The sequence below is a fragment of the Cibotium barometz genome, chromosome 24 (genome assembly GCF_041138505.1).
Source record: "Cibotium barometz isolate CiBa-2024 chromosome 24, ASM4113850v1, whole genome shotgun sequence".
Classification (NCBI taxonomy): domain Eukaryota; kingdom Viridiplantae; phylum Streptophyta; class Polypodiopsida; order Cyatheales; family Cibotiaceae; genus Cibotium; species Cibotium barometz.
The window spans coordinates 48,728,705-48,800,793 of record NC_141069.1 but is presented as its reverse complement, the minus strand read 5'-3'; positions in this window follow the sequence as shown (position 1 = coordinate 48,800,793).

Genomic DNA, 72,089 nt, shown 5'->3' with positions numbered 1-72,089 from the left:
AGTCTATAAATTCGGCATGAAAGTCTGAAATTTCGAGGTGTTGAATGATATATAATGACACCACGTGTCATTTTCAGCTTTATTAGAATCATGGCCAATGAGAGGTTCTGCTCAACATTACACGCCGGTCGCAAGAGGCATGGACAAATTGCCCTGCAAACCACTTATGTTGTCATCTCTCCCCGCTGGGTCAGGAAAATATAAATCCTCGAAATGGCGTGTGAGCCTTGCTCGGCTTGTTCGACTTGAAGCGAAAGAAATGAGATGCTCGAAGGCGAACGCAGTCATATCTTGAGACTGGGTGAGGTCGGGAATACCAGATAAATAGGGAACTTCCATCTATAAAAACAATTTCTTTGATTAAAAATTCTTCATTAAAGAAGCTTACGGAATGAAAATACGTTATGAAAAATGCTTTTTTTGAGTTTTTTATTGATAAAAATTTGTTTATCCTTATTAGCTTTCAACTCGCTCTGATACCAACTGTGAGATCCCTCTGCCCCCTCTGTGCGCCGGATTCTCGGTAGCTGATAGCGGAAGCAGTCCCCTCATGCGTGGGGCAAGGTTTCTCACTCGGGGCCTCGCCCACAAATATCCGGGCACGAGACTAGGCTGGTGGTCACTCCGAAAACCAAAATCGGGAAAATTTCCCATGCCCGGAAAGCGGGGACGATTCCACCTTTTTGAATTTTTCTTAACGAGTTTTCTAACGAGATCAAAATCTAAACTATCCTCCACCTGAATAAACCAGATAGAAGGAAACTATCACTGATATAATTTGATCATCTGAGCAATTCAATGCTTTTTTTCTAATCAAGATTAGGCAAAGCCGTTGATCCACTCAATCGAGAAATTTATCAGGGCATTAACTATCTACTCGAAGCCTAGCGTAATCCTAAGATTTTTCAGTTTGATTATTAAAACTTCATGATTCCAGCCTAACCCCATCCGGCCCATGGGTTAGCCACCACCACCCTACCACCACTGGAATCGGTGGAACCAAACAAGTACTCACCCACCCATAATTGAAATGCCTTTCTTAACTTTAGCTTTAGAAAACAGATACGCACACACTCCTCTTTAAAACTTTAATAAAAACAATCCATTGACAAACAATTTACTGGTTACACATGTCATACTTCAAAATTTCCATTGAGTCTTTGTTTCTCACAAAACAGTATCACTCTGGACTCTCCGTTGAGACCAGCGAGTCAACAATGAGATCCAGCGATAGATTACAATAACATTGGTCTGTCATACAATATCTTCCTCGACATACGAATGGGTGTCCTCGGCACCGTGAGCCCATGCATTGCCTGGTCAGAACCCTCTAGGATCCTCCTTAGGTGTCCTGGCACTTCACTCAGGGACCGCTTCGTCGGCCCTCGTCCATCGTACCGGAAGCGCACCATTTTAACCATACTGAGGCTAGTCAAGACCTCGGCAGGCTTTGCCGCGTGAGCTGTCCCTCGAACACTCTCCGCCCCCGCCAGCTGTTGCAACCGAACTTCCCTTAGATAAATATATATGCCAAATGCTCCCTCCAGCATTCTGGCGTAAGACAGTCTTTTAAGAAAACAGGGTTTCTATGCAAGTTTTCAGTTTTGATTTTTGTTTGAAAACCATGAATAATCTTAAATTCGTATCTCAGTACTTCTAGATCCAGGTCTGAATTCCAAACAAAATTTCTCGAATTCTGTCAACTTGATCCTCAAATCAAAATCAAATGTCTTAACTTAGTTTCAGATTCGGTGGGTGATTTCAGTACATTTCCCCTGCACTGATCACATCGTCATTGACGAAGGAATTTGGTCTTGGTCAATAGTCTAAATCAGAGTTTGGGTCTAGAAAGGTTCTTCCTAAACTATCTTTCTCGAAAGGTACTATTTCAATTTCTCTTTTTCTAAATTTCGTTCGACGAATATTTGCTTACAGATTTCTAAAACATGGATTTCTTAAGAGGAATAAAATAATCATTTATCTCGATCTCCGACTTCGATAGTTTTAATGAATTTTCTCATTACCATCTTAGTGAATATGAAATGGTAGCATTTCTTCTCACAGATTATCTACTTATTCATTTTTCTAATTTTTGTAAAAATTAAATAAAGGATTAAGGAGAACCCTTATTTAAAGATTCTATATGCATCTAATTATGCATAAAATCCGATTCTGATGAAAGTCACACTTTTATCATCAAAAAAATCATTTATGGTGAAAATCACTCTTTTAAAAAAATATCTTTTATGCACCCATTTATGCATGAAAACCATTTATGATGAAAATCACACTTTTAATATAAAAAATATATCTTTTATGCACCCATTTATGCATAAGAACCATTTATGATGAAAATCACACTTTTAATTTAAAAAAATATCTTTTATGCACCCATTTATGCATAAAAATCATTTATGATGACAGTAACACTTTTATAATAAAAAAATAATCTTTTATGCATACTTCTATGCATGAAAATCAAATATGATAAAAGTAACACTTTTATAATAAAAATAATAATCTTTTATGCATACTTCTATGCATGAAAATCAAATATGATAAAAGTAACACTTTTATAATAAAAAAATAATCTTTTATGCATACTTCTATGCATGAAAATCAAATATGATAAAAGTAACACTTTTATAATTAAAAAAATATCTTTATGCATAACTTCTATGCATAAAGATATTTTTTTAATTATAAAAGTGTTACTTTTATCATATTTGATTTTCATGCATAGAAGTATGCATAAAAGATTATTTTTTTATTATAAAAGTGTTGCTTTTATCATATTTGATTTTCATGCATAGAAGTATGCATAAAAGATTATTTTTTTATTATAAAAGTGTTACTTTTATCATATTTGATTTTCATGCATAGAAGTATGCATAAAAGATTATTTTTTTATTATAAAAGTGTTACTATCATCATAAATGATTTTTATGCATAAATGGGTGCATAAAAGATATTTTTTTATTAAAAGTGTGATTTTCATCATAAATGGTTTTTATGCATAAATGGGTGCATAAAAGATATATTTTTTTATTAAAAGTGTGATTTTCATCATAAATGGTTTTTATGCATAAATGGGTGCATAAAAGATATATTTTTTTTATTAAAAGTGTGATTTTCATCATAAATGGTTTTCATGCATAAATGGGTGCATAAAAGATATTTTTTTATTAAAGAGTGATTTTCACCATAAATGATTTTTTTTATGATAAAAGTGTGACTTTCATCAGAATCGGATTTTATGCATAATTAGATGCATATAGAGTCTTTATAATTAAATAAGGGTTCTCCTTAATGCTTTATTTAATTTTCACAAAAATTAAAAAAATGAATAAGTAGATAATCTGTGAGAAGAAATGCTACCGTTTCATATTCACTAAGAGGGTAATGAGAAAATTCAGTAAAACTATCGAAGTCCGAGATCGAGATAAATGATTATTTTATTCCTCTTAAGAAATCCATGTTTTAGAAATCTGTAAGCAAATATCGTCGAACAAAATTTAGAAAAAGAGAAATTGAAATAGTACCTTTCGAGAAAGATAGTTTAGGAAGAACCTTTCCAGACCCAAACTCTGATTCAGACTATTGACCAAGACCAAATTCCTTCGTCAATGACGATGTGATCAGTTCAGGAAAAATGCACTCAAAACACCCACCGAATCTGAAACTAAGTTAAGACTTTTAATTTTGATCTGAGGATCAAGTTAACAGAATTCGAGGAATTCCGTTTGGAATTCAGACCTGGATCTAGAAGTATTAGGATACGGATTTAAGATTATTCATGGTTTTCAAACAAAAATCAAAACAAAACTTGCATAGAAATCCTATTTTCTTAAAAGACTGTCTTACGCCAAAATGCTGGAGGGAGCATTTGGCATATATGTTGAGTGTTCGAGGGATAGCTCACGCGGCAAAGCCTGCGGAGGTCTTGACCAGCCTCGGTATGGTTAAAATGGTGCGCTTCTAGTACGATGGACGAGGGCGGACGAAGCGGTCCCTGAGTGAAGTGCCAGGACACCTAAGGAGGATCCTGGAGGGTTCTGACCAGGCGATGCACGGGCTCGCGGTGCTGAGGACACCCATTCGTATGTCGAGGAAGATATTGTATGACAGACCAATGTTATTATAATCTATCGCTGGATCTCGTTGTTGACTCGCTGGTCTCAACGGATCGCTGGTCTCAACGGAGAGTCTAGAGTGATACTGTTTTGTGAGAAACAAAGACTCAATGGAAATTTTGAAGTATGACATGTGTAACCAGTAAATTGTTTGTCAATGGATTGTTTTTATTAAAGTTTTGAGGAGTGTGTGCGTATCTGTTTTCTAAAGCTAAAGTTAAGAAAGGCATTTCAATTATGGGTGGGTGAGTACTTGTTTGGTTCCACCGATTCCAGTGGTAGGGTGGTGCCTAACCCATGGGCCGGATGGGGTTAGGCTGGAATCATGGAGTTTTAATAATCAAACTGAAAAATCTTAGGATTACGCTAGGCTTCGAGTAGATAGTTAATGCCCTCATAAATTTCTCGATTGAGTGGATCAACGGCTGTGCCTAATCTTGATTAGGAAAAAAGCGTTGAATTGCTCAGATGATCAAATTATATCAGTGATAGTTTCCTTCTATCTGGTTTATTCAGGTGGAGGATAGTTTAGATTTTGATCTCGTTAGAAAACTCGTTAAGAAAAATTCAAAAAGGTGGAATCGTCCCCGCTTTTCGAGCATGGAAAAGTTTCTCGGTTTCGGTTTTCGGAGTGACCACCAGCCTAGTCTCGTGCCCGGATATTCGTGGGCGAGGCCCCGAGTGAGAAACCCTGCCCCGCGCATGAGGGGGCTGCTTCCGCTAGCAGCCTACTGAGAATCCGGCGCGCAGAGGGGGCAGAGGGATCTCACAATTGGTATCAAACTGAAATTCGTAATTTGGTAATTGGATCTTCAGATGGAAGTACCGCAATTGTATGGAATCCCTGACTTACTTGAGGCCTAGACATGATGGTATTTACCTTATAGTTCCAAGAACCATGACTACCCATATATACCGAGGGTATAACTGCAGCTCTTTATTGGCAGTATATACGAGTAAATCTAAGACTTGAAATTATAAGCATTAATGCTATCCAGATGATGAATTCGAATGTGGTTGATATGATTTTTAAATTCTGGTTTGTGAACTGATGAGTTGATTTGGATTCTGGTTGAAAAATGATGATCCTTGAATATTGGTTGAAATGTAATAAGCTGAGCGAAACCGCAATGAGGATGAATGGGACGAGGCCCTGTGACGATGTTCTTAACTGGAATGACGTTAATGACTTCAGCCAATCACTATGAGATTAGTGGATTGTGCTGGTAGATTGCTATTGTTAACTTTTGTCCAGTGGATCAAGTTAAGGGATAATAAATTAAAAATCTGAAAAATTGAAATCCCCTTGGAGGACTGTTGAGATGGAAAAATTCAGTCTAATGGCCCATTATTGTGTTAAAGATATGAATGAGATATTCTGAATGAATTGTTATTTGATAGTGCGTTCTATATGAGTATCTTTACCCCATGATTATGTGGAGAGCCGACCTATTTAAAGAACCCCAAAATTTGTTGAATCAAAAATTGGATTGAATCATAAAAAAAGAAACTTAACAAGAATTTTCGTATTGATAGGAACATGGATCGAGGTCGTCGTGGTAGAAATGTTAACCCCCAACTCGATGAAGAAGAGCTCGACCTGGATGTTCGTAAAACTCTTCATAGTTCGCAGCCTGGACCCTTCAAGGGTGAAGGGGAACAACTAGGTGAAATTGTAGAAAAGTGGATTGAAGCCATGGAGGAATATTTTGATGTAACTGGCTACAATGAGAGAAGTAAGATGGCTCTCGCTAGGTTAAAGATTGTGGAAACGGCCAGGGTTGCGTGGAGGAATCATTGCGAGACAAACCGTCTCGACTGAAATACCCAAAAACCTGGACGGATCTCAAGGCTTACCTCAGAAAGAGGTTTTGTCTCCCAGGCTTTCTTGAAACTAAGATGAATGAGTTCTTGGAACTAAAGCAAGACAACCGGACAATTGAAGAGTACCATCAGGCTTTTGCCCTTCTCCTTAAATATTCCCCTCAATTGGATGAAGAGCAGCTGATGGCCAGGTTCATTCGGGGAATGAACGAGCCATTGGATACTTTAGTCAAGAATGCAAGACCTATCTCAATGGCCGAAGCAGTAAGAATGGCGAAGGATTTCACCAAAGCCTTTGATGTCAAAGTCCCGCCTAAGCCAGCACCATCACTTTTCAAAAGGTTTTTATTCCCAGAAGGTGATTCCAACCTTCCTCCGCCTAAGAGATATCAGGGTCAAACCCAGGATATGGGAAGTTCCAGAATGGAAGAAATATCCTTTTCCCGAAACTCAAGTCCGTGGATTTCAACTTCAGAAGTTCCACCCTTGAACAAGAGAGTGAAATGTTATAACTGTCAAGGATTTGGACATCACAGTATAGATTGTCCAACTCCTTTTGGATCAAGGTTTTCAGGGCAGGGAAATCAGGGGTCAAGATTCCAGACTCCAGCCCCTTCCTTCCAGAGTAATCAGGGTTCTATCCGCCAAAATTAGGGAAATCCCAGAGGTAGACCCTCTATCTAACCTGCAGTTTCAATCCAAAGTAATGCAAGACCTCCACCTCAGAATAGGGGAAGTCAAAGAGAGTTGTTCCCAAATCGGCCGTCCACTTCCAAGGCAGTAATGCTGGAAGTGATTGAAGAAGAAGAAGAAGATGAAAAAGATCATACTCCACCTGCGAGATGAGGACATCTCGCATTTTTTAAGTGGGGTGGAATGTAAGATTCCTCCCCCAGGACCTCATGATGTCCAGTATCTTTTCATGTAATCAATTTCCTCTTCAGAAATATAAAAGATCTTGTTTCTATGTTTTGGCCTAGAGAGAGAAAATCTTCTAGAGAGTGGTTCAGATTTTAAATATTTTTGGATAGAAAAATACCTCATCTTATTAAAATAAGTTCCCTTGAAACAGAAGTTCAAAAAGATTTTCAGAAGGTGCATTAGAAATTAAGTAAAATCTGTTCAAGAGGCATTATCCTGGGGGTGAAGAATTTTTCAAAATTTTAAATTAAGGTTCCTATGGACCAATAAGATTCATCCAAATGTAGGGAGGAGATAAATGAAGAAATAAAAATACTCACATAAGATGAAGAGTTGACTAAGGACAAGGTTAATAGTTAAAAAAGAGAGATATTTAGGTGAAATGATGCATTTTTGACACCTCTGCATGCGGGAATTCCCCTCATGAAGGAGGTGCCTATTTCACATGCTTGAATGAGTTTTAAACTCCCAAATAATGGGATATTTTTATCTCTCCTCTCTCCTGTTTCAACTAGATCCAAAAAGTGAGCAAAACTGACCTAAAAATGGTCAAAAATTGACCAAACTGATCTGAAAAATTCTAGAATCAGTTGGCTTGGTTAGAAGCTCACTTTTTCCTATAAATAGAAGCCCTCCCCTTTGTTGAAACTCAATAGTGTTTTTGCACTGTTACCCTGTCTCTCCCAAGTGCCAAAAACAATGAATTCTACTCATAATTCATTAGTTTTTGACCTTCTCTCTTCCAAAAGATTGGTGGCCACTCTTGTTTCCAACAGACAAGAGTAGAACCCTCAAACCATCAAGCCAAAGGAAAGCTCTTAAATTATCAATGTAAGTTGGAGATTCTTCTCTTTTCCATTCTTTTATGGTTTTTATGGTTTTTTATGATTTTTTTCTTCTCTAAATGATGTTATGCCTCATTGCAAAAGGCATTCCCCTCTCTTCTCTAGTAAATCCAACCATTCTCTATCCTAGGTAAATGATTAATGATTAAAGTCAAGTTTTTTATAATGTTTGTCTTAAATAAGTAGAAATATGTTTACTTTAGAATAATTTCAATACTCTTGGTGCATTTTTAATTAATTTTAGAGACTTAAAAATTGAAAAATGGTCAGCCATACAAAGGAGGTTATGGCAAAATTTTTGAAAATTAGTGAAATAAATTTCATCTTTTATTATTCTAAAAGAGTAATCCTTATGGTTTCTATATTCTAAAGTATCATTTTCATGCATAGAAGTATGCATAAAAGATTATTATTTTTTATTATAAAAGTGTTACTTTTATCATATTTGATATTTATGCATAGAAGTATGCATAAAAGATTATTTTTTTATCATAAAAGTGTTACTTTTATCATATTTGATTTTCATGCATAGAAGTATGCATAAAAGATTATTTTTTTAATTATAAAAGTGTTACTTTTATCATATTTGATTTTCATGCATAGAGGTATGCATAAAAGATTATTATTTTATTGTAAAAGTGTTACTTTTATCATATTCGATTTTCATGCATAGAGGTATGCATAAAAGATTATTATTTTATTGTAAAAGTGTTACTTTTATCATATTCGATTTTCATGCATAGAGGTATGCATAAAAGATTATTATTTTATTGTAAAAGTGTTACTTTTATCATATTCGATTTTCATGCATAGAGGTATGCATAAAAGATTATTATTTTATTATAAAAGTGTTACTTTTATCATAATTGATTTTCATGCATGTGGATGTATGAATGTGGAATGTGGATATGGATGTATGGATGTGAATGTGAAAATGGATGTATGGATGTAGATGTGAATGTAGATGTACGAATGTGGATGTGTATGTGTATGTGAATTAATAAATGCAAATATGAATGTGAATGGATATGAAGTCGATATGAGCGAATGGATGAGATTAGATGTCATGTGAATCAGAATGTGAATGAATAATATAAGATCTAAACGAATGAGATATGGAAGTGATGAGACGTAATGTAAATTAAGAAAGATAGGAATGGATGTTATGCTAAGTGAATGAATCTGATGTGATGGGATGGAAAATGATGTATCTGGTCAAGAATGGATACACATATGATTTGGATTTGGATTAAGTAATATGGATTGATGTGGAACAATCTGGAAAGATGTGAGTTCATTATTGAAACTGTATTTGTGAACTATTTGTAAATGACTGTTTTATGTCAAGAAGTGGTTGGGCGGTTGGCTAACCCATGGGACTGGATGGGGTTAGGCTGGACTGATGGATCCGTAAATCGAAACTCAATTTCTGTCTAGTTTGATAGATGAAGTAAATCCCGGACAAAAATTGTTCTATGGAAAAAGAATCAGAGGCTGTGCCTCTCCATGAGGAAAAAAGCGTTGGTCTCTATGATCCAAGTGCAATCTGACTATAGAACTTACGAGTTTGGTCAGATCAGTTCAGTTAGTTAAGGCTTTTGACTACGTTAGGGAAAAGTTATCCTGGTGGAATTGCCCGTGTCCAGGCAAGAGAAGTTTTTTCAAGTTCGGTTTGGCAGAATCGAGGAATTAGTCACCTGTCCGGATATCCGTGGTGGGCGAGGCCCTGAGTGTGGGACCCTGCCCCGCGCAAGATGGGTGCAACGGAGAGATCCCACTGTCCCCTCCGCGCACCGCACTCCCGGCAGCTGACAGCGGAAGCAGCCCCCTCATGCGCGGGGCAGGGTCTCTCACTCGGGGCCTCGCCCACGAATGTCCGGGCACGAGACTAGGCTGGTGGTCACTCCGAAAACCGAAACCGGGAAAATTTCCCATGCTCGGAAAGCGGGGACGATTCCACCTTTTTGAATTTTTCTTAACGAGTTTTCTAATAACGAGATCAAAATCTAAACTATCCTCCACTTGAATAAACCTAATCGAAGGAAACTATCACTGATATAATTTGATCATCTGAGCAATTCAACGCTTTTTTCCTAATCAAGATTAGACACAACCGTTGATCCACTCAATCGAGAAATTTATCAGGGCATTAACTATCTACTCGAAGCCTAGCGTAATCCTAAGATTTTTCAGTTTGATTATTAAAACTCCATGATTCCAGCCTAACCCCATCCAGCCCATGGGTTAGCCACCACCCTACCACTGGAATCGGTGGAACCAAACAAGTACTCACCCACCCATAATTGAAATGCCTTTCTTAACTTTAGCTTTAGAAAACAGATACGCACACACTCCTCTTTAAAACTTTAATAAAAACAATCCATTGACAAACAATTTACTGGTTACACATGTCATACTTCAAAATTTCCATTGAGTCTTTGTTTCTCACAAAACAGTATCACTCTAGACTCTCCGTTGAGACCAGCGAGTCAACAACGAGATCCAGCGATAGATTACAATAACATTGGTCTGTCATACAATATCTTCCTCGACATACGAATGGGTGTCCTCGGCACTGCGAGCCTGTGCATTGCCTGGTTAGAACCCTCCAGGATCCTCCTTAGGTGTCCTGGCACTTCACTCAGGGACCGCTTCATCGGCCCTCGTCCATCGTACCGGAAGCGCACCATTTTAACCATACCGAGGCTGGACAAGACCTCGGCAGGCTTTGCCGCGTGAGCTGTCCCTCGAACACTCTCCGCCCCCGCCAGCTGTTGCAATAAAACTTCCCTTAGATCAACATACATGCCAAATGCTCCCTCGAGCATTCTAGTGTAAGACAGTCTTTTAAGAAAACAGGGTTTCTATGCAAGTTTTCAGTTTTGATTTTTATTTGAAAACCATGGAAAATCTTAAATCCGTATCTCAATACTTCTAGATCCAGGTCTGAATTCCAAACAAAATTCCTCGAATTCTGTCAACTTGATCCTCAAATCAAATAAAAGTGTTAACTTAGTTTCAGATTCGGTGGGTGATTTGAGTACATTTCCCCTGAACTGATCACATCGTCATTGACGAAGGAATTTGGTCTTGGTCAATAGTCTGAATCAGAGTTTTGGGTCTGGAAAGGTTCTTCCTAAACTATCTTTCTCGAAAGGTACTATTTCAATTTCTCTTTTTCTAAATTTCGTTCGACGAATATTTGCTTACAGATTTCTAAAACATGGATTTCTTAAGAGAAATAAAATAATCATTTATCTCGATCTCTGACTTCGATAGTTTTATCATTACCATCTTAGTGGAATATGAAGCGGTAGCATTTCTTCTCACAGATTATCTACTTATTCCTTCTTCCAATTTTTACGAAAATTAAATAGGGGATTAAGGAGAACCCTTATTCTAATTATACATAAAATCTGATTCTGATGAAAGTCACCCTTTTATCATCATAAAAAATCATTTATGGTGAAAATCACTCTTTTAATAAAAATATCTTTTATGCACCCATTTATGCTTAAAAACCATTTATGATGAAAATCACACTTTTAATATAAAAAAATATCTTTTATGCACCCATTTATGCATTAAAATTATTTATGATGAAAGTAACACTTTTATAATTAAAAAAATAATCTTTTATGCATACTTCTATGCATGAAAATCAAATATGATAAAAGTAACACTTTTAATAAAAATAATAATCTTTTATGCATACTTTTATGCATGAAAATCAAATATGATAAAAGTAACACTTTTATAATAAAAAAATATCTTTTATGCATACTTCTATGCATGAAAATCAAATATGATAAAAGTAACACTTTTATAATAAAAAATATCTTTTATGCATACTTCTATGCATGAAAATCAAATATGATAAAAGTAACACTTTTATAATAAAAATATCTTTTATGCATACTTCTATGCATGAAAATCAATTATGATAAAAGTAACACTTCTACTTATTTAAGACAAACATTATAAAAACTTGACTTTAATCATTAATCATTTACCTAAGATAGAGAATGGTTGGATTTACTAGAGAAGAGAGGGGAATGCCTTTTGCAACGAGGCATAACATCATTTGCAGTTTTTGAGAAGACATAAAGCAAAAAAACCATTAAAAAAACCATAAAATAAGTGAAAAGAGAAGAATCACCAACTTACTAATGACTTTGGGAGCTTTCCTTTGGCTTGATGGTTTGAGGGTTCAACTCTTGTTTGAGACAAGAGTGGCCACCAATCTTCTAGAAGAAGGAAGGTCAAAAACTAATGAATTATGAATACAATTCACTGTTTTTGGCACTTGGGAGAGACAGGGTAACAGTGCAAAAACACTATTAAGTTTCAACAAAGGGGAGGGCTTCTATTATAGGAAAAAGTGAGCTTCTAACCAAGCCAACTGATTCTCGAATTTTCCAGATCAGTTTGGTCAATTTTTGACCATTTTTAGATCAGTTTTGCTCACTTTTTAGTGGATCTAGTTGAAACAGGAGAGAGGAGAGAGGAAAATATCCCGTTATTTGGGAGTTTGAAACTCATTCAAGCATGTGAAATAGGTGCCTCCTTCATGAGGGGAATTCCCCCATGCAAAGGTGTCAAAAATGCATCATTTCACCTAAATATCTCTCTTTTTTTAACCTTGTCCTTAGTCAACTCTTCATCTTATGTGAGTATTTACTCATTTTTGGGGGATTTTTCTTGTATTTCTTCATTTATCTCCTCCCTAAATTTGGATGAATTTTATTGGTCCATGGGAACCTTAATTTAAAATTTCGAAAAAATCTTCACCCCTAGGATAATGCCTCTTGTACAGATTATACTTAATTTCTAATGCACCTTCTGAAAATCTTTTTGAACTTCTGTTTCAAGGGAACTTATTTTAATAAGATGAGATAGTTTTCTATCCAAAAATATTTAAAAACTAAATTACCACTCTCTAGAAGATTTTCTCTCTCTAGGCCAAAACTGGTAAAAACAAGATCTTTTATATTTCTGAAGAGGGATTTGATTACAAGGGAAGATGCTGGACATCTTGAGAGGCTGGGGAGGAATCTTACATTCTCTCCCACTTGAAAAACGCGAGATGTCCTCATCTCGCAAACTAGGGGTAATCCCGCAAGAGATCGACTTTATTCTCCCAGGTAGCATCTTCAAAAGGATCGAACTTCCATTTTACCAATAATTCTCTGAGAAATCTGTTCCTGAGAATCTTTTCTTGAACATCAAGAATTTCTTCAGGTTGGAGTTCCATCTGCCCTTGGGTTGAAGAGGTTAGGATTTCATCATCAAGCACATGATTTGGGCTTGGCACATATTTCTTTAGAAGGCTTACATGAAATACATTATGAACTTTGAGAAGAGGAGGCATAATTCCTCACTGTCTTTGGTTCCAGCCAATCTATGACTGCTTGGACTTTTGCGGAATCTGGAGAAATTCCATCTTTGGATACCAGAAAGCCTAAGTATTCAACGTGGTCAGCAGAGAAAGTGCATTTGCTCTTTTTGGCAAAGAGTTGATGCTTCCTTAGAATCTCAAGAACTCTTCTGACATGAGCCTCATGGTCAGCTGCATTCTTTGAGTAAATCAGAATGTCATCAAAGAAAACTAGAACAAAATCATCCAAGTATTCTCTGAGGATGTCTTGCATTAGGCGATTGAATGTAGCTGGGGCATTAGTCAATCCAAACAGCATGACAGTAAATTCATAATGCCCATAGGGAGTATTGATGGCTGTTTTTGGTATATCCTTATCATTGATCCTGATCTGGTAATACCCAGATTTGAGATCTATCTTTGTGAAGATCTGGGCTCCATAAGCTCATCAATTCTTGGGATAGGATACTTATTCTTAACTGTCAGCTGATTTAGACCTCTTTAGTCCACACAGAGTCTAAGCGTTCCATTTTTCTTTTTCTGAAAGAGAACTGGCGCACCCCAAGGTGAAACACTGGGTCTTACAAACCCTTGTTCTAACAGTTGCCTAAGCTGTTCCTTGAGTTTGATGGCTTCAGGAACTGGCATTTTATACGTGCGCAAGGCTACTAGCTGAGCTCCGGGGGTCAATTCAATCACATGATCTACTTCCCGAATTGGAGGCATTTCAGTTAGCTCTGCTGGGAATAGATCATCAAATTCACTTAACCATTCTGGCTCTTTAGCCTTAAGCTTTGAGTCTACTGGGTTCATTTTGACAACATAAATTTGCTGCTTCTTCCTAAGTCCTTTCAGTAACCTGGAAGCTTTTACTAACTGAAGGTCTGGGGATCCGGAAACTCCAGTTCCTTGAACTTTGTTCCCGTGAAGGTCATGGAAGGAAATGGTTCCATTGTGATAGTGTATGTCTGCTTGATTTTTCTGGAGCCAATCCATTCCAAGGATCCCGTCATAATTCTGTCAACTGATTTAGACCTCTGTAGTCCACACAGAGTCTAAGCGTTCCATCTTTCTTTTTCTGAAAGAGAACTGGCGCACCCCAAGGTGAAACAGTGGGTCTTACAAACCCTTGTTCTAAAAGCTGCCTAAGCTGTTCCTTGAGTTCAATGGCTTCAGGAACTGGCATTTTGTACGTGCGTAGGGCTACTAGCTGAGCTCCGGGGGTCAATTCAATCACATGATCTACTTCCCGGATTGGAGGCATTTCAGTTAGTTCTGCTGGGAATAGATCATCAAATTCACTTAACCATTCTGGTTCTTTAGCCTTAAGCTTTGAGTCTACTGGGTTCATTTTGACAACATAAATTTGCTGCTTCTTCCTAAGTCCTTTCAGTAACCTAGAAGCTTTTACTAACTAAAGGTATGAGGATCTGGAAACTCTAGTTCCTTGAACTTTGTTCCCGTGAAGGTCATGGAAGGAAATGATTCCATTGTGACAGTGTATGTCAGTTTGATTTTTGTGGAGCCAATCCATTCCAAGGATCCTATCAAAAACTCCGAGAGGTAAGACTTTGAACTGACAGTTGGTTACTTTACCATCTAGATTGAACTGGATAAGATCTGTCTCATGGTGAGTGAAAAGAGTCTTCCCACTGGCCAATTCAACTTGCATAGGTTTCCCTGATTTTTGTTCTAAGACTAGCTTACGCAAGTATCCAGGGGAAATGAATGAATGAGAACTGCCTGAATCAATCAAAAGCTTAAAAGGCTTACCCTGATACTCTGCTAGAGTATGGATGACTGAGAACTGCTGGTTAGGCCCTTGATTTTCAATTGCAGCATAGATGTGCCCTTTTTCCTCTTCTACTACATCTGAAATTGTGACTGCTCTGGCTGCTGCAGTCTGAGGTGGAACTCTTTCTCTTTGGTTGCCCCAGTTCTAGGAAGTAGTTCTGAGATTACTCTGGACAGAGGCAGATGGCTGAGCTGGAGTTCTTCTGGGGTTTCCCTGGCTTGGGCGAGACGGACCTTGATTGGACTGGTATGAAGGGGTTGGTCTCTGAACTCGGGGTCCTTGACTTCCTTGTCCCCTTCACATGACAGGAGTCGGCCAGTCTTTCAGTTGGTGACCAAAACCTTGGCATCCAAAACATCGATTTTCACTTCTGAGCTCATCCCTCTGATTTCTTGGAAGAGGTGGGGCTCCTGAGAAAGTATTCTAGGGGAAGGGTCTCCCTTCACTTTGGAATCTTCCTGCATCCTGATTCTGATTCGGGCCTTGCTGCCTCTTTGGGGGTGGAAAGTTTGAAGTACTTCCCTGGGCTTGGAATCTTTTAAAGTTAGAGGGTGCAGGCTTTGGCGGGACCTTTACTACAAAGGCTTTGGCAAAATCCTTTACCATTCTTACTGCTTCAACCATGGACACTGGCTTGGCATTTTTGACCAGTGTGTCCAAGGGTTTGTTCATTCCCTGAATGAACCTCGCCAAAACCATGAGTTGCTCTTCATCTAGAGGTGGTGAATATTTGAGTAGAAGAGCAAAGGCCTGGTGATATTCCTCGATGGTTTTACTCTCCTGTTTTAGCTCTAAAAATTCGTTCATTTTAGTTTCCAAAAATCCAGGGGGACAAAATCTCTTCCTTAGATAGGTTTTTAGATCATTCCAGGACTGAGTATTTCTGTCCAGACGGTTGGTGTCACAGTGGTTCCTCCATGCTACCCTGGCTGTTTCCACAATTTTCAGCCGGGCAAGAGCCATTTTGCTCCGCTCATTGTAGCCTGTGACATCAAAATACTCTTCCATGGCTTCCACCCATTTCTCCACAGCCTCGCCCAGGTTCTCCCCTTCTCCTTTGAAGGGTCCTGGCTGAGTCCTATATGAAGAGCTTTGCGAACATCAGGGTCAAGCTCGTCATCTTCAGACACAGGGTCTGCTGTGGCTGACGGCCACGGTTTCCTCGTCTCATGATTCTGTCAAAAATTTATATTTTATTAAATTTTTATTTTGATAATATCCACGAGATCCTAAGACTTAAGAGGTTTGGAAAACAATTTCTTAAACAAAACAATGATCTTATTGGAGATCTATGACATATGTCCGATAACAGATTTTTCTTTATCAGATCGTCCGTAAACAATCATTTATACAATAGGGAATTTTTCTCCAAAAAATAATTCTTTATTTATATAAAAGTTGCAATACGTACATAGAGTAGCTCGGCTCTAGAATTCAAAATCTCCTCGGGAGACGCATAAGAGGATCCTACTGGGCCATAGTCATGCCCTGTTACATAAGTTCTCTAACTGCGAAGGGAGCTATTATTTTCTCCTTAGGGATAAATCGACTAAGGAGTCTATAAATTCGGCATGAAAGTCTGAAATTCCGAGGTGTTGAATGATATAGAATGACACCACGTGTCATTTTCAGCTTTATCAGAATCATGGCCGAGGTTCTACCTTAGCATTGCACGCCGGCCGCAAGAGGCATGGACAAATTGCCTTGCGTTTAAACCACTTATGTTGTCGTCTCTCCACTAGGTCAGGAAAATATAAATCCTCGAAATAGCGTGCGAGTCTTGCTCGGCTTCTTGTTCGAGTTGAAGCGGAAGAAATGAAATGCTCGAAGGTGAATGCAGTCATATCTTGAGACTGGGTGAGGTCGGGAATACCAGATAAATAGGGAACTTCCATCTATAAAAATAATTTCTTTGATTAAAAATTCTTCATTAAAGAAGCTTACGGAATGAAAATACATTATGAAAAATGCTTTTTCTGAGTTTTTTATTGATAAAAATTTGTTTATCCTTATTAGCTTTCAACTCGCTCTGATACCAACTGTGAGATCCCTCTGCCCCCTCCGCGCACCGGACTCCCGGCAGAGCTGACAGCGGAAGCAGCCCCCCCACATGCGCGCGGCAGGGTCTCTCACTCGGGGCCTTGCCCACAAATGTCCGCCGGGCACGAGACTAGGCTGGTGGTCACTCCGAAAACCGAAACCGGGAAAATTTTCCATGCCCAGAAATCGGGGACGATTCCACCTTTTTTATTTTTCTTAATCAAATTTTTCTAATGAGATCAATTCTAAACTATCCTCCACCTGAATAAACAGATAGAAGGAACTATCACTGATATAATTTGACCATTCTGAGTGATTTCAACGCTTTTTTTCCTAATCAAGATCAGGCACAGCCGTTGATCCACTCAATTGAGAATTTTATCAGGGATCCACTCAATTGAGAATTTTATCAGGGAATTAACTACCTACTCGAAACCTAGCGTAATCCTAAGATTTTTCTGTTTGATTATTAAAACTCCATGATTCCAGCCTAACCCCATCCGGCCCATGGGTTAGCCACCACCCTACCACTGGAATCGGTGGAACCAAACAAGTACTCACCCACCCATAATTGAAATGCCTTTCTTAACTTTAGCTTTAGAAAACAGATACGCACACACTCCTTTTTAAAACTTTAATAAAAACAATCCATTGACGAACAAATTACTGGTTACACATGTCATACTTCAAAATTTCCATTAAGTCTTGGTATCTCACAAAACAGTATCACTCTGGACTCTCCGTTGAGACCAGCGAGTCAACAATGAGATCCAGTGATAGATTACAATAACATTGGTCTATCATACAATATCTTCCTCGACATACGTATGGGTGTCCTCGGCACCGGGAGCCTGTGCATCGCCTGGTCAAAACCCTCCAGGATCCTCCTTAGGTGTCCTGGCACTTCACTCAGGGACCGCTTCATCGGCCCTCGTCCATCGTACCGGAAGCGCACCATTTTAACCATATCGAGGCTGGTCAAGACCTCGGCAGGCTTTGCCGCGTGAGCTGTCCCTCGAACACTCCCCGCTAGCTATTGCAACCGAACTTCCCTTAGATAAACATATATGCCAAATGCTCCCTCCAGCATTCTAGCGTAAGACAGTCCTTTAAGAAAACAGGGTTTCTATGCAAGTTTTCAATTTTGATTTTTGTTTGAAAACCATGGATAATCTTAAATCCGTATCTCAATACTTCTAGATCCAGGTCTGAATTCCAAACGGAATTTCTCGAATTCTATCTACTTAATCCTCAGATCAAAATCAAAAGTTTTAACTTAGTTTCAGATTCGGTGGGTGATTTGAGTACATTTTCCCTGAACTGATCACATCGTCATTGACGAAGGAATTAGGTCTTGGTCAATAGTCTAAATCAGAGTTTGGGTCTGGAAAGGTTCTTCCTAAACTATCTTTCTCGAAAGGTACTATTTTAATTTCTCTTTTTTTTAAATTTTGTTCAACGAATATTTGCTTACAGATTTCTAAAACATGGATTTCTTAAGAGGAATAAAATAATCATTTATCTCCATCTCCGACTTCGATAGTTTTATCATTACCATCTTAGTGGAATATGAAGCGGTAGCATTTCTTCTCACAGATTATCTACTTATTCCTTTTTCTAATTTTTACGAAAATTAAATAGGGGATTTAAGGAGAACCCTTATTTAATTATAAAGATTCTATATGCATCTAATTATGCATAAAATCCGATTCTGATGAAAGTCACCCTTTTATCATCATAAAAAAAATCATTTATGGTGAAAATCACTCTTTTAATAAAAGTATCGTTTATGCACTTATTTATGCTTAAAAACCATTTATGATGAAAATCACACTTTTAATATAAAAAAATATCTTTTATGCACCCATTTATGCATAAAAATTATTTATGATGAAAATCACACTTTGAATATAAAAAAATATCTTTTATACACCCATTTATGCATAAAAATTATTTATGATGAAAGTAACACTTTTATAATTAAAAAAATAATCTTTTATGCATACTTCTATGCATGAAAATCAAATATGATAAAAGTAACACTTTTATAATAAAAATATCTTTTATGCATACTTCTATGCATGTAAATCAAATATGATAAAAGTAACACTTTTATAGTTAAAAAATATATCTTTTATGCATACTTCTATGCATGAAAATCAAATATGATAAAAGTAACACTTTTATAATTAAAAAAATATCTTTTATGCATACTTACAAAGAAAGTAGGTGAATTAGCCTACGAGCTTCTTCTGCCTCCTCATCTCAAAGTTCAAAATGTATTTCATGTAAGCCTTCTAAAGAAATATGTGCCAAGCCCAAATCATGTTCTTGATGATGAAATCCTAACCTCTTCAACCCAAGGGCAGATGGAACTCCAACCTGAAGAAATTCTTGATGTTCGAGAAAAGATTCTCAGAAATAAAATTCTCAGAGAATTATTGGTAAAATGGAAGTTCTATCATTTTGAAGATGCCACCTGGGAGAATGAAGTCGATCTGTTGCGGGATTACCCCCAATTTGCAGCATCTTTCCTTGTAATCAAATCCCTATTTAGAAATATAAAAGATCTTGTTTCTACCAATTTTGGTCTAGAGAGAGAAAATCTTCTAGAGAGTGATAATTCAGTTTTTAAATATTTTTGGATAGAAAAATATCTCATCTTATTAAAATAAGTTTCCCTGAAACAGAAGTTCAAAAAGATTTTCAGAAGGTGCATTAGAAATTAAGTATAATCTGTTCAAGAGGCATTATCCTGGGGGTGAAGATTTTTTCGAAATTTTAAATTAAGGTTCCTATGGACCAATAAGATTCATCCAAATGTAGGGAGGAGATAAATGAAGAAATAAAAGAAAAATTTTCCAAAAATGAGTAAATACTCACATAAGATGAAGAGTTGACTAAGGACAAGGTTAATAGTTAAAAAAGAGAGATATTTAGGTGAAATGATGTATTTTTGGCACCTCTGCATGGGGGAATTTTCCTTATGAAGGAGGCGCCTATTTCACATGCTTGAATGAGTTTTAAACTCCCAAATAATGGGATATTTTTATCTCTCCTCTCTCCTGTTTCAACTAGATCCAAAAGTGAGCAAAACTGACCTAAAAATGATCAAAAATTGACCAAACTGATCTGGAAAATTCTAGAATCAGTTGGCTTGGTTAGAAGCTCACTTTTTCCTATAAATAGAAGCCCTCCCCTTTGTTGAAACTCAATAGTGTTTTTGCACTGTTACCCTATCTCTCCCAAGTGCCAAAAACAGTGAATTGTATTCATAATTCATTAGTTTTTGACCTTCCTTCTTCTAGAAGATTGGTGGCCACTCTTGTCTCAAACAGGAGTTGAACCCTCAAACCATCAAGCCAAAGGAAAGCTCCCAAAGTCATTAGTAAGTTGGTGATTCTTCTCTTATTTTATGGTTTTTTTTATGGTTTTTATGCTTTATGTCTTCTCAAAAACTGCAAATGATGTTATGCCTCATTGCAAAAGGCATTCCCCTCTCTTCTCTAGTAAATCCAACCATTCTCTATCCTAGGTAAATGATTAATGATTAAAGTCAAGTTTTTATAATGTTTGTCTTAAATAAGTAGAAAAATGTTCACTTTAGAATAAATTCAATACTCTTGGTGCATTTTAATTAATTTTAGAGACTTAAAAAATTGAAAAATGGTCAGCCATACAAAGGAGGTTATAGCAAAGTTTTTGAAAATTAGTGAAATAAATTCTATCTTTTATTATTCTAAAAGAGTAATCCTTATGGTTTCTATATTCTAAAGTATCATTTCATGCATAGAAGATGCATTTTGATTATTTGTATAAAGAAATTTAGTTTTTATTATAAAAGTGTTACTTTTATCATATTTGATTTTCATGCATAGAAGTATGCATAAAAGATTATTTTTTAATTATAAAAGTGTTACTTTTATCATAATTGATTTTCATGCATAGAAGTATGCATAAAAGATTATATTTTTATTATAAAAGTGTTACTTTTATCATATTTGATTTTCATGCATAGAAGTATGCATAAAAGATTATTTTTTTATTATAAAAGTGTTACTTTTATCATAATTGATTTTCATGCATAGAAGTACGCATAAAAGATATTTTTTTATTATAAAAGTGTTACTTTTATCATATTTGATTTTCATGCATAGAAGTATACATAAAAGATTTTTTTTTTAAGTGTTACTTTTATCATAATTGATTTTCATGCATAGAAGTATGCATAAAAGATATTGTTTTAAATTATAAAAGTGTTACTTTTATCATATTTGATTTTCATGCATAGAAGTATGCATAAAAGATTTTTTTTTTAAGTGTTACTTTTATCATAATTGATTTTCATGCATAGAAGTATGCATAAAAGATATTGTTTTAAATTATAAAAGTGTTACTTTTATCATATTTGATTTTCATGCATAGAAGTATGCATAAAAGATTTTTTTATTATAAAAGTGTTACTTTTATCATATTTGATTTTCATGCATAGAAGTATGCATAAAAGATATTTTTATTATAAAAGTGTTACTTTTATCATATTTGATTTTCATGCATAGAAGTATGCATAAAAGATTATTTTTTTAATTATAAAAGTGTTACTTTCATCATAAATAATTTTTATGCATAAATGGGTGTATAAAAGATATTTTTTTATATTCAAAGTGTGATTTTTATCATAAATAATTTTTATGCATAAATGGGTACATAAAAGATATTTCTTTTATATTAAAAGTGTGATTTTCATCATAAATGGTTTTTAAGCATAAATGGGTGCATAAAAGATACTTTTATTAAAAGAGTGATTTTCACCATAAATGATTTTTTTATGATGATAAAAGGGTGACTTTCATCACAATCGGATTTTATGCATAATTAGATGCATATAGAATCTTTATAATTAAATAAGGGTTCTCCTTAATTCCCTATTTGATTTTCGTAAAAATTGAAAAAAGGAATAAGTAGATAATCTGTGAGAAGAAATGCTACCGCTTCATATTCCACTAAGATGGTAATGATAAAACTATCGAAGTCAGAGATAAAGATAAATGATTATTCTATTCCTCTTAAAAAATCCATGTTTTAGAAATCTGTAAGGAAATATTCGTCAAACGAAATTTAGAAAAAGAGAAATTGAAATAGTACCTTTCGAGAAAGATAGTTTAAGAAGAACCTTTCCAGACCCAAACTCTGATTCAGACTATTGACCAAGACCTAATTCCTTCGTCAATGACGATGTGATTAGTTCAGGGGAAATGTACTCAAACCACCCACCGAATCTGAAACTAAGTTAAGACTTTTGATTTTTATCTGAGGATCAAGTTGACAGAATTTGAGGAATTCCGTTTGGAATTCAGACCTGGATCTAGAAGTATTGAGATACGGATTTAAGATTATCCATGGTTTGCAAACAAAAATCAAAACTGAAAACTTGCATAGAAACCCTATTTTCTTAAAGGACTGTCTTATGCCAGAATGCTAGAGGAAGCATTTGGCATATATGTTTATCTAAGGGAAGTTCGGTTGCAACAACAACTGGCGGGGAGTGTTCGAGGGATAGCTCACGCGACAAAGCCTGCCGAGGTCTTGACCAGCCTCAGTATGGTTAAAATGGTGCGCTTCCGGTACGATGGACGAGGGCCGACGATGCGGTCCCTGAGTGAAGTGCCAGGACACCTAAGGAGGATCCTAGAGGGTTCTGACCAGGCGATGCACGGGCTCGCGGTGCCGAGGACACCCATTCGTATGTCGAGGAAGATATTGTATGACAGACCAATGTTATTGTAATCTATCGCTGGATCTCGTTGTTGACTCGCTGGTCTCAACGGAGAGTCCAGAGTGATACTGTTTTGTGAGAAACAAAGACTCAATGGAAATTTTGAAGTATGACATGTGTAACCAGTAATTTGTTTGTCAATGGATTGTTTTTATTAAAGTTTTAAAGAGGAGTGTGTGCGTATTTGTTTTCTAAAGCTAAAGTTGAGAAAGGCATTTCAATTATGGGTGGGTGAGTACTTGTTTGGTTCCACCGATTCCAGTGGTAGGGTGGTGGCTAACCCATGGGCCGGATGGGGTTAGGCTGGAATCATGGAGTTTTAATAATCAAACTGAAAAATCTTAGGATTACGCTAGGTTTCGAGTAGGTAGTTAATTCCCTGATAAAATTTTCAATTGAGTGGATCAACGGCTATGCCTGATCTTGATTAGAAAAAAAGCGTTGAAATCACTCAGAATGATCAAATTATATCAGTGATAGTTCCTTCTATCTGTTTATTCAGGTGGAGGATAGTTTAGAATTGATCTCGTTAGAAAAATTCGATTAAGAAAAATCAAAAAGGTGGAATCGTCCCCGCTTTTCGGGCATGGAAAATTTTCCCGATTTTGGTTTTCGGAGTGATCGCCAGCCTAGTCTCGTGCCCAGACATTCGTGGGCGAGGCCCCGAGTGAGAGACCTTGCCCCGCGCGTGAGGGGGCTGCTTCCGCTGTCAGCTGCTTCCGCGCGTGAGGGGGCTGCTTCCGCTGTCAGCTGCCGGGAGTCCAGTGCGCGGAGGGGACAGAGGGATCTCACAGTATAACTGATACCAACTGTGAGATCCCTCTACCCCCTCCGCGCACCGGACTCCGGCAGCTGACAACGGAAGCAGCCCCCTCATGCGCGGGGTAGGGTCTCTCACTCAGGGCCTCGCCCACGAATGTCCGGGCACGAGACTAGGCTGGTGGTCACTCCGAAAACCGAAATCGAGAAAATTTCCCATGCCCGAAAAAGGGGGACGATTCAACCTTTTTTATTTTTCTTAATCAAATTTTTCTAACGAGATCAATTCTAAACTATCCTCCACCTGAATAAACAGATAGAAGGAACTATCACTGATATAATTTGATCATTCTGAGTGATTTCAACGCTTTTTTCCCTAATCAAGATCAGGCACAGCCGTTGATCCACTCAATTGAGAATTTTATCAGGGAATTAACTGCCTACTCGAAACCTAGCGTAATCCTAAGATTTTTCTGTTTGATTATTAAAACTCCATGATTCCAGCCTAACCCCATCCGGCCCATGGGTTAGCCACCACCCTACCAATGGAATCGATGGAACCAAACAAGTACTCACCCACCCATAATTGAAATGCCTTTCTTAACTTTAGCTTTAGAAAACAGATACGCACACACTCCTCTTTAAAACTTTAATAAAAACAATCCATTGACGAACAAATTACTGGTTACACATGTCATACTTCAAAATTTCCATTGAGTCTTGGTTTCTCACAAAACAGTATCACTGTGGACTCTCCGTTGAGACCAACGAGTCAACAACGAGATCTAGTGATAGATTACAATAACATTGGTCTGTCATACAATATCTTCCTCGACATACGTATGGGTGTCCTCGGCACCGCGAGCCCGTGCATCGCCTGGTCAGAACCCTCCAGGATCCTCCTTAGGTGTCCTGGCACTTCACTCAGGGACCGCTTCATCGGCCCTCGTCCGTCGTACCGGAAGCGCACCATTTTAACCATACTAAGGCTGGTCAAGACCTCGGTAGGCTTTGCCGCGTGAGCTATCCCTCGAACACTCCCCACCAGCTATTGCAACCGAACTTCCCTTAGATAAACATATATGCCAAATGCTCCCTCCAGCATTCTGGCGTAAGACAGTCGTCCTTTAAGAAAACAGGGTTTCTATACAGGTTTTCAGTTTTGATTTTTGTTTGAAAACCATGAAAAATCTTAAATCCGTATCTCAATACTTCTAGATCCAGGTCTGAATTCCAAACGGAATTCCTCGAATTCTGTCAACTTGATCCTTAGATCAAAATCAAAAGTCTTAACTTAGTTTCAGATTCGGTGGGTGATTTGAGTACATTTCCCCTGAACTGATCACATCGTCATTGACGAAGGAATTAGGTCTTGGTCAATAGTCTGAATCAGAGTTTGGATCCGGAAAGGTTCTTCCTAAACTATCTTTCTTGAGAGGTACTATTTCAATTTCTCTTTTTCTAAATTTCGTTCGACGAATATTTGCTTACAGATTTCTAAAACATGGATTTCTTAAGAGGAATAAAATAATCATTTATCTCGATCTCCGCCTTCGATAGTTTTATCATTACCATCTTAGTGGAATATGAAGCGGTAGCATTTCTTCTCACAGATTATCTACTTATTCCTTTTTCCAATTTTTACGAAAATCAAATAGGGGATTTAAGGAGAACCCTTATTTAATTATAAAGATTCTATATGCATCTAATTATGCATAAAATCCGATTCTGATGAAAGTCACCCTTTTATCATCATAAAAAAAATCATTTATGGCGAAAATCACTCTTTTAATAAAAATATCTTTTATGCACCCACTTATGCTTAAAAACCATTTATGATGAAAATCACACTTTTAATATAAAAAAATATCTTTTATGCACCCATTTATGCATAAAAATTATTTATGATGAAAATCATACTTTTAATATAAAAAAATATCTTTTATGCATCCATTTATGCATAAAAATTATTTATGATGAAAGTAACACTTTTATAATTAAAAAATAATCTTTTATGCATACTTCTATGCATGAAAATCAAATATGATAAAAGTAACACTTTTATAATAAAAATATCTTTTATGTATACTTCTATGCATGAAAATCAAATATGATAAAAGTAACACTTGTATAATAAAAGAAAATATCTTTTATGCATACTTCTATGCATGAAAATCAAATATGATAAAAGTAACACTTTTATAATTAAAAAAAAATATCTTTGATGCATACTTCTATGCATGAAAATCAATTATGATAAAAGTAACACTTTAATAATAAAAAAATAATAATCTTTTATGCATACTTCTATGCATGAAAATCAAATATGATAAAAGTAACACTTTTATAATAAAAAAATATCTTTTATGCATACTTCTATGCATGAAAATCAATTATGATAAAAGTAACACTTTTATAATTAAAAAAATAATCTTTTATGCATACTTCTATGCATGAAAATCAAATATGATAAAAGTAACACTTTTATAATAAAAAATATAATCTTTTATGCATACTTCTATGCATGAAAATCAATTATGATAAAAGTAACACTTTTATAATTAAAAAAATAATCTTTTATGCATACTTCTATGCATGAGAATCAAATATGATAAAAGTAACACTTTTATAATTAAAAATAATAATCTTTTATGCATACTTCTATGCATGAAAATCAAATATGATAAAAGTAACACTTTTATAATAAAAAAATTATCTTTTATGCATACTTCTATGCATGAAAATGATACTTTAGAATATAGAAACCATAAGGATTACTCTTTTAGAATAATAAAAGATGAAATTTATTTCACTACTTTCCAAAAATTTTGCCATAACCTCCTTTGTATGGTTGACCATTTTTCAATTTTTTAAGTCTAAAATTAATTAAAATGAACCAAGAGTATTTAATTTATTCTAAAGTAAACATTTTTCTACTTATTTAAGACAATCGTAATAAAAACTTGACTTTAATCATTAATCATTTACCTAGGATAGAGAATGGTTGCATTTACTAGAGAAGAGAGGGGAATGCCTTTTGCAATGAGGCATAACATCATTTGCAGTTTTTGAGAAGACATAAAGCATAAAAAATCATTAAAAAAACCATAAAATAAGTGGAAAGAGAAGAATCACCAACTTACTAATGACTTTGGGAGCTTTCCTTTGGCTTGATGGTTTGAGGGTTCAACTCTTGTTTGAGACAAGAGTGGCCACCAATCTTCTAGAAGAAGGAAGGTCAAAAACTAATGAATTATGAATACAATTCACTGTTTTTGGCACTTGGGAGAGACAGGGTAACAGTGCAAAAACACTATTGAGTTCAACAAAGGGGAGGGCTTCTATTTATAGGAAAAAGTGAGCTTCTAACCAAGCCAACTGATTCTAGAATTTTCCAGATCAGTTTGGTCAATTTTTAACCATTTTTAGGTCAATTTTGCTCACTTTTTGGATCTAGTTGAAACACGAGAGAGGAAAGATAAAAATATCCCATTATTTGGGAGTTTAAAACTCATTCAAGCATGTGAAATAGGCGCCTCCTTCATAAGGGAAATTCCCCCATGCAGAGGTGTCAAAAATGCATCATTTCACCTAAATATCTCTCTTTTTTAACTATTAACCTTGTCCTTAGTCAACTCTTCATCTTATGTGAGTATTTACTCATTTTTGGGAGATTTTTCTTTTATTTCTTCATTTATATCCTCCCTACATTTGGATGAATCTTATTGGTCCATAGGAACCTTAATTTAAAATTTCGAAAAAATCTTCACCCCCAGGATAATGCCTCTTGTACAGATTATACTTAATTTCTAATGCACCTTCTGAAAATCTTTTTTGCATGAAATTTCTCTAGTACCAAGGGAGGTGGCCTCCACCACCCCTACATGCAGTTTTTGCTACAGATCCACCATTTATACCTTTATCTATTGTCGAGGCACAAGGTGCTCAGGTGGGGATCCACATGCGTAGTACCACCAAGAGCATCCAATACATGGTGCGTCTTTTTTCACGATTAATGTTGATAGATGTCGAGGTATTTATACATATTCATTGCTTCTTTAGGTCTTTCATGGTTTTCTACTAACATATTTATATCTAATTTATTATATTTTTAAAATTAATGATAGTTGATTGTGTCACGTAAGGTCCCACATCTAGGAGCAGCAAGAGAATCACATAAGATTTGCCAGAGGCAAGAGATGAGATTGATCGTCTTAGAGTAGCATTATATACGATAGAGGCAGCCACTACAAAGGAACCTTTGGCGAGAGAGATTGATATCCACCTGGTAGGTCTCTCTCTTTGTATTTAAAAGATTTATAAGTAAGATCTAAACTTATAAATTTCTTTAATTTATACCTAATTAGAGAGACTAATAAATTTTTTGTATGCTTTACTTTTTAAGCAAGTGAGGGTTGAGGCAGAGAGTACTAGAGCCGAAGCAGAGCAGCATATGATCATGGAGAGGATTACTCAAAAACAGGGTAGAGAAATTGATCATGCATATTTGGGAGTTCCGCAAGTCTTCCAACATGATAGTGCCTTACTTACCCTTGTATCCACAATCTCTTATGGAGCAGAGCAGCATATGATCATGGAGAGGATTCTTCAAAACAAGGTAGAGAAATTGATCATGCATATTTGGGATTCCAAAACATGATAGTGCCTTACTTACCCTTGTATCCACGATCTCTTTACAGAGGTTTTTTTGGTGATCTCTGAGGATACACCACCATTTCTCTGCAACACCTATTGTGCTCTATGCCTCAAGGACATAGATGGTGCTGGCAGATATGCTCTAGGATGTGGACATTTTTTCCATTTATCCTACACCACCCAGGAGCTGGTACGTTTCTCAGCATGTCTCTCTTGCCAGCAGGAGTCGACCTGGCCACATATAGAGTTCTTGGCATTGATGACCTTCACCAAGGATTTTCTCGAGTTGATGCTAGAACTGGTAGGTCTCTAGATTTTACATCAACTCTAGTGACTTAGGGGTTGATACTGCTAAGACGACAAAGTTTAGGAGCCCGAGGTGCCTCGAGAGATTGAGTGGAGTGCACATGAGTTTGATGGATACAAGTTTCTTAGTGGTCAAGAGGCAATGGAGAATCCTACTCTTTCCTATTCCCTCGTATACCCAAACATTATCCGATGGTGACCAAACTTTGCGAACACCGGGGGGGACCCCTCCACATGCTTGCAAAGTTTGGTCACCCCATCAGATAATGTTTGCAAAGTCAAGTAGCACCTAGTATGCATTTTTCAAGTCTCTTAGTGCTCAAGAGGCCATGGAAAATCCCACTCTTCCCCATGCCATCATGCCCAAACATCATTCGATAGTGACTACCAAACTTTGCGAGCAAGTGGGGAGGGGATTGCCCGATACGATGGATGATCATGGGTTTTCTTGGACATCATCGAGAGAGTCCCAGAGTGACAGTGGGAGTTAAAGGCATTTTAGTACTCTCATCTAGTGCATGCTATCAGGCTCATTCTTGATCGAGTACATAGTCAAAAACACGGATCTCGCATGTATTTTTGGCTTCGAGTGGACGACCATGAGAGCATGTGAGAGCATTTTAGAGCTAGAGAGGGTGATGAGATGACTAGATATCTATCTTGATAGGGACTCTACTTTCATCATAGTAACTTTATTCATTTCATGGTTATAATTTTAGAGCCATTTCATATTTTCTCATGTTCACAATTCTTCTGACAATGTCTTTGTACTTTATCACTGCGGTTGATCTTGATTCTATATTTGTACTTTATCATGGGCAATTGATTTTGATGATTAATTATGTTCTATTGATCATGGCTCCAACTAAGTCTCTTTTATTTTGTATACCAACTTTGTTTTAAGATTTATTTTGATGATTAATTATGTTCTATTGATCATGGCTCCAACTAAGTCTCTTTTATTTTGTATACCAACTTTGTTTTAAGATTTAATATTATTTAAAAAGGCACACTGGGCACTACAAGACTTTGAGAACATCGCCTCACGGTGATTAAACTTTGCAAGCATGTGGGCACACTGGGGGCACTACAAGACTTTGAGAACATCGCCTCATAGTGATTAAACTTTGCAAGCATGTGGGGGGTCCCCCCTCACATGCTTGCAAAGTTTGGTCACCATCATCCGATGTTTGGGTACAATGGCATGGGGAAGAGAGGAATTTTCCACAACCTCTCAAGCACTAAAGAGACATGAAAATGGACACTGGACACTACTATGTGACCTATGCTCACATTTATAGTCATTCCCATTGGCATATTTAGCATCGCCAACCCCACAACCAGTGAGAGAATGGTTGGAGACATCAAGAGGAAGTAGAGGAGAGACTTGGAGAATCTAACAATGATTTAAAACTTGAGGAAAATGATGAATGAATAAATGAAAAAAATCATGTTCTTATATATATCACAAATAGCCAAGTCGGCCACCAGTAGAAGAAACCCACGACTGGTGAAAATAGCCAAGTCAGCCAGTAGAAGAAACCCACGACGAAACCCACGCCTGAGTAAAATACATCAGATAAATATGCTATATAAATGGTGCAATAAATGGAATAAATGCTAGAGATGAACACGGTCCAACATCACGATTACTAAGCATCATCTACATCAACCATAACTACTCACAACCAGTATCCAAATAGGCTCGATACTCAACCTCAGTAGAAAACATTGAGAATTTAGCCTGCTTCTTGGATCCCTAGGAAATGAGATCAAAACCTAAAGCAAAAAGTAATAACCAAAAGTGGACCACATGGTATCCTGGTCACACGTTGTCATGCCATGGCACGTCTATGGTGTGAAACCATGCATATGAGGCCATTAAATGCAAATCCAGATGCATGGGATTAAGTGCCATGACTTGAGTCATTATATGATGCCTAAGTACATATGTTCATATTGTAAATGAGGTTCAATAAGACGAGCTGAGGCTGAGCCAGGTCTCGAAGCCTCTGTACATGAGTGTGGTGTCAATCATGGAGTTTTTATGCTTATGGTAGACCTTGTAGTAGGGAACACCCTTCTCATCATGTATGGGAAATGTGAGAGCATGTATGATGCAAGGATTGGTTTTGAAAGAATGCCTTTTCGAGATATCGTGTCTTGGAATGCCATGATTTCTGCACTTGCTCAGAATCAATATAATGAGAACGCTTTGGATTTTTTTTTACTGATGCTACTGGAAGGTTTGATGCCAGATGATATCACCTTTGTGTGAGATCTTTCAATAATATGGGGCATAGTTTTATCGAGGTGGAGGGACACCGGCTTAAGGGAAATACTTTTCCCATTGTCATAGCAGACAGGCCTGATACACCCAGTTATGATGGCTTACATCTCTTCATGTTGCTGCTAGCATGCGTGCTGCTGATGGTGTCGTGGATGCATTGACAAATGCTCCAGAAGAGTTATGAGCAATGACATGGACCAGTGCGAAGGATTCGGTTGGCCAAACTCCTTTGATGTACGCGTTGGCTGCTGGCAATCGTGCATCTCTCAAACTGGTGCAAAGCAAGCTGCAAAAGCTCCGTAACACAGATACTTTGGAGAGAAAGGGAAGTGATGCAAGGCCCCACATTTGGCCTTAAGTATAAGTGGAAAGATGAACGAAACTGAGTATGGAAATATGGCCGTCTGCAGTGACTCTGACAATTGTGATTCGAATTTACGTGCAGCTTTCATCGAATTAATGAAGTCACTTTGTTTGTTTAGAGGAGTGTGGTAGGTGCGGAACTCAGATGCCTTAATAACGCCACTTTCGTAACTATTGAGATCGATGCTGCTTGAATATGCACCCACACCACCCTTGCTGCAGTCTGCAGAAGGCAAAGCGTTAAGAAACCATGGGAGCTTTTCTTTGAATTGGCTTGTGGATGGTCGTCCAGCATGTAGCTCCAAGTGCAAAAAGCACGTCGTGCAGTCTTGACAGATTTCACTGACACCACAATAATCCTCACCGTCAGGATAACAGGGAGGCTAATCATCAGGGGGGGCAATAACTTCCATTTGTAAATTTTCGGCAACACCCAAACGCATCTGGAGATGTATACGCAAGGTGGTGGCTTGCGTGGCAAAAACACGAAGGATTTTTTTTAAAAAGGAAATGTCCGAGTATTAAGCTGGAAAAAAGGAGGCGCAAGCGTATTTTAATTTTGGAAAATCCGTGTTTTTGGCTGCAAAAGTGAAGGGAGCCCGAATCTCTTACGAGAAATAGAAGATAACCAGGAAATGGTGCATACGAGGGGGGAGATATGCAGAAACGAGGGGAAGAGAGAACGAGAGGGAAATTCGACCAGAGGATCAAAAATTGTGATGAAAGCTACTGTACAGAGCATCCTGGGGTTTGAATTAATGAGAGAAGAAAGCACTATCGAATGACATGATTTTCAAAAATCTCACAATATACAAGGGAAATGATGTTTTTGGCGCATACTGCAGTGAAGCAGCCGCATGGGAAAAGCGATGTTCATAAATTCGCTTCCTTTTTTTTTACTCTGAGATAAGTAATATTTTGGTTGTTTGTTACTTACGATTTCAAAAATAATTGTATAGTCTAGGGATGAAAATATTCCCCCTTTAAGGTTTCTTTGGGGAACAAGAAGGCTTTGGGGAAAAAGGTTTTATGGTTTTGGAGAGTCTTGGAATAAGAAAGCACCAAAAATACAAAGAGTTTCCTGGGATTTGGATTTTATTTTCTACTTGGTTGGATTTTGGATTGCTAGACATGGAGTTTTCTAAAATCACATGAATATGTTGTACATATGCCATATGTCATCTTTTGCTTTGTGAGTTGTTGGAATCTGAAAGCAGGTTTTCATGAGATCAAGAGACATCTTGAAATGATGGAGTTGGCAATATATGATATATGTGATATGAATGGTTACATGTATATGGAAATCTTTTGTAGATTATGTTATGCCTACATGTGATTTGTTTGAGGCATTTGGAAAAAGAATCAGGAGATCTATGCTTGGAACTGGTCATGCTCTTGACACACAATTTATGTGCAATCATCAAGTTGAATTTGGGGATGTTTTTGAAGTGAATTGGCACATGTACATGTCAACCAAAATGGAGATGTCTTATGCCCCTTGAAGAGTTATATGTTTTGTTTCCTTGCTGGGATTTGAAAACGACTCTCACAGCCAGAAGTCTCGCACTTTCCCAGCGACACCGCCCACGTCACGATAGCTCTTTGGTGAACCCGACGTGAAACTGCTGGGGTGAGAGTGTGGTGAAATACACAGGGAAGCTATGGCTGAGAATCCAGAGGGACAAGGGATTCATTTTGACCCCGGGGTTATGCAAATGTTTCAGATGTTTACTATGTATATGCAACAGCAGCAAGCTGCTGAGAGGGGCCAAATTTCCACGACTAAAGCACTGCAGTCAATTGTGAAAAAGGTGGATCAATTTGATGGTAAGGACATCACAAAGTACCTGCGCAATTACACAAAGGAAATGGAGCTAAACAGGGTGACTGAGGAGGATATGGTTTGAAGCTTTGAGCTGGTATGTGTTCTTGAAATAAGAGAGCGCATAAGAGGATTACAGGCAACACATGGTGGCAGAAATTGGGAGGAGTTCAAGCTTGCTTTGAAGGATGATTATTTCATGGAGGATTCCGAGCGGGTGACCAAACGAACTTTCTTGGAATGGGTCACAAAACCCAAAATGGGAATTTCTGCCACAGAGTTGCTAAGAGAGTTTGAGAAGCGCTATGCCCAGCTGTCAAGGATTGAGCGCACAACCTTGGACAGGGAAAAAACAGAGCTCTTCTTACAAGCAGCTGGGAAAGATCTCCAAGAAAAATTGGAAATTCTCCTTGAGGATAAGAATACAGAGCAGGGGCTAAAGAATGATTGGAATGATGTCGAGGATGCGATCACCATGCTAGCAAAGCGGCAGCGAAGGAGGGATAAAATGGTGATGAGCTCGGCAACTCCTATAACTGCTGTTACCCCTGAGAATCTACCAAAACCAGCTACTGCAATCCCAAAGGTAGAAGGGCCGATGGATGAGCTTATTAAGGGCATGCGAGACCTAAAATTGAAAATGTCTAGGATTGAGGAGAAAGGGGCAAGCTTCTATGCAAAGGCCTCAAAGCAAAGAAGGGTTTACATTCAGATGTATATGGTGTGATGACCCAGAACATGTAAAGAAAGACTGTGCTAGCTATAAAGAAGCCCTCAGAAATCAACTTGTGTTTTTTAAAGATGGGAAAATTCACCTTACAGAGACTGGTCTTCCATTAAGCACAAACTTTGGAAAAGGAGGGATGAAAAAGCTGGTTGAAGACATGGTTGCTGGACATGCCATCTCTATGGTTGAGGCAGCAACCTATGGGTTAAAGGTTGGTCAATCAAAGCAGGAATCTGAGAATGATGAAGATTATGAGAATGAAGATTTTTGGCCATCAACAATGGAGCTAATTGCGTCAAAGAAGGTGTCTAAACAGGCTTTGCATGAGGCAGGTGACTGTATACGTCTTGAGACTGGCTGGGAAGAGCCTGTGGATTCTTTATCTGTTCATGCCTACATTGCAAAATGCCAGAATAATGAGGCACAGGTAGAGGAGAAGCGTAAAAGGGAAAATGAGGAAGGAGGGCCATCAAAAAGAGTTACCCGTGGAAGTGAAAAGAAGGATCCTGGGCCATCACATATGCCTCCACCGCATAGCAGACCTCCACAGGAAGTATCAATGGAAGAAGTGCCAGCAAAAATGAAGCATGAGAAGGAGAAGGGTAAAGGGAAAAGTCCACTCTACAAGCTTCAATCTGATATTGAAGCCGCAACAGACCTTAAAAAGGTGCTTGAAGAGAGGATTCTAAAAAGTAGGGTGGAATTTACACTAGGGGAAGTCTTGGGGATTGCAAAGAAAGAATTCCATGATGAGATAATCGATATTATACGAAGGAAAAGGGAGTCCATAATTGAGTCTATTCCATCACAAGGGGAGGCAAGCACTTCCAAGACTCATGGAGTACAGGTACAGCAAAAGGAAGAGAGAGAGAATGTGGTGGAATGTAATCACTCTGCTGAAGGGGCACGACAAGTGCGCTTTGTGGATGAGGATGATGAAAAAGAAGTTCTTACAAAGAGTCATTACTCCAGAAGCCATTGGGCAAGGACCACCACTGAAACCCTTGTCAAGATAGGTGACTTGGAAGAGCCGTATGTCGCTCTAATCGACCATGGGTCTGAAATAAATCTTATGGCTAAAAATCTCTACAACAAATGTAAGTGGCCAATGGATGTAGATCATGGGTGGATGATTAAAGCAGCTAACAACTCATCTGGAGAGCTCTATGCAGCCTGTCCAAATGTAAGGGTAACTATTGGGGATGTGAAAGATGATCAAAACTTCTTTGTCCAGGAGATGTCATCGTATCCCCTCATCCTTGGGCAACCCTACATTACAGCTGTGAGGATGGAAACAAAGGTTTTGGATGATGGCTCGGCATATGGAAGAATAAGGAGTAAAGATGGCAAGAAAGCTGTTCAGTTCTTGACAGTTTGCATTAACCATGAAAGGAACTGTGAGTCTCTTCGAGCACAGTCACTCCCAAAGATAAACAGAGAATTCATGAACCATAGGGAGATGAGGGATTTTGGCCAGGTGCCATTGTAAAGCGGGATTCCAATGGTACAAGGGAAAATGAGTTCTCGCAGGACTCAATCAATGTAAATAACTTTTCAGCAAATTTTCAGGGATTTTCTAGCTATGGGTCACTGGTCTTTGTAAAAAGCAAGGATTTGAAGCGTGGCATGCGTCGACATGTACAAAATGAACAAAAAAATCTTGAGCAGTGTGGTCTTTTGGAGAAGAATGAGTTTATTTCAGGGGTGCTTGATGAGGTGTCATTTGTGGATACTATGGGTGTGCTTTTTGCTATGGAAAGAGCATGCTTACAGGGTGGAAATGAGATGATAGAGGTGTCATCTGTGGGGATGTATGATATAATCCGGGAATTTAAGAGGATGGAATGTAAAAACATGAATTGTGAGATGGATGCTCATGTTGATACAAAGTATAAAACGGTTGCAAAAAAGGTGAAACCAGTTACCTTGCCCTTGCCACCAGGAAGCAAGGAGAAAATAGATGAAGCCTCTATGCAACCGAATCTCAGAGATCCGAAGAAAATTGGGCATAAGTTTACACAGGAAACCCTAAAAGAGCTGAAGATTGGTGAAAAGGATTTTCTGTTGCCAGTTGAAAAGGAATGCTTTGAGGAGATGCTTGTAAAACATGGGAAGGCCTTTGCTTTTCAGCCGCATGAGATAGGCTGTGTTGATCCAAGCATAATAGCACCAATGGTGATCTTTACTGTTCCACATGTGCCCTGGAACCTGCGGCCGATTCCAGTACCAAAGGCTCTCTTGCCAAAGCTGATGGAATTACTAAAAGAAAAGATCAGGATGGGAATTTTGGAGCCATCATGCGCTCCATATTCGAACAGATGGTTTACCGTGCCAAAGAAAAATGGAGCATTGCGCTTCATTCAAGACATGCAACCTGTAAACAAGGTCATAATCAGGAATGTGGGGGCAGGTCCGATTGTGGACAAGTTTGCAGAAGCATTTGCGGGAAAAGCTATATACTCTATGGGTGATCTGTATTCGGGATATGATCAGTTCCAGCTGGATATACAAAGCAGGGACATGACCACAATGAAAACTCCTTTGGGATTGGTAAGGATGTGTACCTTACCACAAGGAGCCACCAACTCAGTGGCGCATATGATGAATGGAATGAATAAAGTCTTGCGAGACTTCATACCACAAATAACTATGCCATGATGTGCCAATAAAAGGCTGTGATGAGAAAGATAAAGATGGAGATTTGGATTTGAGGGGGTGCCGCAAGTTTGTGGCAAATCATATAAAAGATTGTAATATGATTCTATCCAGGCTTGAAGAGGTGAATCTTACTTTGTCTGGATCGAAATCAGTGTTTGGGGTTGGTGAAGTGCTAATCGTGGGGCATCTTTGTAGTACTAATGGACGCCGACCTTGTCCATCCAAGATAGATGCAATACAAAGAATGAAAGAGATATGCATTAATGTTACAGAGCTAAGGAGATTTCTTGGTGCATATGTCTTTTATGTTATATGGATCCCGCATTATGCACATGTTGCAGATCCTCTTTATCAACTTTTGAGGAAAAATCAAAAATTTTTGTGGAGTGCAGCACATACTAAAGCTATGCGGAAGCTGAAATATCTGCTTCAATCATCACCTACTCTAAGGAAGGCAGATTATGAGTGTGGCAGGCCTGTGATTGTTACAGTTGATACTAGTCCTACTGGGATAGGATGGGCAGTAGGACAAGATGATGAGGATAATCACAGGTATGTAATCAGATTTGGAGCAAAGGTATTAAGCATTCGTCAGCGAAAATATCCGCAGATCAAGAGGGAGTTATGGGGAATAGTCACTGCTCTAAAATGTGAAAAAGAATATCTTATTGGGGCATCTGTACTTGTGGAAACTGATTGCTTGCCACTCCTTGGGATGATTGCAAGCTGCACCACTCTAGATATCGCTATGCTTAGGTGGATTGCCTATATCAAGTCATTAAATCCTGAGTTTGAGCATATTGCAGGAAAAGATAACCCAGTTACAGATATGCTATCAAGAGCGAGGTATGAAGATGAAGAAGGGATGATTAGTGACATTGATGATGTAGGTACAAAGTTCTATACTACTGCATATGCAAAAGGGGACCATACTTGCTTATCAAATGCACTTGAGTCTTTTACTGAGGAAATGTATGAAGGAGATTGGCTGCTTATTGGTCAATACTTGAGTACTTTGACAAGACAGGAAAATTGGTCTGACTCAAAATTTAAGAGGATCCGCAGAAAAGCATATGGGTATTTTCTAAAGGATGGGTACCTGTGGAAGCATCCTAAGCAGAGGAATGCTATGCCACAGAGAGTCGTATGTGATAAAGAGACTCAAGGGAAGCTCATGAAAGAATTCCATGAGAGTCTCTGGGCTGGACATCGAAGTGTGTGGGCCACCTTTACCAAAATAAAGGAAAGATATTGGTGGAAAGGAATGTACAAGGATATTTCCCAATATGTGGAAACATGCATGGTATGTCAAATGTACTCAAATGTGCGACATCATGATGGCTTGCAACCAACCTACCCACCTGCCATGCATTACAAATGGGTAGTGGATCTAGTTACAATGCCTTTGGGAATTTGGCAGATGCGGTACATAGCACTTGCAAGAGAAGATTTGACAAATCAGGTGGAAGGGCGTGCTCTTAAAACAAAGAGTACGGAAACAGTATGCAAATTTCTCTTGGAAGATGTGATTTGCTGGTATGGTTATGTTGGGAAAATAACAGCTGACAGAGGTGAGCTAGATGTTGAAGAAGCAAGGGAATTCTTCTCTAGAATTGGCATCAAATTGGCCCTAACATGTGCTTACAACCCTGAGGGCAATGGTAAAAGTGAGCGAGGACATCCTCCAATCATTAAAGCTTTGGCTAAGGCATGCAGAGGAAGAATGCGAGAGTGGCCAAGGTTGCTACCATATGCCTTGTGGGCTGACCGTACAACTCATAGCTCAGTGACAGGATACATGCTTGCAGAATTAATGTATGGTCAGAAGCCAGTAATGCCAGTTGAAGAAGTAGTTCCAACTTGGAATGTATTACCCTAGGTGGAAGAATTGAATAGAGAAGACCTTCTTGCATTGCGAATAAGACAGCTGGAGAGGAGGCCTGAAGATGTAGAGCTTGCTAAAGCTCGTTTGAAAGATGCAAGGTTGAAAAATAAAGAAAGATTTGATAGAAGACACAGACTCCGGCCAAAACCTATTGAAGAAGGTGATTGGGTCCTAATGTATGATAGTAGTCTTGACAACCAGTTTACTGTGCAAAGGAAGTTTGCAAAAAGATGGTTTGGCCCTTACATTGTCAAGCATGTGCATGGAAATGCCACGTATACCCTGTGTGAGCTTGATGGAACAGAGATAAAGAATCTTATAGCAGGCAAAAGGATCAAGATGTTTAAAAGAAGGCATGACAGTGATCCTTTTGATTCACAGGAGACTCAGGATGAGAGGCTTGACAGTGATAGTATGGATATGGTTGAACAGGAAGAGGATGATCTTCCTGGTAATGTACAAGATGAAGACGACATCCAGATATATGTGGATCTTGATGATGATTTGGCACATACCAGAGGATGTGCAGGTTTAGAGGGGGTGGATGTCGTGCCATGGCACGTCTATGGTGTGAAACCATGCATATGAGGCCATTAAATGCAAATCCAGATGCATGGGATTAAGTGCCATGACTTGAGTCATTATATGATGCCTAAGTACATATGTTCATATTGTAAATGAGGTTCAATAAGACGAGCTGAGGCTGAGCCAGTTCTCGAAGCTTCTATACATGAGTGTGGTGTCAATCATGGAGTTTTTATGCTTATGGTAGACCTTGTAGTAGGGAACACCCTTCTCATCATGTATGGGAAATGTGAGAGCATGTATGATGCAAGGATTGGTTTTGAAAGAATGCCTTTTCGAGATATCGTGTCTTGGAATGCCATGATTTCTGCACTTGCTCAGAATCAATATAATGAGAACGCTTTGGATTTTTTTTTACTGATGCTACTGGAAGGTTTGATGCCAGATGATATCACCTTTGTGTGAGATCTTTCAATAATATGGGGCATAGTTTTATCGAGGTGGAGGGACACCGGCTTAAGGGAAATACTTTTCCCATTGTCATAGCAGACAGGCCTGATACACCCAGTTATGATGGCTTACATCTCTTCATGTTGCTGCTAGCATGCGTGCTGCCTGATGGTGTCGTGGATGCATTGACAAATGCTCCAGAAGAGTTATGAGCAATTGCATGGACCAGTGCAAAGGATTCGGTTGGCCAAACTCCTTTGATGTACGCGTTGGCTGCTGGCAATCGTGCATCTCTCAAACTGGTGCAAAGCAAGCTGCAAAAGCTCCGTAACACAGATACTTTGGAGAGAAAGGGAAGTGATGCAAGGCCCCACATTTGGCCTTAAGTATAAGTGGTGAGAAAGATGAACGAAACTGAGTATGGAAATATGGCCGTCTGCAGTGACTCTGACAATTGTGATTCGAATTTACGTGCAGCTTTCATCGAATTAATGAAGTCACTTTGTTTGTTTAGAGGAGTGTGGTAGGTGCGGAACTCAGATGCCTTAATAACGCCACTTTCGTAACTATTGAGATCGATGCTGCTTGAATATGCACCCACACCACCCTTGCTGCAGTCTGCAGAAGGCAAAGCGTTAAGAAACCATGGGAGCTTTTCTTTGAATTGGCTTGTGGATGGTCGTCCAGCATGTAGCTCCGAGTGCAAAAAGCACGTCGTGCAGTCTTGACAGATTTCACTGACACCACAATAATCCTCACCGTCAGGATAGCAGGGAGGCTGATCATCAGGGGGGGCAATAACTTCCATTTGTAAATTTTCGGCAACACCCAAACGCATCTGGAGACGTATACGCAAGGTGGTGGCTTGCGTGGCAAAAACACGAAGGATTTTTTTTAAAAAGGAAATATCCGAGTATTAAGCTGGAAAAAAGGAGGCGCAAGCGTATTTTAATTTTGGAAAATCCGTGTTTTTGGCTGCAAAAGTGAAGGGAGCCCGAATCTCTTGCGGGAAATAGAAGATAACCAGGAAACGGCGCATACGAGGGGGGAGATATGCAGAAACGAGGGGAAGAGAGAACGAGAGGGAAATTCGACCAGAGGATCAAAAATTGTGATGAAAGCTACTGTATAGAGCATCCTGGGGTTTGAATTAATGAGAGAAGAAAGCACTATCGAATGACATGATTTTCAAAAATCTCACAATATACAAGGGAAATAATGTTTTTGGCGCATACTGCAGTGAAGCAGCCGCATGGGAAAAGCGATGTTCATAAATTCGCTTCCTTTTTTTTACTCTGAGATAAGTAATATTTTGATTGTTTGTTACTTACGATTTCAAAAATAATCGTATAGTCTAGGGATAAAAATATTCCCCCTTTAAGGTTTCTTTGGGGAACAAGAAGGCTTTGGGGAAAAAGGTTTTATGGTTTTGGAGAGTCTTGGAATAAGAAAGCACCAAAAATACAAAGAGTTTCCTGGGATTTGGATTTTATTTTCTACTTGGTTGGATTTTGGATTGCTAGACATGGAGTTTTCTAAAATCACATGAATATGTTGTACATATGCCATATGTCATCTTTTGCTTTGTGAGTTGTTGGAATCTGAAAGCAAGTTTTCATGAGATCAAGAGACATCTTGAAATGATGGAGTTGGCAATATATGATATATGTGATGTGAATGGTTACATGTATATGGAAATCTTTTGTAGATTATGTTATGCCTACATGTGATTTGTTTGAGGCATTTGGAAAAAGAATCAGGAGATCTATGCTTGGAACTGGTCATGCTCTTGACACACAATTTATGTGCAATCATCAAGTTGAATTTGGGGATGTTTTTGAAGTGAATTGGCACATGTACATGTCAACCAAAATGGAGATGTCTTATGCCCCTTGAAGAGTTATATGTTTTGTTTCCTTGCTGGGATTTGAAAACGACTCTCACAGCCAGAAGTCTCGCACTTTCCCAGCGACACCGCCCACGTCACGACAACGTGACCAATGTTAAAGTATCCAATAAGCTCAGTGCCTCCTCTAAAAGAGAGACCATATTCCAAGGTACCAAATAAGTATCAAAGAACCCTAAGAGAAGCCTGCAAATGAGAATGGTCATAGGAGTGGAAGAGAACTCACTGAGAACAATGACACTATAAGAAACGTCGGGCTTGGTATAAATCAAGTGAATAAGAGAACACATAAGTCTGTGTAGTGTCTTCTCAAAGATGGGAGTATAATCTTCTCAGGAAAGCTTGGAGTTATAATCCATCAGACAGAAAAGAGTATGGAACAACACTTTCATCCCAAATGTCTCCAAGAGCTGTTGTAGATAATTGTACTAGTAGCTAAGAAAAACTCCATCAATATTTTGATAAACCTCCATACTAAGAAAGTAGTGGCGGAGAAGTCCTAAATCATTCATCTCAAAAGTGAGAGCTAAATCTGATTGGAGCTATTCAACTTGGAAAGAAAAGATCCAGTGCTCAATAAGTCATCAACATATAAGATGATCAAATAAAGATCAAAGCATCCTGAGAAAAGTCATATAGATTGCTATCTATAAAGCATCTTTGGAAGCCAAGGGAAAAAAATCATGCATCGATCTTATCATACCATGCCTTGGGTGCTAGTTTCAAACCATAAAGTGCTTTCTATAATCTGTACAACTTATCCTTGAGTCTAGGAACTTGAAAACCTAGAGGATGTTCAACATAGAGCTCCTCATGCAAGTCACCCATTGAGAAAGGTAGACTTGACAGCCATATGATAAATAGGCTAGTGAGGATGAGCGAAGAGAGCAAGAACTATCCAGATAGTCCTCTATCTCTAGACTAATCCCATCATACCACTCCCTCCAACATATCAATCCCTCTAGTACTCCCTCTAGTACTAGACCATTCCCTCCACACTGCTTCCTCCACCAAGCTGTACCCTCTACTCCTTTCTCACTCCATACCACTCTACTCCTATCTCACTCCATACCACTCCCTTGAGACTACTCCCTTAATACCACTTTAAAGAGAATGCGGGGGAGAGGGAGAGCTTGAGTTCCTTGGCAAGCAAACACACACACACAAGAGAGAGCAAGGCACAAGAGAGAGATGGATGGCTAAATTTTCTTCTATATTCTTCTCTTCTCTACAACCATATAACTAAAAAGATAAGAGTACATACTATAAGGGAAAGTAATCTCCTACAATAACATATAATGGTCGGTCCATAGTGTGAACTAGACTATATGAGCTTGCACTAGAACTATGCCATAACTCTAGTACTCCAAAGTGGATGTTACACAGTCTATCAACATTGGTGGCATATCAACCATAATATCACCAACCATGCCAGTAGCATAAGTGCGAAAGCTAGCACACCTAGGGGGGTCATCAATGTCCGCAAAACTAGTTGAGCTCGATATCTCAACACTCCCGCTCGAGCTCAACTCCACACACTCCAAGTAAGCTCCTAAACTTGTGGAGCTTCTCTGTTCCCAATGCCTTCGTGAAGATGTCAACCACCTGATCCTGTGTATTGACATATACTAGATCTACATCACCTCTAGAATCTTTAGAATCTCCCTATTTTGTCACAAATAAATGAAATTTGCCCTATCCACACTGGCTCACCCATATCACTAACTAGCTTCAAACATCAAGCTACCTGACAAGCTACCATGGTAGCACCCTTGTACTATGCCTCTATACTCGAGACAAAGCAATTGTTGGCTATTTCTTACTACTCCAACTCACAAAAGCATTCCCAACAAAAACATAAAGCCACTGGTAGATCTCATATCTACAACACTAGCAGCTCAATCATCATCTATGTATCCATGTAGTTGTATCTATGTACCAGTCTCATATAAAAGTCCATAATCAACTGTGCACTTTGTGTACTTGAGAATCTGTCTAGCCACATCCAAGTGTGGCTTCTTAGGGGCATGCATAAACTGACTCACAAGTCCAATAGTATATCTCAATTCTACATACTGCTACCTTTAGAGACTGTTTCCTCTCAATACCGCTTCCACTTCCTTGATACTGCTTCCACCATACTACCTCCTCTCAATATTGCTTCCACCATACTGCTTTCTCTCAATAACGCTTCCACTTCCTTCAATACTTCTTCCACCATATGCTTCCTCTAGACCAATTTCTCTCGATACTTCTTCCAATTCCATGATATTTCTTCCACCATATGGCTTTCTCTAGAATGCTCCCTCTAGAACACTTTCTCTTGATATCGCTTCCAATTACTTGATATTGCTTCCACCATATTGCTTTCTCTAGATTGCTTCCTCTAGACCACTTTCTCTAGAATGCTCCCTCTAGACCACTTTCTCTAGAATGCTCCCTCTAGAACACTTCCTCTTGATAGTGCTTCCAATTACTTGATATTTCTTGCTTTCTCTAGACTACTTCCTCCATACCACTTTCTATAGATACCACTTCCTCCATACCACTTTCTCTAGACCACTTTCTCCAGACCACATTCTTGTTGAGATTCAAGCTCGATATTAGTGTGTGCCAGCGATGCTATGTGCTGGCATGTTAGGTAGCATTATGTGTGAGACATAAATGACCGCGTTGAGCTGGTCATAGTGTGTGGACATTAGCTAGGGTTAGATGTGTGTGGACACAACTCATAGTGTGTCTAGTGTATTATGGATTAGGGCTTTATGCATTGTGTGAGAAGGGAGATGGCTTCCCTCCATGGTTAGGGTTTGTAATATACATTAGGGTTTGCTCCTGTGTGTGTGTCTCCTCTCCCTCTACCTGTTTTTCAACATGGTATCAGAGCTTGGTGCTCTCTATTAGGGTTTATGAGTGAGTGAGAGAAGAGGGAGAAGAAGCTGTGAAGAAAAGCTGTGAAACTTGCCATTGAAGCTGTGAAGCTTGGAGCACACCGATTTCTATCAGATCTGAGAGCTTGGCCTACCGGGTAAGGTATTCTAAACATCCTTGAGCAGATTGCAGCTGATTAAAGCACAAACAAAGCAAATTAAGGCAACCCAAAGCAAAGAAAAATTCTGGTTTTTGGAAGCTTTCCATTGAAGCTTGGAAGCGGTGATGTATGGTGAAAAAAGATGCAAATCTGACAAAGAAACATGTATGTGACAAAGATGAATGTATTGGCAACTCATGTACAAGCCCTACACTGATTTTGGAGCAATTTTGATGCGTGAAAATTACTGTTTTTTTGAGCTCTCACAAAACAGAGAAAAAGAGGTCAAATTTTGATGAATTTGGAGCAAGTTTTTGCCAAAAATCAATCCATTGATGGGTTACACATATGCTTTGATGATAATGGCAAAAATCAGGCTTTCTATTCACATAGAGGATCTAGAGGCAGGGGGAGATTTGTATCACGTTGTCGTGAAGTGTGCGGTACAGCCAGGAAAGTACGAGACTTCTAGCTGTGAGAGTGAATGTCAAATTTAGCAAGGAAACTCACGCACAAAATTTCCCAAGGAGTATTGAATATCACTATTTCCATTGACAAGTACATGTGTTCATTCACCTCAATACATCCTTGAATTCATCCTGATGATTGCACAAAATTGCATGAAATCCTTTGAACCATTCACATGTAGGCATAACAAGGCCTTCCAATTTTTCCAATATACATGTGACCAGTTACATCCTTTTCATCCAGTGTCATCAAAACCATTATATCATGATGCTCTTTTTCACCTGAAAACCTGCCTTAATATTCTAACATCTCACAAGCAAAAGATGGCATAACATGCTCATGGCTTCCAGAATTCAATCAAGCAGAAGATAGACCAATTTTCCGTGATTTAAATGTGCTAAGAGGATACCTTTTTCCACAAAACTTCAAGTTCTAAAAAAAAACAACCATTAGCTTGTTCACCAAGCTTTTCTCAATTTCAAATCCTTTAAGGGTTTATGGGTCTTACCCTTTTCCCAAGTCCAATAAAGTAAAAAAAAGCTTATCTGAATGGGTGGATTTACACATTGTTTTTCTTTTATTTATGCTTGTCTCGAAAGTCGCTTCAACGTTGTTTATTCGAAGAAGAAACGCGGGAGCAGCACCGCTTCAGTCTTGATTTTTGAAAATGGTTTTTCCCATAATTATATCATTATGTAGTACTAGAATTACTCTCTAATTCTAGCACCTACAAAGCACAAGCAGTTTATGTATTCAAGAGATTAAAAGCTCTGGTAGATTTTGACGCTGTTCCTCAACGCTGCAGATTTTTTTCTCATACACGTTCGCCGCCGTCGCCTCTGGTCTTTTCTCCTTTTTCCCGCGGAGAACTCGGCCCCCTTACCACCTTTTGCAGCTATTGATGCGGGAGTTTCCAATGTCAAAGGCTGCGCTCGCGTTTTCTTCCATGCTATCTAGAAAACCCCACCACGTATGTTGCTAGCCACGTGTTGCTGCTAGCCTTAGTGCTTTGTTTTTAACCTTAGCATTAAGGTTGCAAGGCATAACCACAAGATTCCCAAGGCATTCTCACACCTATGAAAACATGCTTACAAGCCCCATGTTTTCTATCTCCACATTAGATATACATAAGATACATGTCCTCTTACATGATGATCCATGAAGTCCAAGTGCAGTTTTCTATCTCCACATTTCCCCCACATTCAATGAACTCTTCGGCACTGTGATGTTCATTAAATCTCCATTTCTCTTGACACCTTCATAGTTTATAAATCATCATATCGGCCCATGTGATTTATAGAATCCCCAATTGCTCATTCAAGTATTTCTCCATGCCTTCATAAATGCATTCCTTTGTGCATTGGTATGCCCTCATGCCATCATATATAACTGGATGCTTCTAACTTGCCCATGAGCTCTGAGTAACAGCAAAAACATCATCTTCCATACTCATATACAAAAACTCCTAGATCTGGCTCAGCCTCAGCTCGTCTTATTAAACCTCATTTACAATATGAACATATGTACATGGCATCATATAATGACTCGTCATGGCACTTAACCCATGCATCTGGATGTGTATTTGATGGCCTCACATGCACGGTTTCACATCATAGACGTGCCATGGCACGACATCCACCCCCTCTAAACCTGCACATCCTCTGGTATGTGCCAAATCATCATCAAGGTCCACATATAACTGGATGTCGTCTTCATCTTCTGCAGTTCCAGGAAGATTATCCTCTTCTTCTTCAATCATATCCATACTACCACTGTCAAGCTTCTCATCCTGAATCTCTTGTGAATCAAAAGGATCACCATCATGCCTTCTTTTAAATATCTTGATTCTTTTGCCAGCCACAAGATTCTTTACTTCTGTTCCATCAAGCTCACACAGAGTATACGTGGCATTTCCATGCACATGCTTGACAATGTAAGGGCCAAACCATCTTTTTGCAAATTTTCTTTGAACAGTGAATTGGTTGTCAAGGCTACTATCATACATTAGAACCCAATCACCTTCTTCAATAGGTTTTGGCCGGAGTCTGTGTCTACTATCAAATCTTTCTTTATTTTTCAGCCTTGCATCTTTCAAGCGAGCTTTAGCAAGCTCTACATCTTCAAGCCTCCTCTCCAACTATCTTATTCGCAATGCAAGGAGGTCATCTCTGCTCAATCCTTCCACCCAGGGCAATACATTCCAAGTTAGAATTACTTCTTCAACTGGCATCACTGGCTTCTGACCATACATTAATTCTGCAGGCATATATCCTGTCACTGAGCTATGAGTTGTACGGTCAGCCCACAAGGCATATGGTAGCAGCTTTGGCCACTCTCTCATCCTTTCTCTGCATGCCTTAGCCAAAGCTTTAATGATTGGAGGATGTCCTCGCTCACTTTTCCCATTGCCCTCAGGATTGTAAGCACATGTTAGAGACAGTTTGATACCAATTCTAGAGAAGAATTCCCTTGCTTCTTCAACATCTAGCTCACCCCTATCAGCTGTTATTTTCCCAACACAACCATATCGGCAGATCACATCTTCCAAGAGAAATTTGCATACTGTTTCCGTACTCTTTGTTCTAAGAGCACGCCCTTCTACCTGATTTGTCAAATCTTCTCTTGCAAGTGCTATATACCGCATCTGCCAAATTCCCAAAGGCATTGTAACTAGATCCACTACCCATTTGTAGTGCATGGCAGGTGGGTAGGTTGGTTGCAAGCCATCACGATGCCGCACATTTGAGTACATTTGGCATACTATGCATGTTTCCACATATTGGGAAATATCCTTGTACATTCCTCTCCACCAATATTTTTCCTTTATTTTGGTAAAGGTGGCCCATACGCTTCTATGTCCAGCCCAGAGACTCTCATGGAATTCTTTCACAAGCTTTCCTTGAGTCTCTTTATCACATATGACTCTCTGTGGCATAGCATTCCTCTGCTTAGGATGCTTCCAGAGATACCCATCCTTTAGAAAGTAACCATATGCTTTTCTGCGGATCCTCTTAAATTCTGAGTCAGACCAATTTTCTTGCCTTGTTAGAGTGCTCAAATATTGACCAATAAGCAACCAATCTCCTTCATATATTTCCTCAATAAAAGACTCAAGTGCATTTGATAGGCAAATATGATCCCCTTTTGCATATGCTGTAGTATAGAACTTTGTACCCACATCATCAATGTCACTAATCATCTCTTCCTCATCTTCATACCTGGCTCGTGATAGCATATCTGCAACTGGATTATCTTTTCCCGCAATATGCTCAAACTCAGGATTTAGTGACTTGATATAAGCAATCCACCTAAGCATAGCAATATCTGGAGTGGTACAACTTGCTATCATCCCAAGAAGTGGCAAGCAATCAGTTTCCACTAGTACAGATGCCCCAATAAGATATTCTTTTTCACATTTTAGAGCAGTGACTATCCCCCATAATTCTCTCTTGATCTGTGGATACTTTCGTTGCCGAAAGCTTAATACCTTTGCTCCAAATCTAATTACATACCTATGATCATCCTCATCATCTTGCCCTACTGCCCATCCTATCCCAGTAGGGCTAGTATCAACTGTAACAATCACAGGCCTGCCACACTCATAATCCGCCTTTCTCAAAATGGGTGATGATTGGAGCAAATATTTCAGCTTCCGCATAGCTTTAATATGTACTGCACTCCACAAAAATTTTTGATTTTTCCTCAAAAGCTGATAAAGAGGATCTGCTACATGTGCATAATGTGGGATCCAAATAACATAAAAGACGCATGCTCCAAGAAATCTCCTCAGCTCTGTAACATTAATGCATATTTCCTTCATTCTTTGTATTGCATCTATTTTGGCTGGACAAGGACGGCGTCCACTAGTACTACAAAGATGTCCCACTATTAGCACTTCACCAACCCCAAACACTGATTTCAGCCCAGATAAAGTAAGATTCACTTCTTCAAGCCTGGATAGAATCATGTCACAATCCTTTATATGATTTGCCACAAACTTGCGGCACCCTTTTGAATCCAAATCCTCATCTTTATCTTTCTCATCACAGCCCTTTATTGGCACATCATCCAAAAATGGCATAGTTTTTTGTGGTATGAAGTCTCGTAAGACTTTATTCATTCCATTCATCATATGTGCCACTGAGTTAGTGGCTCCCTGTGGTAAGGTACACATCCTTACTAATCCCAAAGGAGTTCTCATTGTGGTCAAGTCCCTGCTTTGTATATCCAGCTGGAACTGATCATATCCCGAATACAGATCACCCATAGAGTATATAGCTTTCCCTGCAAATGCTTCTGCAAACTCATCCACAATTGGACCTGCTCCCACATTCCTAATTGTGACTTTGTTTACAGGTTGCATGTCTTGAATAAAGCGCAATGTCCCATTTTTCTTTGGTACAGTAAACCATCTGTTGGAATATGGGGCACATGAAGGCTCCAAGATTCCCATCCTAATCTTTTCCTTTAGTAATTCCATCAACTTTGGCAAGAGAGCCTTTGGTACTGGAATTGGCCGCAGGTTCCAGGGCACATGTGGAACAGTAAAGATCACCATTGGTGCTATTACACTTGGATCAACACAGCCTATCTCATGCGGCTGAAAGGCAAAAGCTTTCCCATGTTTTACAAGCATCTCCTCAAAGCATTCCCTTTCAACTGGCAACAGAAAATCCTTCTTACCAATCTTCAGCTCTTTTAGAGTTTCTTGAGTAAATTTATGCCCAATTTTCTTCGGATCTCTAAGATTTGGCTGCATAGAAGCTTCATCTATCTTCTCCTTGCTTCCCGGTGGCAAGGGCAAGGCAACTGGTTTCACCTTCTTTGCAACCGTTTTGTACTTTGTATCAACATGAGCATCCATCTCACAATTCATGTTTTTACATTCCACCCCCTCAAATTCCTGGATTATATCATACATCTCCACAGATGACACCTTTATCATTTCATTTCCACCCTGTAAGCATGCTCTTCCCATATCAAAAAGCACATCCATAGTATCTATAAATGACACCTCATCAAGCACCCCTGAAATAAACTCATTCTTCTCCAAAAGACCACACTGCTCAAAACTTTTTTGTTCATTTTGTATATGTTTTTGCATGCCACGCTTCAAATCCTTACTTTTTACAAAAACCAATGACCCATAGCTGGAGAATCCCTGAAAATTTGCTGAAAAACTATTTACATTGATTGAGTCCTGCGAGAACTCATTTCCCCTTGTACCATTGGAATCCCGCTTTACAATGGCACCTGGCCAAAATCCCTCATCTCCCTGTAATTCATAAACTCTCTGTTTATCTTTGGGAGTGACTGTGCCCGAAGAGACTCACGATTCCTTTCATGATTAATGCAAACTGTCAAAAACTGAACAGCTTTTTTGCCATCTTTACTCCTTATTCTTGCATATGCTGAACCATCATCCAAAACCTTTGTTTCCATCCTTACAGCTGTAATGTAGGGTTGCCCAAGGATAAGGGGATACGATGACATCTCCTGAACAAAGAAATTCTGATCATCCTTCACATCCCCTATAGTTACCCTTACATTTGGACATGCTGCATAAAGCTCTCCAGATGAGTTATTGGCTGCTTTAATCATCCACCCATGATCCACATCCATTGGCCACTTACATTTGTTGTAGAGATTTTTAGCCATAAGATTTATTTCAGACCCATGATCAATTAGAGCGACATATGGCTCTTCCAAATCACCTATCTTGACAAGGGTTTCAGTGGTTGCTCTTGCCCAATGGCTCCTGGAGTAATGACTCTTTGTAAGAACTTCTTTTTCATCATCCTCTTCCACAAAGCGCACTTGTCGTGCCCCATCAGCAGAGTGATTACATTCCACCACATTTTCTCTCTCTTCCTTTTTCTGTACCTGTACACCATGAGTCTTGGAAGTGCTTGCCTCCCCTTGTGATGGAATAGATTCAATTATGGACTGCCTTTTTCTTCGTATAATATCAATTATCTCATCATGAAATTCTTTCTTTGCAATCCCCAAGACTTCCCCTAGTGTGAATTCCACCCTGCTGTTTAGAATTCTCTCTTCAAGCACCTTTTTGAGATCTGTTGCAACTTCAATATCAGATTGAAGCTTGTAGAGTGGACTTTTCCCTTTACCCTTCTCCTTCATTTTTGCTGGCACTTCTTCCATTGAAACATCATGTGGAGGTCTGCTATGCTGTGGAGGCATATGTGATGGCCCAGGATCCTTCTTTTCACTTCCACGTGTAACTCTTTTTGATGGTCCTCCTTCCTCATTTTCCCTTTTTCGCTTCTCCTCTACCTGTGCCTCATTATTTTGGCATTTGGCAATATAGGCATGAATGGATAAAGAATCCACAGGCTCCTCCCAGCCAGTCTCAAGACGTATACAATCACCTGCCTCATGCAAAGCTTGCTTTGACACTTTCTTTGACGCAATTAATTCCATTGTTGATGGCCAAAAATCCTCATTCTTATAATCCTCATCATTCTCAAATCCCTGCTTTAATTGACCAACCTTTAATCCATAGGTTGCTACCTCAACCATAGAAATGGCATGACTAGCAGCCATATCCTCTACCAGCTTTTTCATCCCTCCTTTCCCAAAGTTTGTACTCAATGGAAGACCAGTCTCTGTAAGATGGATTTTCCCATCTTTGAAAAACACAAGTTGATTTTTAAGAGCTTCTTTATAGCTAGTACAATCCTTCTTTGCATGCTCTGGGTCATCACACCATATGCATCTATATGTAAACCCTTCTTTGGTTTGAGGCCTTTGCATAGAAGCCTGCCCCAATGGTAGACCTTTCTCTTCAATCCTGGACATCTTCAATTTTAAGTCACGCATACCCTTGATAAGCTCATCCATCGGCCCATCTACCTTGGGAATTGTAGCAGCTGGTTTGGGTAGATTCTCAGGGGTAACAGCAGCTATGGGGGGTGCAGAGCCCATCACCATTTTATCCCTCCTCCGCTGTCGCTTTGCTAACATAGTGACTGCATCCTCAACATCATTCCAATCACTTTTTAATCCCTGCTCTGTATCCTTATCCTCAAGGAGGATTTCCAATTTCTCCTGGAGATCTTTCCCAGCTGCTTGTAAGAAGAGCTCTGTCTTTTCTCTGTCCAAAGTTGCACGCTCTATTCTTGACAACTGGGCATAACGCTTCTCAAACTCCCTTAGCAATTCTGTGGCAGAAATTCCCATTTTAGGTTTTGTGACCCATTCCAAGAAAGTTCGTTTGGTCACTCGCTCAGAATCCTCCATGAAGTATTCATCCTTTAAAGCAAGCTTGAACTCTTCCCAATTTCTGCCACCCTGTGCTGTCTGCAATCCTTTTATGCGCTCTCTTATTTCAGGAACGCATACCAGCTCAAAACTTCGAACCATATCCTCCTCAGTCACCCTGTTTAGCTCCATCTCCTTTATATAATTGCGCAGGTACTTTGTAATGTCCTTCCCATCAAATTGATCCACCTTTTTCACAATTGATTGTAATGCCTTGGTCGTGGAAATCTGTCCCCTCTCAGCAGCTTGTTGCTGTTGCATGTACATGGTAAACATTTGAAACATCTGCATAACTCCGGGGTCAAAATGAACCCCCTGACCCTCAGAATTCTCAGCCATAGCTTCCCTGTATATTTCACCACACTCTCACCCCAGCAGTTTCACGTCGGGTTCACCAAAGCTGTCGTGAAGTGTGCGGTACAGCCAGGAAAGTACGAGACTTCTAGCTGTGAGAGTGAATGTCAAATTTAGCAAGGAAACTCACGCACAAAATTTCCCAAGGAGTATTGAATATCACTATTTCCATTGACAAGTACATGTGTTCATTTACCTCAATACATCCTTGAATTCATCCTGATGATTGCACAAAATTGCATGAAATCCTTTGAACCATTCACATGTAGGCATAACAAGGCCTTCCAATTTTTCCAAGATACATGTGACCAGTTACATCCTTTTCATCCAGTGTCATCAAAACCATTATATCATGATGCTCTTTTTCACCTGAAAACCTGCCTTAATATTCTAACATCTCACAAGCAAAAGATGGCATAACATGCTCATGGCTTCCAGAATTCAATCAAGCAGAAGATAGACCAATTTTCCGTGATTTAAATGTGCTAAGAGGATACCTTTTTCCACAAAACTTCAAGTTCTAAAAAAAAACAACCATTAGCTTGTTCACCAAGCTTTTCTCAATTTCAAATCCTTTAAGGGTTTATGGGTCTTACCCTTTTCCCAAGTCCAATAAAGTAAAAAAAAGCTTATCTGAATGGGTGGATTTACACATTGTTTTTCTTTTATTTATGCTTGTCTCGAAAGTCGCTTCAACGTTGTTTATTCGAAGAAGAAACGCGGGAGCAGCACCGCTTCAGTCTTGATTTTTGAAAATGATTTTTCCCATAATTATATCATTATGTAGTACTAGAATTACTCTCTAATTCTAGCACCTACAAAGCACAAGCAGTTTATGTATTCAAGAGATTAAAAGCTCTGGTAGATTTTGACGCTGTTCCTCAACGCTGCAGATTTTTTTCTCATACACGTTCGCCGCCGTCGCCTCTGGTCTTTTCTCCTTTTTCCCGCGGAGAACTCGGCCCCCTTACCACCTTTTGCAGCTATTGATGCGGGAGTTTCCAATGTCAAAGGCTGCGCTCGCGTTTTCTTCCATGCTATCTAGAAAACCCCACCACGTATGTTGCTAGCCACGTGTTGCTGCTAGCCTTAGTGCTTTGTTTTTAACCTTAGCATTAAGGTTGCAAGGCATAACCACAAGATTCCCAAGGCATTCTCACACCTATGAAAACATGCTTACAAGCCCCATGTTTTCTATCTCCACATTAGATATACATAAGATACATGTACCTCTTACATGATGATCCATGAAGTCCAAGTGCAGTTTTCTATCTCCACATTTCCCCCACATTCAATGAACTCTTCGGCACTGTGATGTTCATTAAATCTCCATTTCTCTTGACACCTTCATAGTTTATAAATCATCATATCGGCCCATGTGATTTATAGAATCCCCAATTGCTCATTCAAGTATTTCTCCATGCCTTCATAAATGCATTCCTTTGTGCATTGGTATGCCCTCATGCCATCATATATAACTGGATGCTTCTAACTTGCCCATGAGCTCTGAGTAACAGCAAAAACATCATCTTCCATACTCATATACAAAAACTCCTAGATCTGGCTCAGCCTCAGCTCGTCTTATTAAACCTCATTTACAATATGAACATATGTACATGGCATCATATAATGACTCGTCATGGCACTTAACCCATGCATCTGGATGTGTATTTGATGGCCTCACATGCACGGTTTCACATCATAGACGTGCCATGGCACGACAACGTGGCCGTGGTAATGGTCGTGGATTGCAGGACAGGTCACCACAACAGAATTTTCAACCTACATATGGTGCTAGAGGTGGTCGTGGATATACACCTCAGAGAGGAAAAGGTAATCCTCGTGGTAGAGGACATTGGCAAGGTCAACAAACATCTATGCACGATGTGGAATGCCATTACTGTGGGAAATTTGGTCATATAGCACGTGATTGTTTCCGCAAACAAAATGATTTGAGAGGGGGTAGAGCACAACATGGTGGAAATTATGCACAGCATGGTGGAAATTATGCATCAAGAAGTAATGATGGCAGTGCAAATCACTTGTTTGCCATGAAACATGTTGTGGGATCTATGATGACAAATGCTGAAAATGATGATACTTGTATATGGACTCTGGAGCATCAAACCATATGACTTGTCATGGTGAATGGTTTGAGCATATGAAGCCTATGGATGTGAAAGGCTATGTGGAAACAGGAGATGATACCCAGCATGCCACAACACATGTTGGAAGTGTACCATTGGTTATGCAAAATGGTCAAACAAAATATATGTCAGATGTATTGTATGTGCCTTCTATTACAAAAAGCTTGGCCTCAGTTGGTCAAATGGTGGAACAGGGATTACAGGTTCGTTTCAACGAGCATGGTTGATTCGTTGAGGATTTCAAGAATGGATGTAGAGTCACTGCCAAAGGCAAGAAAGAAGGCAGGCTGTTTAGGCTGGATGCTAGGATTCCTGAGTTGAAATCAGCCATGTTCTCTAAAAGCCGAAATGTGGTACAGGACATTGACATGTGGCATAAGAGGATTGGACATGTGAATATACAAAGATTAAAGAACATGCAGGCAAGAGGCATTGTTAGTGGGCTGCCTAGATTCAAGTATGATGGGAATATGCATGTTTGTGAAGCCTATCAGTTTGGAAAAGCAGGCGAGGTTGCGATTTCCTAGAGAAGGCAACATGAGTAGCAGGCCACTTGAGATAGTACATAGCGATGTATGGGGTCCTGCACAAAACCCATCCATTAAAGGCAGTTTATATTATGTGACATTCATTGATGATTTCAGCAGAATGACATGGATTTACTTTCTCAGAGAGAAAAGTGAAGTGTTGGGAAAGTTTATGGATTTCAAAGCTTTTGCAGCAGAGAAGCAATATGGCTCATGGATTAAATGTTTGAGGATAGATGGAGGTGGTGACACCTCACATGCTTTTGAGCATTTCTTGAGAAAGCATGGCATAAGAAGAGAATTAACTTGCAAGTATACACCTCAGCAAAATGGTGTTGTCGAGGTCTGAGAGAAAGAATAGAGTCATTTGTGAAGTGGCCAGGGCGATGCTCAATGAAAAGAGCATGCTAGATTATTATCGGGCAGAAGCATGTGCTACTACAGTGTATATACTGAATAAGACACCTACAGTAGCCATACATGGAAGTACGCCAGAGATGCGGCTTACAAGTTTTAGGCCAGACATTGGACACCTCAAAGTATTTGGTTGCATAGCTTATGTACATGTGCCTGACGAAAGAAGAAGGAAGTTGGATCCTAAGGCAGAAAAGTGTGTGTTTGTTGGATATGCACAGGATCGTAAGGCATACAAATGTTACAATCCACAAACTAGGCAAGTGGTTATCTCACGAGATGTGGTGTTTGATGAGCTTGCTAGTTGGTACAAATCAAAGGATGAGGGTGTCATTGATTCACTTGATGTTGATGTGCATGTGAACTTGCCACAACCAAGTTCTAGTTCTACTTCTATGTCTGGGCCAGCAGAGTCTGAGAGTAGTACTGTACGTCCATGGTCAGGATGTTTGAGGCATGAGAGTGTAAACAATGGGAGTAGTGCTGTGGATAAAGGAAAGAAGAAGGTTGAAGGAATTGGAATTACAGGTTATGAGTCATCAAGTTCAGAGAGTTTGGATGAGAAACTTGGCATACCTGTTTTACGCACACCTGGTGCTAGGCAGGATAGATATGTGCCACCACATGCTAGAGTGACAAGTGTTTAGAGTGATCCGTAGGCATTGCGGAGATCCCAAAGGGTCAGATATCCAGTTGTTGATAGGTTGACATATCGTGATTTTGCTATGCATTATGCATATATGACTTCTTTGGTGAAGCATGTGGAACCTACATGCTATACAGAAGCTATTGGAAAGCATGTATGGGAGAAAGCAATGGATGTTGAGATGGACACATTGGTTCATAATGAAACATGGGATTTGGTTGCATTACCACAGGACAAAAATGTTATTGGTTGCAAATGGGTTTACAAAGTGAAATGCAAGTCAGATGGTTCTATTGAACACCATAAAGAAAGATTGGTAGCTAAGGGTTATGCACAAACCCAAGGCTTGGACTATGATGAAACATTTAGTCCAGTGGCAAAGATGGGAACAGTGAGAGCAGTCATTGCTATGGCTGCAGCAGCAAATGGTTGGGAAATGCATCAAATGGATGTGAAAAATGCATTTCTAAATGGTGATCTACAAGAAGAAGTCTATATGGCACAGTGAGAAGGATATGTACACCCAAAGTATCCCACTCATGTATGCAGATTGAAGAAGGCTTTATATGGTTTGAAGCAAGCACCTCGTGCTTGGAGTGATAAGATGAGTAGATATCTTATCTCCCTTGGATTTCAGGTTTCTACAGCAGATTCGTAACTCTATGTGAAGAAAACAGATCATGGGATTGTTTTACTTGTCATCTATGTGGATGACTTGATTATCACAGGTGATCATGGTACAGATGTGATGCATGTCAAGAAAGCATTGAGTGGGCAGTTTGACATGAAAGACTTGGGTGAGTTGAGATACTTTCTTGGAATTGAAGTGATCAAAGACCATGCAGGTACATGGTTAGTGCAACGCCAATATGCATTGGATATGTTGGCAAAATATGGCATGATAGGGTGTAAGCCAATGAGTACATCTTTGGAGCAGAATGTGAAGTTGCGGGCTGATTTTGGTGAGGTGTTGGATGATCCATCTATGTACAGAAAGATGGTTGGTAGTCTCATTTACATGACTAACACATGCCCGGATTTGAGTTATGTTGTGGGGCTAGTAAGCCAGTTTATGCAGAGCCCCAGAAAACCTCATTTGGATGCAGTGAGACGCATTATGCGATATGTAAAGACCACTGCACATTATGGTCTTCTTTATGAGAGTGGTAAAGGCTTGGATATACATGGCTACACAGATGCTGATTGGGCAGGTAGCTCATATGACAGGAGGTCTACTAGTGGTTATGCCTTTACACTTGGAAGTGCCGTGGTGAGTTGGAGTAGCAAGAAGCAACCTACAGTTGCTTTATCTAGTACAGAGGCTGAATACAGGGGTGCAGCCATTGCTACTTATGAAGGAGTATGGTTAAAGAGTCTCTTGGCAGATTTGATTGAGCCTATTGATGGCAAAGTTGTCATTCATTGTGACAACATGAGTAGTATACAGTTGGCCAAGAATCCAGTGTTTCATCATGCGCGGACCAAACACATAGAGGTCTATTATCACTTTGTGAGAGAGAAGGTGCTGGATGGTACAGTGGATCTACAGTATGTGAGAGACTAAAGAGAGAAGGTGGCTGATATCTTTACAAAGCCACTTAGCAGGGAGAAGTTTGAGTACTTCCGTACTATGTTGGGAGTACGTGGGATGAGCTTGAGGGGGAGTGTTGAGAGCTTTGATAGCCCAAGCTCATCTACATCTTCATCTATGGCAGTACATCATGAGCTTGAGAGGGGCTGTTGAGATTCAAGCTCGATGTCAGCATGTGCTAGCTATGCTATGTGCTGGCATGTTAGGTAGCAGCATGTGTGAGACATAAATGACCGCGTCCAGCTGGTCATAGTGTGTGGACATTAGCTAGGGTTAGATGTGTGTGGACACAACTCATAGTGTGTCTAGTGTATTATGGATTAGGGCTTTATGCATTGTGTGAGAAGGGAGATGGGTTCCCTCCATGGTTAGGGTTTGCAATATACATTAGGGTTTGCTCCTGTGTGTGTGTCTCCTCTCCCTCTACTTGTTTTTCAACAATTCTCTAGATACCACTTCCTCCATCCTACTTGCTCCATACCTCTTTCTCTGGACCACTTTCTCTAGACCACTTTCTCTAGACCACTTTCTCCAAACCACATTCTCTAGATAGCACTTCCTCCATACCACATTCTCTAGATACCACTTCCACCATATCACTTCCTCCAAAACACTTTCTCTAGATAACACTTCCACCATACCACTTCCTTAACTGCTTTTCTCTAGACCACTTCCTCAAGATTACTTCCTCCTCTAGACCGCTCCTTCTCTCTTATATTAAAAAGCTTCTTTGGAATGCTTCCTCCAGACCACTTCCTTTAGAGACTACTACGGTCATACTACTACCTGCACACTACTTCCTATAGACTCCTTTCTCCAACATTCTTCCCCTTGAGACCACTTCCTTTCTCCAACATTCTTCCCCTTGAGACCACTTCCTTTAGCTACTACATCCATACCACTTCCTTTAGAGAGTTCTTCCTACATCCTACTTCACCCACACCACTTCCTTTAGAGAGTGCTTCCTCTATACTCGTTCATCCACACCACTTCCTCTAGAATACTTTCTCCAAATTCCTCCCCCCTAAGACAACTTCCTTGAGCTAGTTCCTCCGTATTGCCTCCTACTTCACCCAAACCGATTCCTTTTGACTACTTCCTCCAAATTTCTCCCTTGAGGTTGGTCCCTCTAGGTTGCTCCCTCAAGACTACTCTAGCTAGATAACTTGCTCTAGATTGCTCCCTTTTGACTACTCCCTTGAGGTTGGTCCCTCTAGGTTGCTCCCTCAAGACTACTCTAGCTAGATAACTTGCTCTAGATTGCTCCCTTTTGACTACTCCCTCCGAACCCCCACTTTTCTTCTAGACTGCTCTCTCTAGATTTCTTCCTTGAGACCACTTATTCTAGACTGCTCTCTCTAGATTTCACCCTCCAACTCCTTCACATCTAGACCGTTCCCTTGAGCTCTAAACCACTCCCTCTAGCCCTATAAATTTTCCTTTATGCCAACTCTATCTAGATCTCTTGATTTCTAGGATTCTCCCTTGAGAATGCTCCCTTTACCTCTAGACTACTCCCTCCATGTGGTTGCCTCCATGCCACTCCCGTTAGCTCCCTCTAGATCGATTTCTCTCTAGATTTTCCCTCTTGAGACTGTTCCCTCTAGCTCCAAACCACTCTAGACCTCTTTCTCTCAAAAAGTTTCCCTTGATATTGCTCCCTCTAGCTCCAAGCAAATCTAAACAGTCTTCTCTCCAAATGTTTCCCTCTAGAAATCTCCCTCTAGCTCCAAACCACTCCCTCTTCGTTTCTCCCTCCTGGTTGCTCTGCTCCCTCTTGACCACTTCCTCTAGACTTCTCCCTTTAGATGCTCTCCTTAATACTCGCTTGACATCGCTCCCTCTCTAGGCTACTCCCTCAAGATTGCTGCCTCTAGATTGCTCTCTTGAGACTACTCCTTCTAGGCTGCTCCCTCTAGTAGATCGCTCTCTCTCCACAAACTGCTCCCTCGAGGCGGCTTCCTCTAAACTGCTCCCTCTACATCACTTGCTCCATACTTCTCTCTCTAGACCACTCCTTCTAGGTTGCTCCCTCTAGATCGCTCATTCTCCACAGACCTCTCCCTTGAGGTGACTTCATCTAAACTGCTCCCTCTAGACCACTTGCTCCTCCAGACTACTCGCTCTCCAAACTTCTCCCTCTAGACTGCTCGTTCTCCAAACTGATCCCTTGAGACCATTTTCTCTCTAGACTACTCCCTTGAAACCACTCACTCTCCATACAGCTCCCTCTAGATCGCTCCCTCTAGATGGCTCCCTCTAGACCACTCCCTTTAGACCACTTTCTCTATAGACCGCTCCCTTTAGACCATTTTCTCTCTAGACTACTCCCTTGAAACCACTCACTCTCCATACAGCTCCCTCTAGATCGCTCCCTCTAGACAGCTCCCTCTAGACCACTCCCTTTAGATTCTATAGACCGCTCCCTTTAGACCTTTTTCTCTCCAAATTGCTCCCTTAAGATAACTCCCTCTAGACCACTTGCTCTCTAGAACACTCCACTGAGACCACTCACTCTCTAAACTACTCCCTCAAGATCGCTCCCTCTAGACCACTTACTCTCTCAAGATCGCTCCCTCAAGATCGCTCCCTCTAGACCACTTACTCTCGAGAGTGCTCACTTGAGAGACCACCCCCTTCACACAGACTACTCCTCCCTCAAGATCGCTTTCTCCAAATTAGTTTTCTTTAGACTGCTGAGGAAAGACCCCTGCACCCTCCGCGCAACAAACTCAGGGATGCTAGCAACGGAGGTAGCTTTTCTTTTACAGGGCAAAGCCTCTCACTCAGGGCCTCGCCCCCACCACGGATATCCGGAGAAGAGACTAATCCCTCGGTTCTTCCAATGCCAAACCCAGAAAATTTTCCCTCGCCCCAGTAGACATAGGTGATTCCTCCAGGATAATTTATTCTAACGTAGTCAAGGTCTTCACTAACCAAACTAATCTGACCGAACCCGTAAGTCTCATGGTCAGATCAAGAAAAAGACTTGCACTTGGATCATAGAGTCCAACACTTTTCTCCTCATCAAGAGGCACAGTCGTTGATTCTTTTCCATAGAACAAGGGTTATCCGGGATTTACTTCAACTATCGTAACTTAACAAAATTGAGTCTCATTTTACGGATCCATCAGTCCAGCCTCAATCCCATGGGTTAGCCAACCGCCCAACCACTATAGTGATAGGATCCATACCACTCTACTCCTTTCTCACTCCATACCACTCCCTTGAGACTACTCCCTTAAGACCACTTTAAAGAGAATGCCGGGGAGAGGGAGAGTTGAGTTCCTTGGCAAGCAAACACACACACACAAGAGAGAGCAAGACACAAGAGAGAGATGGATGGCTAAATTTTCTTCTATATTCTTCTCTTCTCTACAACCATATAACTAAAAAGATAAGAGTACATACTATAAGGGAAAGTGCTCTCCTACAATAACATATAATGGTCGGTCCATAGTGTGAACTCAACTATATGAGCTTGCACTAGAACTATGCCATAACTCTAGTACTCCAAAGTGGCTGTTACACAGTCTATCAGCATTGGTGGCATATCAACCATAATATCACCAACCATGCCAGTAGCATAAGTGCGGAAGCTAGCACCTAGGGGGGTCATCAATGTCCGCAGCACTAGTTGAGGTCGATATCTCAACACTCCCCCTCGAGCTCAACTCCACACACTGCACTCCAAGTAAGCTCCTAAGCTTGTGGAGCTTCTCTGTTGTTTCCAATGCCTTCGTGAAGATGTCAACCACCTGATCCTCTGTGTTGACATATACTAGATCTACATCACCTCTAGAATCTTTAGAATCTCCCTATTTTGTCACAATAAATGAAATTTGCCCTATCCACTGACTCACCCATATCACTAACTAGCTTCAAAAATCAAGCTACCATGGTAGCACCCTTGTACTATGCCTCTATACTCCGGACAAATCAATTGTTGGCTATTTCTTACTACTCCAACTCACAAAAGAATTCCCAAACAAAAACATAAAGCCACTGGTAGATCTCCTATCTACAACACTAGCAGCTCCATCATTATCTATGTAATTATGTAGTCGTATCTATGTACCAATCTCATATAAAAGTCCATAATCAACTGTGGACTTTGTGTACTTGACAATCTGTCTAGCCACATCCAAGTGTGACTTCTTAGGGGCATGCATAAACTGACTCACAAGTCCAATAGTATATCTCAAGTCTGCATATACTGCTACCTTTAGAGATTGTTTCCTCTCAATACCGCTTCCACTTCCTTACTTCCACCATACTGCCTCCTCTCAATACTGCTTCCACCATATTGCCTCCTCTCAATACTGCTTCCACCATACTGCTTTCTCTCAATACTGCTTCCACCATACTGCTTTCTCTCAATAACGCTTCCACTTCCCTCAATACTTCTTCCACCATATGCTTTCTCTAGACCAATTTCTCTCCATACTTCTTCCAATTCCTTGATATTTCTTCCACCATATGGCTTTCTCTAGAATGCTCCCTCTAGAACACTTCCTCTTGATATCGCTTCCAATTACTTGATATTGCTTCCACCATATTGCTTTCTCTAGATTGCTTCCTCTAGACCACTTTCTCTAGAATGCTCCCTCTAGAACACTTACTCTTGATAGTGCTTCCAATTACTTGATATTTCTTGCTTTCTCTAGACTACTTCTTGCTTTCTCTAGACTATTTCTTGCTTTCTCTAGACTACTTTCTCCATACCACTTTCTATAGATACCACTTCCTCCATCCTACTTGCTCCATACCACTTTCTCCGGACCACTTTCTCTAGACCACTTTCTTCAAACCACATTCTCTAGATACCACTTCCTCCATACCACATTCTCTAGATACCACTTCCTCCAGAACACTTTCTCTAGATAACACTTCCACCATACAACTTCCTTAACTGATTTTCTCTAGATTACTTCCTCCTCTAGACCGCTCCTTCTCTCTTATATTGAAAAGCTTCTTCGGAATGCTTCCTCCAAATCTCTTCCTCCATACCACTTCCTTTAGATACTACTATGGTCATACTACTACCTGCACTACTTTCTATAGACCCCTTTCTCCAACATTCTTCCCCTTGAGACCACTTCCTTTAGCTACTACATCCATACCACTTCCTTTAGAGAGTTCTTCCTGCATACTACTTCACCCACACCACTTCCTTTAGAGAGTGCTTCCTCTATACTCGTTCATCCACACCACTTCCTCTAGAATACTTTCTCCAAATTCCTCCCCCCTAAGACAACTTCATTGAGCTAGTTCCTCCATATTGCTTCCTTTATAGCTACTTCACCCAAATCGCTTCCTTTTGACTACTTCCTCCAAATTTCTCCCTTGAGGTTGCTTCCTCTAGGCTACTCCCTCTAGATTACTCCAGCTAGATAACTTGCTCTATATTGCTCCCTTTTGACTACTCCCTCCGAACCCCCACTTTTCTTCTAGACTGCTCTCTCTAGATTTCTTCCTTGAGACCACTTATTCTAGATTGCTCTCTCTAGATTTCGCCCTCCAACTCCTTCACATCTAGACCATTCCCTTGAGCTCTAAACCACTCCCTCTAGCCCTATAAATTTTCCTCCATGCCAACTCTATCTAGATCTCTTGCTCTCTAGGATTCTCCCTTGAGAATGCTCCCTTTACCTCTAGACCACTCCCTCCATGTGGTTGCCTCCATGCCACTCCCTTTAGCTCCCTCTAGATCAATTTCTCTCTAGATTTTCCCTCTTGAGACTACTCCCTCTAGCTCCAAACCACTCTAGACCTGTTTCTCTCCAAATTTTTCCCTTGATATTGCTCCATCTAGCTCCAAGCAAATCTAAATAGCCTTCTCTCCAAATGTTTCCCTCTAGAAATCTCCCTCTAGCTCCAAACCACTCCTCCCTCTTGTTGGTTGCTCCCTCGTGGTTGCTCTGCTCCCTCTTGACCACTTCCTCTAGACTTCTCCCTTTAGATGCTCTCCTTGATACTCCCTTGACATTGCTCCCTCTCTACGCTGTTCCCTCAAGATTGCTACCTCTACACTGCTCTCTCGAGACTACTCCTTCTAGGCTGCTCCCTCTAGTAGATCGCTCACTCTCCACAAACTGCTCCCTTGAGGCAGCTTCCTCTAAACTGCTCCCTCTACACCACTTGCTCCATACTTCTCTCTCTAGACCACTCCTTCTAGGCTGCTCCCTCTAGATCGCTCATTCTCCCACAGACCTCTCCCTTGAGGCGACTTCCTCTAAACTGCTCCCTCTAGACCACTTACTCCTCCAGACTACTCGCTCTCCAAACTTCTCCCTCTAGTCTGCTCAATCTCCAAACTGATCCCTTGAGAACATTTTCTCTCCAGACTACTCCCTTGAAACCACTCACTCTCCATACAGCTCCCTCCAGATTGCTCCCTCTAGATAGCTCCCTCTAGACCACTCCCTCTAGATAGCTCCCTCTAGACCACTCCCTTTAGACCACTTTCTCTATAGACCGCTCCCTTTAGACCACTTTCTCTATAGATCGCTCCCTTTAGACCTTTTTCCCTCCAAATTGCTCCCTCAAGATAACTCCTTCTAGATAACTCCCTCTAGACCACTTGCTCTCTAGAACACTCCACTGAGACCACTCACTCTCTAAACTACTCCCTCAAGATCGCTCCCTCTAGACCACTTACTCTCGAGAGTGCTCCCTTGAGAGACCACCCCCTTCACAATCTACTCCTCCCTCAAGACCGTTTTCTCCAAATTAGTTTCCTTTAGATTGCTGATGAGAAAAGACCCCTGCACCCTCCCTGCAATGAACTCAGGGGTGCTACCAGCAGAAGTGGCATTTCTTTTACAGGGCAAAGCCTCTCACTCGGGGCCTCGCCCCCACGGATATCCGGACAAGAGACGAATCCCTCGGTTCTTCCAATGCCAAACCCGGAAAAACTTCCCTTGCCCCAGCAGACATAGGTGATACCTCCAAGATAATTTATTCTAACGTAGTCAAGGTCTTCACTAAGCAAACTAATCCGACCGAACCCGTAAGTCTCATGGTCAAATCAAGAAAAAGACTTGCACTTGGATCATAGAGTCCAACCCTTTTCTCCTCATCTCAAGAGGCTTATTCTCGTTGATTCTTTCCAATAGAACAAGGGTTATCCGGGATTTACTTCAACTATCGTAACTTAACAGAAACTGCTTTCCTCTAGACCACTTCCTCCTCTAGACTTGTAAGCTTCCCCCTTCTATAAATAGGGAAAACACTTAAGATAGTCCACTAAGTCTTAGCTTGGAGAAAATTTCCTATTTATCGACACCTTGACCATGTAGAGATTCAAGGATACGATTCATAGGTAAGACCTAGTCCTATCCCACAGGGGAAACGTGATCTTCTAAAAAGTCAAATCACCCATAGGGTAATTTATCATAAATTGGGCAACTACTAGACTTGATTTCTAGAGGCAACACTTTTTTCCTCATCCATGCAAGGCACAGCCGCTGACCTAGTCTTCTAGAATAGAGTTGCCCAAGAACCTAATTATCTAGCGTAGGGCTTTCACTTAATCTATTGGAAAGCTACCCGACTAATCGGGTCCACCCGTCCGTAGGATGGTGCCATCGGGGCATTCCATCCTCCCACTTTCCACCCTACTCACGCATCAATTTGTTTTCTAATTAATCCTACCACACTGTTTGACATAAATAAACATGTTCCTTAATTACGGCCCTTTTCACAAGGTTTGTTAAAACAACCTTTTTTACACAATACAATCATGCCAAAGACAAGATATATATATATAAAAGTTGATACATGAATCAAATTCCATACAAGCCAAACTGACCTCTTATTCTTTTCCTTTATTCTGCCGATGATCTAGAATTCGGCCTTCCAGCCTCTACATGCTGGGCAAAACCCTACGGGACCATACACCTCATCGTCGGCCGCTGGCGAGGACTCAAGCCGGCCTGTCGCCCTCTCAGGCTCCATCGCTCGATCCTCCCGCCCCTCAGAGGGATGTCTACACACTAGGGTGGGCTTATTCACCGCACTAGCCTAGGCCCTCAGAACTAGGCAGCATCATAACCTCTCGCCTCAATCGACGAACCTTATTCTCCCAATGGTATGAGGGATACCTTGGGGGCTTTGCTAACGACGCCACCCGGCTACACAAGCACGGAACGGAGTTAGCGTTAAAGCCAGGAAAACTGCACTCTTTAAAGATAACAATTTCAATGCAACTTATTGAATACAACATCACACAATTTATAACTTCATACAACTTTATGTCATTACTTTAAAAGGAAAAGATACACATTTATTAGCACTAATAAGAAAAAAAAATTGCTTCTTTAAAATAAAACCAAACTAACCTGGTCACCATTTACTTGAGGAGCTTGAAGGGGGAGGGTTGGGGAGCCACATCGGGAGCATCTTCCCTATTTTCGTTGTTGCGTGCTCCTCTCGGGGCAATATTCTGACTTTTCGGGATGGGGCCATTTTGTATGTCGACTTGTAGAGCTCGCTGCCACGGTCGAAACGCTTCAGTCAGATCTCAATTCTGAGATCGTTTGCTCACCGTATGAGCAAAAGACTATAGCGTAGGAACCTTTTCTAAAGGCAAAAATCCCTTATTAAAGTCTACGCAAATGGGGGGGGGGAATTGTGAGATGTCCTTAAGACCAAAAACGTGGAGAGGGCTGTGAGGGCTGCTGGAAGTCTATTCACACGGGGGGGGGTGAAAAGATGCAGGGGGGAAGAGAGCTTGAGCTCTTGCAAGCACACACACACACTCACAAAACCCTAATAGAGAACACACAAGGTGAGAGGCTGAAAATCTTCTTCTTCTCTACTCAACACTCAACACACCATATACAAGAATAAGAGTACACACAATATGAAAGGTACTCAACCAATACATACACGGGTTCTCTATAGTGTGAACCCGACTAAATGAGCTGGCGCTATAACTATGCCAGTCTCTAGAATGGCTGTCACACAGCCTGTCATCCCACTGGCCGCATATCTCCCATGATCTCACCAACCATGCCAGTGGTGTAAGTGTGGGGCCTATCCCCCAGGCGGGTCATCAGTGGCCACCGCCTCACTAGACGAGCTCGATATCTCAACACTCCCCCTCGAGCTCAACTCCATCTCATGTACACCAAGCGAAGCCCTGAATCTACGGAGCTTCTCTGTACCCAATGCTTTGGTGAAAATGTCAGCTACCTGATCCTCTGTGCTGACATAAACAAGGTCAAGGTCTCCTGCTAAGACCTTCTCTCTGACGAAGTGGTAGTGGACCTCTATGTGCTTTGTACGAGCATGAAAGACTGGGTTCCTGGCCAACTGTATACTGCTAATGTTGTCACAGAAAATGACAACTTGTCTATCCACTGATAGATCCAAATCTGCAAGTAGCTTCCTCAACCAAGCTACCTCACATGCTGCCATAGCAGCTCCTCTGTACTCAGCCTCTGTACTCGATAGAGCAACCGTAGGCTGCTTCTTGCTGCTCCAAGTCACAGCAGCACTCCCCAAAGAAAACATGAATCCACTGGTAGATCTTCTATCTGAGATACTACCAGCCCAATCAGCATCTGTGTACCCATGTACACATATCTCTGTCCCAGTCTCATAGAATAGTCCACAATGCAAAGTAGACTTCACATACCGCAGTATGCGTCTCACTGCATCCAAATGCGGTTTCCGTGGAACCTGCATAAACTGACTCACCAACCCAACAGCATAGCTCAAATCTGGTCTGGTGATCGTCATGTAGATCAAACTTCCTACTATGCGTCTGTACATAGTAGGATCCTCCAAGATCTCTCCTGAATCTGCACTCAACTTGCCATCCTGATCCAATGGCACAGAAATAGGCTTACAGCCTGTCATACCATACTTGGACAACATGTCCAAGCCATACTGTCTCTGCAGTAATCCAATACCATGTGGTGACCTAATCACCTCAATGCCCAAGAAATATCTGAGCTCCCCCAGATCCTTCATCTCAAACTTCTGTCTAAGCAAGATTTTTACATCAAAGATCTCTGCATCATGGTCCCCCGTAATGATCAAGTCATCTACATAGATGACAACAAGCACAACTCCTCTATCACCATGTCTCACATACAATGAGAAATCTGCATTGGCTACATGAAAGCCAATAGTGACAAGATATTCAGAAATCTTGTTAGACCATGCTCTTGGTGCTTGCTTTAAGCCATACAAGGCTTTCTTCAACCTGCAAACATGTTCGGGGTGACCCTCATCCTCATAACCAGGTGGCTACAGCATATACACCTCTTCTTGCAAATCCCCATGCAAGAATGCATTCTTTACATCCATCTGATGTAAAGACCATTGCTTTGACGCAGCCACTGCTATCACAACTCTCACCGTTGCCATCTTGGCAACTGGGCTGAAAGTTTCCTCATAATCAATCCCATATGTCTGCGCATATCCTTTGGCTACCAATCTAGCCTTGTACCTGTTTATGCTTCCATCACTGTTATGTTTAACTTTGTACACCCACTTGCATCCAATGGCTTTCTTGCCTTCAGGCAATTGCACTAAGTCCCAAGTTTCATTTCCATATAGTGCATCCATCTCCTCATCCATAGCTTTCTCCCAACACACATTTCCAACAGCCTCATCAATGCATGTGGGCTCAACAACCTGCACAACCTTTGCCATATATGCATAGTGATGTGCCACATAACCATCATATGTAAATCTCTGCACAGGGTTCTTCACTCTCCCTGATCTTCGCAGCTTTTCATTCATGGCTTCCATAGCCTTCTTTACACCAGGTGTCCTCATAGCTAGGATCCCAAGCTCCTCATCAAGGCTCATATCTGAGCCACTAGACTCTCCATCAACATGAGAATGCCCTGCAGAAATGTCAGGCATACCAAGGGGCTCAACCACTTTCTCTTTTCCTTTACGTGATGTAGTAATCACATTTGCAGGGCTGGTATTATGACGCAGCCTGCCACTCCATGGTCTATCAACAGACCCACTAGATGAGGACTCTCCTGGTCCACTCAAAGACTGTGATTGCTGACCTGCATTCTGTGCAACCACACTTCCACTCACATCAGCCCCAACAGCTTCTTTTTCAGCAACATACCAGTTGCTCATCTCATCAAACACAACATCCCTGCTTACCCTCAGCTCACGTGTAGCAGGGTTATAACACTTGTATCCCTTTTGCTCAAGGGAATATCCAATAAACACACATTTTTCAGCTTTCGGGTCCAGCTTAGTTCTCAGCTCATCTGGCACATGCACATATGCAATGCATCCAAAGACTTTCAGATGAGACAAATCTGGTTTTATGCCAGTAAACCTCTCCTCTGGAGTTACATCATGTATGGCTGCAGTTGGAGTCCTGTTCATGATGTATACTGCTGTAGAAACAGCCTCAGCCCAATAGCAATGCGGAATATTCTTCTCTTCCATCAATGCTCGCGCAATCTCAGCAATGTGCCTGTTTTTCCGCTCAGCAACTCCATTTTGCTGCGGAGTGTATCTGCATGTATACTGTCTCCAAATACCATTCTTCTTCAAATATTCAGAGAACTCATTGGAGAAGTACTCTCCCCCTCCATCTGACCTTAGGCACTTTACATATTTCCCTGTTTGCTTTTCAACCAAAACTCTGAAATTCTGAAAGTGAGTGAACACCTCACTCTTCTCCTTCATGAAATATACCCACACTTTCCTTGTGTGGTCATCAATGAAGGTCACATAATACCTGCAGCCTCCCATAGATATGGTCTTCGTAGGACCCCATACATCTGAATGCACAACATCTAGCGCATTTCTGCTCACATATCTGTTACATGGAAACACATGCTTTGTTTGCTTCCCAAATTGGCATGCTTCACAGATTTTATGCATACCTTCCACTTTAAATTTTGGCAGCCCTGTCACAATTCCTTTTGTCTGCATAGACTTCAATCTCTGTACATTCACATGTCCAATTCTTTTATGCCATATGTCTGTGTCTGCAACAATTCCTGAACCATTTGCAAACATCGCAGCACTCATTTCAGGCATGTCTACATTCAACGTAAACATCCTGCCCACTCTGTTGCCTTTTGCAACCAACCTGCACTTGTCTTTGAAGTCTTCGACATAACAACCATCAGGGTTAAACCTAACCTGCAAACCCTGCTCAATCATCTGGCCAACTGAGACCAGATTCTTTGTTATGTTCGGTACATGAAGTACATCTGCAAGGTACTTCACTTTGCCATCCTGCATAGACAATGGCACATCTCCAATGTGGGCAATTGGATGAGCAGTGTCATCCCCTGTTTCCACAAAACCTGGTCTTTCCGGGTTTTTCATCTCCTTGAACCACTCCCCATGACTTGTCATGTGGTTCAAAGCACCTGAATCCACATACCATACATTATCTTTTTGTGCTGCATCAACATTTTCAGACATGGCATTCACGACATGCTGCATAACAAACAACCTTTCATTATCCTCATTATTTCTGCTTGAGGATGCATAGTTGTTTTGCTGCACTTTCCCATTTTGCATGTCAGCCTGCTTCTTATAACATTCTGACTGCACATGTCCAGGCTTACCACAATAATAGCATTCACGTGCATCATTATATTGCCTTTGCCAATTTCCACGGCCTTTTTGACTCCCCCTGCCTCTGAATTTGCCTCTTCCACCTGCGTGTTGTTGTTGTTGTTGATTCTGGGACTGTTGTTGTTACTGCTGCTGCTGGCCATAATTCTGATTACCTGTTCGGCCACCTCCTTGACCGCGTCCACGGCCTCCTCTACCTCGTCCTCTTCCTGAACTCGTGTAGAAGGCCTGTTGCTCTGAACTGTTTTTGCTTTGTGAAGACTGTTGGTCTTCACCCAAGTTCTTCTCTTCGATAATCAGCATAGACACCAAATCTGTAAAGTTGGGAATATTTTCCCGAGTCTGAATAGACGTCTTGAACGCCTTGTATTGTGGCCTGAGACCACGTAGACAGACTTCCACCTTGTCATCATCATCGACTGACATACCAATAGATGCAAGGGATTCCACAATACCCTTTATCTTTAATGCATAGTCATTCACAGACATGCTCTTTTTCTCCACAGTATGAAGCTCATTCTTCAACTGTATCTTACGTGCCTTGGTATTTGTTTCATACAGCTTTACCAAGGTGTCCCACGCCTCCTTGGGGGACTTGGCATCCTGAATGTGCCCAATCATGGTGTCCTGTATACTAATGGAAAGCCAATACATAACCTTCCTGGCTCCTTGGTTCCAGTCTTTAAACTCTTTCACATCTGCAGCAGTCGGATTTATATCCGGTATCTTCGGTGCCTCTTCATGCTCACCTTCTATGTAGTCCCAATAACCTTTTCCCATCAGGAAATTTGTCAACCTGAACCTCCAAGCATGGAAGTTATTCTTATCCAGCTTCTCAGCCACAATCTGTGTTATGCCATCATTAGACATATTGCCAAACACACAATTTCACCAGAAACTGCACTCTGGTTTTTCTGCACAACCTGCAGTATTTTCTGCACAGCGGTACTGTAGTACTCTCAAATGTCACAACCAGTGACTTCAATGTACATACATACACCCAATGGCAACTGTAGACCTCTTTGCAGCACCCACAGTGTCTGCACAATCAATCTGTCTTCCTGCAGTTCTTAAAACAGAGTTCTGCAGAGAATCGATGACTTACCCGCAATGCTCGAAATCGCCTGCTTTCTGAAAAACGGAGGTCCAGACGCGCCCGAAACGCGTTTTCGGCCCGAAAATTTCAAGTCCGTAGGACTGTATAGTTGCCCTATAGCTTCACTCCCACGAAGAAAGCTCCTCAATCGGAGATCGTTTGCCGGTGCCTCCCGTAGAGCTCCCGACAAGGGTGTAGTCACCAACACAATAGGGAAGAGTAGTTGAAGCTCTTACCCTCGTACCGCTTCCTGTGGTTCTCTTGCTTGCAGCTCAGCCCTTAGCACGAACCAGGCTCTGATACCATGAAAAGATGCAGGGGGGAAGAGAGCTTGAGCTCTTGCAAGCACACACACACACTCACAAAACCCTAATAGAGAACAGACAAGGTGAGAGGCTGAAAATCTTCTTCTTCTCTACTCAACACTCAACACACCATATACAAGAATAAGAGTACACACAATATGAAAGGTACTCAACCAATACATACACGGGTTCTCTATAGTGTGAACCCGACTAAATGAGCTGGCGCTATAACTATGCCAGTCTCTAGAATGGCTGTCACACAGCCTGTCATCCCACTGGCCGCATATCTCCCATGATCTCACCAACCATGCCAGTGGTGTAAGTGTGGGGCCTATCCCCCAGGCGGGTCATCAGTGGCCACCGCCTCACTAGACGAGCTCGATATCTCAACGGGGGGGGAGAGTTAAGGACACTGCCTCTCCTAGCAAGAGGGGGATGGAGGAAAATTGGCTTATCTGAAAAGAGGCAAATGAGGGGGTGTGAGAGAGGGCTGGCTGCAAGGGCGGTTGTACTGCAGCAGGTACGCTACACAGGGACGGACGGACGGTACGGACGACGGTACAACAGGGCATACGCTGCACGGAAA